The sequence below is a fragment of the Canis lupus genome, chromosome 11 (genome assembly GCF_048164855.1).
Source record: "Canis lupus baileyi chromosome 11, mCanLup2.hap1, whole genome shotgun sequence".
NCBI lineage: Eukaryota > Metazoa > Chordata > Mammalia > Carnivora > Canidae > Canis > Canis lupus.
Genome location: NC_132848.1, coordinates 938916 through 1011004, shown reverse-complemented (window position 1 = coordinate 1011004; position 72089 = coordinate 938916).

Sequence of the window (72089 nt, the reverse complement as noted above, 5' to 3'; positions counted from 1 at the left end):
CCAGAGGAATTACTAGGAAATCACTGGATTGAGCTTGGTGGCACTAGTCTTGTGTGCCGGGAGATTCCAATTACCTCTCCCAACACTTCCGTCAAGCAGCGAGCCTAGGCCTTTTAGAAGCGAAGGGTACCAGCAGGCTGGATGTGGAGGTACAGGCCATAAGCTCAACTCTCAGAAGTGTGTATGCATGGGAGGCAGATGTCTGCTACCCACTCTATATGCGAGTTGGAACCTAGCTACACTCTGATTGAAGAAGGTCTTTGGAAATCGCTGTATTCAACTCAGATACACGTGAGTTCAGGCACAACGATTCGACATGCTTTTCTCAAAACCTCTCCCAGCCACTAACATGAGGATGTTAGCAGCTCCGTCTACAGTCAGGCAGGATGCGGGAGAGTTCTGCCCTGAACTCAGCTCTCACAGGGAAGCATGCCTAGAGGCAGCTCTCAACTAGCTGCATTCTAATGGCAGTGAGAAGGTAGCAGTATTCTGAGTTAGGAGGTTCCAAGATTACCACTCTACTTCACCTGGAGATACCGTCCAGGTCTGCATTGTTAACTTGCGTCTCAGAAGCCTCTGGCAAACGTCTCTGATGAAGACGTGCGAAACTCACTCTGCAGGCAATGTGGAACTGTGAGGGACTGAGGGTGAGCTCAACTCTCAGAAGTAAGATGCTTTTGGACAAGGCGTTCAACTACCTTCTCACGTATGGAACTTAGTATGTAGCACCAGTCTACCACAGGAATTACTAGGAAATCGCTGGATTGAGCTTGGAGGCACTAGTCTTGTGTGCCAGGAGATGCCAATTACCTCTCCCAACACTTCCGTCAAGCAGCGAGCCTAGGCCTTTTAGAAGCAAAGTGTACCAGCAGGCTGGATGTGGAGGTACAGGACATAAGCTCAACTCTCAGAAGTTTGTATACATGGGAGGCAGATGTCTGCTACCCACTCGGATATGGGAGTTGGAAACTAGCTACACACTGACTGAAGAAGGCCGTTGCAAATCGCTGTATTCAACTCAGATACACGGGAGTTCAGGAACAAAGTCTCCACATGTTTTTCTCACAACCTCTCCCAGCCACTAATAGGAGGATGTTAGCACCTCCGTCTACAGTCAGGCAGGATGCGGGAGGGTAGAGCCCTGTCCTCAGCTCTCACAGGGAAGCATGCCTTGAAGCCAGCTGTCAACTAGCTACATTCCTATGGCAGTGAGAAGGTAGCAGTATTCTGAGTCAGGAGGTTCCAAGATTACCACTCTACTGCACCTGGAGATACCCTCCAGGTCTGCATTGTTAACTTGCATCGCAGAAGCCTCTGGCAAATGTCTCTGTTGAAGACGTGCGAAACTCACTCCGCAGGCAGTGTGCAACTGTGAGGGACTGAGGGTGAGCTCAACTCTCAGAAGTAAGATGCTTTTGGACAAGGCGTTCAACTACCTCTCACGTATGGAACTTAGTATGTAGCACCAGTCTACCACAGGAATTACTAGGAAATCGCTGGATTGAGCTTGGAGGCGCTAGTCTTGTGTGCTGGGAGAATCCATTACCTCTCCCAACACTTCCGTCAAGCAGTGAGCCTAGGCCTTTTAGAAGCAAACTGTACCAGCAGGCTGGATGTGGAGGTACAGGCCATAAGCTCAACTCTCCGAAGTGTGTATACATGGGAGGCAGATGTCTGCTACCCACTCGGATATGGGAGTTGGAAACCAGCTACACTCTGATTGAAGAAGGCAGTTGCAAATCGCTGTATTCAACTCAGATACACGGGAGTTCAGGCACAAAGTCTCCACATGTTTTTCTCACAACCTCTCCCAGCCACTAATAGGAGGATGTTAGCACCTCTGACTACAGTCAGGCAGGATGAGGGAGGGTTGTGCCCTGTCCTCAGCTCTCACAGGGAAGCATGCCTTGAAGCCAGCAGTCAACTAGCTGCATTCCTATGGCAGTGAGAAGGTAGCAGTATTCTGAGTCAGGAGGTTCCAAGAATACCACTCTACTACACCTGGAGATACCCTCCAGGTCTGCATTGCTAACTTGCGTCGCAGAAGCCTCTGGCAAACGTCTCTGTTGAAGACGTGCGAAACTCACTCTGCAGGCAGTGTGGAACTGTGAGGGACTGAGGGTGAGCTCAACTCTCAGAAGTAAGATGCTTTTGGACAAGGCGTTCAGCTACCTTATCACATATGGAACTCAGTATGTAGCACCAGTCTAAAACAGGAAATACTAGAAAATCGCTGGATTGAGCTTTAAAGCACTAGTCTTGTGTGCCGGGAGATTCCAATTACCTCTCCCAACACTTGCGTCAAGCAGCGAGCCTACGCCTTTTAGAAGCGAAGGGTACCAGCAGGCTGAATGTGGAGGTACAGGCCATAAGCTCAACTCTCAGAAGTGTGTATGCATGGGAGGCAGATGTCTGCTACCCACTCGGACATGGGAGTTGGAACCTAGCTACATTCTCATTGAACAAGGCAATAGGAAAACGCTGTATTCAACTCAGATACACGTGAGTTCAGGCCCAATGCTGACACATGCTATTCCCCCAACCTCTACCAGCACCTAACATAAGGATGTTAGCAGCTACGTCGACAGTCATGCACGATGCGGGAGGGTTCAGCCCTGACCTCAGCTCTCATAGGGAACCATGCCTAGAAGCCGGCTCTCAACTAGCTGCGTTTTTATGGCAGTGAGAAGGTAGCAGTGTTCTGAGTCAGGATGTTCCAAGATTACCACTCTACTGCACCTGGAGATACCGTCCAGGTCTGCATTGTTCAGTTGCGTCTCACAAGCCGTTGGCAAACGTCTCTGGTGGAGACGTGCGAAACTCACTCTACAGGCAGTGTGAAACTGTGAGGGACTGAGGGTGAGCTCAACTCTCAGAAGTAAGATGCTTCTGGACAAGGCGTTCAGCTACCTTCTCACATATGGAACTTAGTATGTAGCCCCAGTCTACCACAGAAATTACTAGGAAATCGCTGGATTAAGCTTGGAGGCACTAGTCTTTGTGCCTGCAGACTCCAATTACTTCTCCCAACACTTCCGTCACGCAGCAGATCTAGGCCTTTTAGAAGCGAAGGTTATCTGCAGGCCGGATGTAGATGTACAGGACGTAAGCTCAACTCTCAGAAGTAAGATGCTTTGGACAAGGCGTTCAGCTACCTTCTCACATATGGAAATTAGTACGTAGCACCAGTCTACCACAGGAATTACTAGGAAATCGCTGGATTTAGATTGGAGGCACTAGTCTTGTGTGCGTTTCGACTCCAATTACCTCTCCCAACACTTCCGTCACGCAGCAGATCTAGGCCATTTCGAAGCGAAGGGTACCTGCAGGCAGGATGTGGAGGTATAGGCCTTAAGCTGAACTCTCAGAAGTGTGTATGCATGGGAGGCAGATGTCTCCTACCCACTCGGACATGAGAGTTGGAACCTAGCTACACTCTGATTGAAGAAGGCCATTGGAAAACGCTGTATTCAACTCAGATACACGTGAGTTCAGGCCCAATGCTGACACATGCTATTCCCCCAACCTCTCCCAGCACCTAACATAAGGATGTTAGAGCTATGTCTACACTCAGGCAGGATGCGGGAGGGTTCTGCCCTGACCTCAGCTCTCACAGGGAAGCATGCCTGAAGCCAGCTGTCACCTAGCTGCGTTCTCATGGCAGTGAGAAGGTAGAAGTATTCTGAGTCAGGAGGTTCCAAGATTACCACTCTACTGCACCTGGAGACACCCTCCAGGTCTGCATTGTTAAGTTGCGTCTCACAAGCCTTTGGCAAAGGTCTCTGGTGAAGACGTGCGAAACTCACTCTACAGGCAGTGTGGAACTGTGAGGGACTGAGGATGAGCTCAACTCTCAGAAGTAAGATGCTTTTGTACAAGGCGTTCAGCTACCTTCTCACATATGTAACTTAGTATGTACCACCAGTCTACCAAAGGAATTACTAGGAAATCGCTGGATTAACCTTGGAGGCACTAGTCTTGTGTGACTGGAGATTCCAATATCCTCTCCCAACACTTTCGTCACGCAGCAGGTCTAGGCGTTTTCGAAGCGAAGGGTACCTGCAGGCAGGATGTGGAGGTCCATGCCGTAAGCTCAACTCTCAGAAGTAAGCATGGGAGGCAAATGTCTGCTACCGACTAGTACGTGGGAGTTGGAACCTAGCTACACTCTGATTGAAGAAGGCCGTTGGAAAACGCTGTATTCAACTCAGATACACGTGAGTTCCGACTCAATGGTTACACATGCTATTCCCCCAACCTCTCCCAGCACCTAACATAAGGATGTTAGCAGCTACCTCTACAGTCAGGCAGGATGCGGGAGGGTTCTGCCCTGACCTCAGCTCTCACAGGGAAGCAGGCCTAAAAGCCTAGTTTTTTGTGCCTGGAGACTCCAATTAACACTCCAAACACTTCCGTCATGCAGCAGGCTTAGGCCTTTTCGAAGCGAGGGGTATCTGCAGGCGGGATGTGGAGGTACAGGCCGTAAGATCGACGCTCAGAAGTAAGCATGGGAGGCAGTTGTCTGCAAGCCACTAGTACATGGGAGTTGGAACCTAGCTACACTCTGATTGAAGAAGGCCGTTGGAAAACGCTGTATTCAACCACATACACGTGAGTTCAGGCCCAATGCTTACACATGCTTTTCCGCCAACCTCTCCCAGCACCTAACATAAGGATGTTAGCAGCTACGTCTACACTCAGGCAGGATGCGGGAGGGTTCTGCCCTGACCTCAGCTCTCACAGGGAAGCATGCCTAGAAGCCAGCTCTCACCTAGCTGCCTTCTTATGGCAGTGAGAAGGTAGCAGTATTCTGAGTAAGGAGGTTCCTAAATTACCACTCTACTGCACCTGGAGATACCCTCCTAGTCTGCATTGATAAGTTGCGTCTCACAAGCCTTTGGCAAACGTCTCTGGTGAAGACGTGCGAAACTCACTCTGCAGGCAGTGTGGAACTGTGAGGGACTGAGGGTAAGCTCAACTCTCAGAAGTAAGATGCTATTGGACAAGGCATTCAGCTACCTTTTCACATATGGAAATTACTACGTAGCACCAGTCTACCACAGGAATTACTAGGAAATCGCTGGATTGAGCTTGGAGTCACAAGTCTTCTGTGCGTTTAGACTCCAATTACCTCTCCCAACACTTCTGTCACGCAGCAGGCTTAGGCCTTTTCGAAGCGAAGTGTACCTGCAGGCAGGATGTGGAGGTACAGGCCAGAAGCTCAACTCTCAGAAGTGTGTATGCATGGGAGGCAGATGTCTGCTACCTACTCGGACATGGGAGTTGGAACATAGCTACACACTGATTGAAGAAGGCCATTGGAAATCGCTGTATTCAACTCAGATACACGTGAGTTCAGGCCCAATGCTGACACATGCTATTCCCCCAACCTCTCCCAGCCCCTAACATAAGGATGTTAGCATCTATGTCTACACTCAGGCAGGGTGCGGGAGGGTTCTGCCCTGACTTCAGCTCTCAGAGGGAAGCATGCCTAGAAGCCAGCTCTCAACTAGCTGCGTTCTTATGGCAGTGAGAAGGTTGCAGTATTCTGAGTCAGGAGGTTCCAAGATTATCACTCTACTGCACCTGGAGATACCGTCCAGGTCTGCATTGTTAAGTTGCGTCTCACAAGCCTTTGGCAAACGTCTCTGGTGAAGACGTGCGAAACTCACTCTGCAGGCAGTGTGGAAGTGTGAGGGACTGAGGGTGAGCTGAACTCTCAGAAGTAAGATGCTTTTGGACAAGGCATTCAGCTACCTTCTCACATATGGAACTTAGTATGTAGCACCAGTCTACCACAGGAATTACTAGGAAATCGCTGGATTGAGCTTGGAGGCACTAGTCTTGTGTGCCAGGACTCCAATTAATCTCCCAAAACTTCCGTCACGCAGCAGGGCTAGGCCTTTTAGAAGCGAAGGGTAGCTGCAGGCACGATGTGGAGGTACAGGCCGTAAGCTCAACTCTCAGAAGTAAACATGGGAGGCCGATGTCTGCAACCCACTAGTACATGGGAGACGGAACTTAGCTACAATCTGATTGAAGAAGGACGTTGGAAAACGTGTATTCAACTCATATACACGTGAGTTCAGGCCCAATGCTGACACATGCTATTTCCCCAACTTCTCCCAGCACCTAACATAAGGATGTTAGCAGTTATGTCTACACTCAGGCAGGTTGCGGGAGGGTTCTGCCCTGACCTCAGCTCTCACAGGGAAGCATGCCTAGAAGCCAGCTCTCCCCTAGCTGCCTTCTTATGGCAGTGATAAGTTAGCAGTATTCTGAGTGAGGAGGATCCAAGATTACCACTCTACTGCACCTGTAGATACCGTTCTGGTCTGCATTGTTAAGTTGCGTCTCACAAGTCTTAGGCAAACGTCTCTGGTGAAGACGTGCAAAAGTCACTCTGCAGGCAGTGTGGAACTGTGAGGGAGTGTGGGTGAGCTCAACTCTCAGAAGTAAGCTGCTTTTGGACACGTTGTTCAGCTACGTTCTCACATATGGAACTTAGTATGTAGCACCAGTCTACCACAGGAATTACTAGGAAATCGCTGGATTTAGATTGGTGACACTAGTCTTGTGTGCGTTTAGACTCCAATTACCTCTCCCAACACTTCCGTCACGCAGCAGGCTTATGCCTTTTCGAAGCGAAGGGTACCTGCAAGCAGGATGTGGAGGTACAGGCCGTAAGCTCAACTCTCAGAAGTAAGCATGGGAGGCAGATATCTGCAACTCACAAGTACATGGGAGTTGGAACCTAGCTACACTCTGATTGAAGAAGGCCGTTGGAAAACGCTGTATTCAACTCAGATACACGTGAGTTCAGGCCCAATGCTGACACATGCTCTTCCCCCAACCTCTCCCAGCAGCTAAAATAAGGATGTTAGCAGTTATGTCTACACTCAGGCAGGATGCGGGAGGGTTCTGCCCTGACCTCAGCTCTCACAGGGAAGCATGCCTAGAATCCAGCTCTCACCTAGCTGCCTTCTTATGGCAGTGAGAAGGTAGCAGTATTCTGAGTAAGGAGGTTCCTAAATTACCACTCTACTGCACCTGGAGATACCCTCCTTGTCTGCATTGATAAGTTGCGTCTCACAAGCCTTTGGCAAACGTCTCTGGTGAAGACGTGCGAAACTCACTCTGCAGGCAGTGTGGAACTGTGAGGGACTGAGGGTAAGCTCAACTCTCAGAAGTAAGATGCTATTGGACAAGGCATTCAGCTACCTTTTCACATATGGAAATTACTACGTAGCACCAGTCTACCACAGGAATTACTAGGAAATCGCTGGATTGAGCTTGGAGTCACAAGTCTTCTGTGCGTTTAGACTCCAATTACCTCTCCCAACACTTCTGTCACGCAGCAGGCTTAGGCCTTTTCGAAGCGAAGTGTACCTGCAGGCAGGATGTGGAGGTACAGGCCAGAAGCTCAACTCTCAGAAGTGTGTATGCATGGGAGGCAGATGTCTGCTACCCACTCGGACATGGGAGTTGGAACATAGCTACACACTGATTGAAGAAGGCCATTGGAAATCGCTGTATTCAACTCAGATACACGTGAGTTCAGGCCCAATGCTGACACATGCTATTCCCCCAACCTCTCCCAGCCCCTAACATAAGGATGTTAGCATCTATGTCTACACTCAGGCAGGGTGCGGGAGGGTTCTGCCCTGACTTCAGCTCTCAGAGGGAAGCATGCCTAGAAGCCAGCTCTCAACTAGCTGCGTTCTTATGGCAGTGAGAAGGTTGCAGTATTCTGAGTCAGGAGGTTCCAAGATTATCACTCTACTGCACCTGGAGATACCGTCCAGGTCTGCATTGTTAAGTTGCGTCTCACAAGCCTTTGGCAAACGTCTCTGGTGAAGACGTGCGAAACTCACTCTGCAGGCAGTGTGGAAGTGTGAGGGACTGAGGGTGAGCTGAACTCTCAGAAGTAAGATGCTTTTGGACAAGGCATTCAGCTACCTTCTCACATATGGAACTTAGTATGTAGCACCAGTCTACCACAGGAATTACTAGGAAATCGCTGGATTGAGCTTGGAGGCACTAGTCTTGTGTGCCAGGACTCCAATTACCTCTCCCAACACTTCCGTCACGCAGCAGGGCTAGGCCTTTTAGAAGCGAAGGGTAGCTGCAGGCACGATGTGGAGGTACAGGCCGTAAGCTCAACTCTGAGAAGTAAACATGGGAGGCCGATGTCTGCAACCCACTAGTACATGGGAGACGGAACTTAGCTACAATCTGATTGAAGAAGGACGTTGGAAAACGTGTATTCAACTCATATACACGTGAGTTCAGGCCCAATGCTGACACATGCTATTTCCCCAACTTCTCCCAGCACCTAACATAAGGATTAGCAGTTATGTCTACACTCAGGCAGGTTGCGGGAGGGTTCTGCCCTGACCTCAGCTCTCACAGGGAAGCATGCCTAGAAGCCAGCTCTCCCCTAGCTGCCTTCTTATGGCAGTGATAAGTTAGCAGTATTCTGAGTGAGGAGGATCCAAGATTACCACTCTACTGCACCTGTAGATACCGTTCTGGTCTGCATTGTTAAGTTGCGTCTCACAAGTCTTAGGCAAACGTCTCTGGTGAAGACGTGCAAAAGTCACTCTGCAGGCAGTGTGGAACTGTGAGGGAGTGTGGGTGAGCTCAACTCTCAGAAGTAAGCTGCTTTTGGACACGTTGTTCAGCTACCTTCTCACATATCAACTTAGTATGTAGCACCAGTCTACGACAGGAATTACTAGGAAATCGCTGGATTGAGCTTGGAGGCACTAGTCTTGTGTGCCTGGACTCCAATTACCTCTCCCAACACTTCCGTCACGCAGCAGGGCTAGGCCTTTTAGAAGCGAAGGGTAGCTGCAGGCACGATGTGGAGGTACAGGCCGTAAGCTCAAGCCTCAGAAGTATGCATGGGAGGCAGATGTCTGCAACCCACTAGTACATGGGAGTTGGAAAATAGCTACACTCTGATTGAAGAAAGCCATTGGAAAACGGTGTATTCAACTCAGATACACGTGAGTTCAGGCCCAATGCTGACACATGCTATTCCCCCAACCTCTCCCAGCACCTAACATAAGGATGTTAGCATCTATGTCTACACTCAGGCACTATGTGGGAGGGTTCTGCCCTGACCTCAACTCTCACAGGGAAGCATGCGTAGAAGCCAGCTCTCAACTAGCTGCGTTCTTATTGCAGTGAAGGTAGCAGTATTCTGGGTCAGGATGTTCCAAAATTACCACTCTACTGCACCTGGAGATACCGTCCTTGTCTGCATTGTTAACTTGCATCTCACAAGCGTTTGGCAAACGTCTCTGGTGAAGACGTGCGAAACTCACTCTGCAGGCAGTGTGGAACTGTGAGGGACTGAGGGTGTTCTCAACTCTCAGAAGTAAGATGCTTTTGGACAAGGCATTCAGCTACCTTCTCACATATGGAACTTAGTATGTAGCACCAGTCTACCACAGGAATTACTAGGAAATAGCTGGATTGAGCTTGGAGGCACTAGTCTTGTGTGCCTCGAGACTCCAATTACCTCTCCCAACACTTCTGTCACGCAGAAGGTCTAGGCCTTCAGACGCGAAGGGTATCTTCAAGCACGATGTGGAGGTACAGGACGTAAGCTCAACTCTCAGAAGTTAGCATGGGAGGCAGATGTCTGCAACCCACTAGTACATGGGAGTTGGAACCTAGCTGCACTCTGATTGAAGAAGGCCGTTGGAAAACGGTGTATTCAACTCAGATACACGTTAGTTCAGGCCCAATGCTGACACATGCTCTTCCCCCAACCTCTCCCAGCACCTAATATAAGGATGTTGGCAGCTATGTCTACACTGACACAGGATGCGGGAGGGTTCTTCCCTGACCTCAGCTCTCACAGGGAAGCATGCCTAGAAGCCAGCTCTCACCTAGCTGCATTCTTATGGCAGTGAGAAGGTAGCAGTATTCTGAGTCAGGAGGTTCCAAGATTACCACTCTACTGCACCTGGAGATACCGTCCAGGTCTGCATTGTTAAGTTGCGTCTCACAAGCCTTTGGCAAACGTCTCTGGTGAAGACGTGCGAAACTCACTCTGCAGGCAGTGTGGAACTGTGAGGGACTGAGGGTGAGCTCAACTCTCAGAAGTAAGATGCTTTTAGACAAGGCGTTCAGCTACCTTCTCACTTATGGAACTTAGTACGTAGCACCAGTCTACCACAGGAATTACTAGGAAATCGCTGGAATTAGATTGGAGGCACTAGTCTTTTGTGCCTTGGAGACTCCAATTACCTCTCCCAACACTTCCGTCACTCAGCAGGCTTATGCCTTTTCGAAGCGCAGGGTACCTGCAGGCAGTAAGCATGGGAGGCAGATGTCTGCAACCCACAAGTACATGGGAGTTGGAACCTAGCTACACTCTGATTGAAGAAGGTCGTTGGAAAACGCTGTATTCAACTCAGATACACGTGAGTTCAGGCCCAATGCTGACACATGCTATTCCCCCAACCTCTCCCAGCACCTAACATAAGGATGTTAGCAGTTATGTCTACACTCAGGCAGGATGCGGGAGGGTTCTGCCCTGACCTCAGCTCTCACAGGGAAGCATGCCTAGAAGCCAGCTCTCACCTAGCTGCCTTCTTATGGCAGTGAGAAGGTAGCAGTATTCTGAGTAAGGAGGTTCCTAAATTACCACTCTACTGCACCTGGAGATACCCTCCTTGTCTGCATTGATAAGTTCCGTCTCACAAGCCTTTGGCAAACGTCTCTGGTGAAGACGTGCGAAACTCACTCTGCAGGCAGTGTGGAACTGTGAGGCCTGAGGTTAAGCTCAACTCTCAGAAGTAAGATGCTTTTGGACAAGGCGTCCAGCTACCTTCTCACATATGGAACTTAGTATGTAGCACCAGTCTACCACAGGAATTACTAGGAAATCGCTGGATTTAGATTGGTGGCACTAGTCTTGTGTGCGTTTAGACTCCAATTACCTCTCCCAACACTTCCGTCACGCAGCAGGCTTAGGCCTTTTCGTAGCGAAGGGTACCTGCAGGCAGGATGTGGAGGTACAGGCCAGAAGCTCAACTCTCAGAAGTGTGTATGCATGGGAGGCAGATGTCTGGTACCCACTCGGACATGGGAGTTGGAACATAGCTACACGCTGATTGAAGAAGGCCATTGGAAAACGCTGTATTCAACTCAGATACACGTGAGTTCAGGCCCAATGCTGACACATGCTATTCCCCCAACCTCTCCCAGCACCTAAAATAAGGATGTTAGCATCTATGTCTACACTCAGGCAGGGTGCGGGAGGGTTCTGCCCTGACTTCAGCTCTCAGAGGGAAGCATGCCTAGAAGCCAGCTCTCAACTAGCTGCGTTCTTATGGCAGTGAGAAGGTTGCAGTATTCTGAGTCAGGAGGTTCCAAGATTATCACTCTACTGCACCTGGAGATACCGTCCAGGTCTGCATTGTTAAGTTGCGTCTCACAAGACTTGGCAAACGTCTCTGGTGAAGACGTGCGAAACTCACTCTGCAGGCAGTGTGGAACTGTCAGGGACTGAGGGTGAGCTCAACTCTCAGAAGTAAGATGCTTTTAGACAAGGCGTTCAGCTACCTTCTCACTTATGGAACTTAGTACGTAGCACCAGTCTACCACAGGAATTACTAGGAAATCGCTGGAATTAGATTGGAGGCACTAGTCTTTTGTGCCTTGGAGACTCCAATTACCTCTCCCAACACTTCCGTCACTCAGCAGGCTTATGCCTTTTCGAAGCGCAGGGTACCTGCAGGCAGTAAGCATGGGAGGCAGATGTCTGCAACCCACAAGTACATGAGAGTTGGAACCTAGCTACACTCTGATTGAAGAAGGTCGTTGGAAAACGCTGTATTCAACTCAGATACACGTGAGTTCAGGCCCAATGCTGACACATGCTATTCCCCCAACCTCTCCCAGCACCTAACATAAGGATGTTAGCAGTTATGTCTACACTCAGGCAGGATGCGGGAGGGTTCTGCCCTGACCTCAGCTCTCACAGGGAAGCATGCCTAGAAGCCAGCTCTCACCTAGCTGCCTTCTTATGGCAGTGAGAAGGTAGCAGTATTCTGAGTAAGGAGGTTCCTAAATTACCACTCTACTGCACCTGGAGATACCCTCCTTGTCTGCATTGATAAGTTGCGTCTCACAAGCCTTTGGCAAACGTCTCTGGTGAAGACGTGCGAAACTCACTCTGCAGGCAGTGTGGAACTGTGAGGCCTGAGGTTAAGCTCAACTCTCAGAAGTAAGATGCTTTTGGACAAGGCGTCCAGCTACCTTCTCACATATGGAACTTAGTATGTAGCACCAGTCTACCACAGGAATTACTAGGAAATCGCTGGATTTAGATTGGTGGCACTAGTCTTGTGTGCGTTTAGACTCCAATTACCTCTCCCAACACTTCCGTCACGCAGCAGGCTTAGGCCTTTTCGAAGCGAAGGGTACCTGCAGGCAGGATGTGGAGGTACAGGCCAGAAGCTCAACTCTCAGAAGTGTGTATGCATGGGAGGCAGATGTCTGGTACCCACTCGGACATGGGAGTTGGAACATAGCTACACGCTGATTGAAGAAGGCCATTGGAAAACGCTGTATTCAACTCAGATACACGTGAGTTCAGGCCCAATGCTGACACATGCTATTCCCCCAACCTCTCCCAGCACCTAAAATAAGGATGTTAGCATCTATGTCTACACTCAGGCAGGGTGCGGGAGGGTTCTGCCCTGACTTCAGCTCTCAGAGGGAAGCATGCCTAGAAGCCAGCTCTCAACTAGCTGCGTTCTTATGGCAGTGAGAAGGTTGCAGTATTCTGAGTCAGGAGGTTCCAAGATTACCACTCTACTGCACCTGGAGATAACTTCCACGTCTGCATTGTTAACTTGCGCTCAGAAGCCTCTGGCAAATGTCTCTGGTGAAGACATGCGAAACTCAATCTGCAGGCAATGTGGAACTCTGAGGGACTGAGGGTGAGCTCAACTCTCAGAAGTAAGATGCTTTTGGACAAGGCGTTCACCTACCTTCTCACGTATGCAACTTAGTATGTAGCACCCGTCTACCACAGGAATTACTAGGAAATCGCTGGATTGAGCTTGGAGGCACTAGTGTTGTGTGCCGGGAGATTCCAATTACCTCTCCCAACACTTCCGTCAAGCAGCGAGCCTAGGCCTTTTAGAAGCGAAGGGTACCAGCAGGCTGGATGTGGAGGTACAGGCCATGAGCTCAACTCTCAGAAGTGTGTATTCATGGGAGGCAGATGTCTGCTACCCACTCGTACATGGGAGTTGGAAATTAGCTATACTCTGATTGAAGAAGGTCTTTGGAAATCGCTGTATTCAACTCAGATACACGTAAGGTCAGGAACAACGATTCCACATGAGATTGGAGCCAGAACATATAGACATCTAACTCTGGGAAACGAACTAGGGGTGGTAGAAGGGTAGGAGGGTGGGTGGTGGGGAGAATGGTGATGGACAGTGAGGGGGGCACTTGACGTGATGAGCACTGGGTCTTATTATGTATGTTGGTAAATTGAACACAAATAAAAAATTAATTTATTATAAAAAGATTCATGGAAACTAATGAGAATGAAGATACAACCGTTCAAAATCTTTGGAATGCAGCACAAGCAGTCCTAAGGGGGAAATACATCACAATAGAAGCCTCCATTCAAAAACTGTAAAGAACTCGAATACAAAGGTAACCTTACACATAAACTAGCTAGGGAAAAAAACAGCAGATAGATCCTACACCCAGCAGAGGAAGAGAGTTATTTAAGATTCGAGCAGAACTCAACGAAATCGAGACCAGAACTGTAGAACAGATCAACAAAACCAGGAGTTGGTTCTTTGAACGAATTAATAAGATACATAAACCATTAGCCAGCCTTATTAAAAAGAAGAGAGAGAAGATTCAAATTAATAATATCATGAATAAGAAAGGAGAGATCACTACCAACACCAAGGAAATACAAATGATTTTAAAAACATATTATGAACAGCCATATGCCAACAAATTAGGCAATCTAGAAGAAAGGATTGGACGCATTCCTGGAAAGCCAGAAACTACCAAAACAGGAAGAGGAAGAAATAGAAAACCTGAACAGGCCAATAAGCAGAGAGGAAATTTAAGCAGTCATTCAAAACCTCCCAAGACACAAAAGACCAGGGCCAAATGGCTTCCCAGGGGAATTCTATCAAACTTTTAAAGAAGAAACCATACCTATCCTACTAAAGCTGTTTGGAAAGATAGAAAGAGATGAAGTACTTCCAAATTCGTTCCATGAGGCCAGCATCACCTTAATTCCAAAACCAGAAAAAGACCCCACCAAAAAGGAGAATACAGACCAATATCCCTGATGAGCATGGATGCAAAAATTCTCAACAAGATACTAGCCAATAGGATCCAACAGTACATTAAGAAAATTATTCACATGAACGAGTAGGATTTATCCCAGGGACACAAGGCTGGTTCAACACTAGTCAAACAATCAATGTGATTCATCATATCACCAAGAGAAAAACCAAGAAGCATATGATCTTCTCATTAGATGCAGAGAATACATTTGACAAAATAGAGCATTCATCGCTGATTGAAACCCTTCAGAGCATAGGGATAGCGGGAACATTCCTCGACATCTTAAAAGCCATCTACGAAAAGCCCACAACAAATATCATTCTCAATGGGGAAGCACTGGGAGCCTTTCCCCTAAGATAAGGAACAAGACAGGGATGCCCACTCTCACCACTCCTATTCAAAATAGTACTGGAAGTCCTAGCCTCAGCATTCAGACAAAAAAAAGACATTAAAGGCATTCAAATTGGCTAAAAAGTAGTCAAACTCTCCCTCTTCACCGATGACATGATACTCTACCTAGAAAACCCAAAAGCCTCCACGCCAAGATTGCTAGAACACATACAGCAATTTGGTAGCATTGCAGGATACACAACCAATGCCCAGAAATCAATGGCATTTCTATACACAAACAATGAGGATGAAGAAAGAGAAATTAAGGAGTCAATCTCATTTAGAATTGCACCCAGAAGCATAAGATACCTAGGAATAAACCTAACCAAGGAGGTAAAGGATCTCAACCCTAAACACTATAGAACGCTTCTGAAAGAAATTGAGGAAGACACAAAGAGATCGAAATATATACCATGCTCATGGATTGGCAGAATTAATATTGTGAAAATGTCGTGTTACGCAGGGCAATGTACACGTTTAATGCAATCCCTATCAAAATACTATGGAGTTTTCAGAGAGTTAGAACAAATTATTTCAAGATTTGTGTGGAATTAGAGAAGACCCCGAATAGCCAGGGGAATTTTAAAAAAGAAAACCATATCTGGGGACATCACAATGGCAGATTTCAGGATGTATTAAAAGTTGTGGTCATCAAGACAGTGTGGAACTGGCACAAAAACAGACTCATAGATCAATGGAACAGAATAGAGAACACAGAAGTGGACCTAGAACTTTATGGTCAACTAATATTCGATAAAAGAGGAAAGACTATCCATTGGAAGAAAGACAATCTCTTCAATAGATGGTGGTAAGAAAATTGGACATCCAAATGCAGAAGAATGAAACTAGACCACTCTCTTTCACCATACACAAAGATAAACTCAAAATGGATGAAAGATCTAAATGTGAGACAAGAGTCCATCAAAACCCTAGAGGAGAACACAGGTAACACCCTTTTTGAACTCGGCCTCAGTAAATTCTTGCAAGATTCATCCACAAAGGCAAAAGAAACAAAAGCAAAAATGAGCTATTGTGACTTCATCAAGATAAGAAGCTTTTGCACAGCAAAAATATAGTCAACAAAACTAAAAGACAACCTACAGAATGGGAGAAGATATTTACAAATGACGTATCAGATAAAGGGCTAGTTTCCTAGATCTATAAAAACTTCTTAAAATCAACACCAAAGAAACAAACAATCCAATCATGAAATGGGCAAAAGACATGAATGGAAATCTCACAGACAAAGACATAGACATGGCCAACATGCACATGAGAAAATGCTGTGCATCACTTGCCTCAGGGAAATACAAATCAAAACCACAATGAGATACCACCTCACACCAGTGAGCATGGGGAAAATGAACAAGGTAGGAAACCACAAATGTTGGAGAGGATGCAGAGAAAAGGGAACCCTCTTACACTGTTGGTGGCAATGTGATCCGGTGCAGCCACTCTGGAAAACTGTGTGGAGGTTCCTCAAAGAGTTAAAAATAGACCTGCCCTATGACCCAGCAATTGCACTGTTGGGGATTTACCCCAAATATTCAGATGCTATGAAATGCCGGGACACCTGCACCCCGATGTTTTTAGCAAGAATGTCCACAATACCGAAACTGTGGATGGAGCCATGGTGTCCATCGAAAGATGGATGGATAAAGAAGATGTGGTTTTTGTATACAATGGAATATTATTCAGCCATTAGAAACGACAAATACCCACCATTTGCTTCAACGTGGATGGAACTGGAGGGTATTATGCTGAGTGAAGTAAGTCAATCGGAGAAGGACAAACGTATGTTCTCATTCAATTGGTTAATATAAATAACAGTCAATGGGAATATAAGGGAATGGAGAAGAAACGTGTGGGAAATATCAGAAACGGAGACAGAAGATAAAGACTCCTAACTCTGAAAAAGGAACAAGGGATGCTGGAAGGGGAGGAGGGCAGGGGGTGCAGGTGAATGGGTGAAGGGCACTGAGGGGGTCCCTTGTCAGGATGAGCACTGGGTGTTATTCTGATTGTTGGTAAATTGAACACCAATAAAAAATAAATTTATTTTAAAAATAGTTCAAACAACTAAATATTTATGCTGCCAACATGGAAGTACATAAATATAGAAACCAATTAACAACAAACGTACAGGAACTCACTGATAATAATACAATGACAGGGGATTTTAACACCCACTCACTTATGGCAATGGACCGATCGTCTAGCAGAAAATCAACAGGGGAACAATAGCCTTGACACACTGGACCACAGGGACTCAACAGATATAGTCTGAACATTTTAACCTAAAGCAGAATGCACATTACTTTCAAGTGCACATGGGACATTCTCCAGAAGAGATCATATCATGGCCCACAAATCAGCCCTCAACAGGTACAACAGGTACAAGAAGGTTGATATCACACCCTGTACATTTTCGGACCATGACTCTATGAAACTCGAAGTCGACAGTAAGAAAAAAAATTGGACAGACCAAAAATACGTGGAGATTATGAACATCCTACTAGAGAATGAATGGAGAAACCAGGAAATTAAAGATCAAATTGAAAACAAATGAAAAAGAAAACGTTTCTCCAAATCTCTGGGATGTTGCAAAGGCAATCCTAAGAGGGAAGTACATAGCAATACAGGCCTATCTCAAGAAACAAGAAGTCTCCAATACAAAACCTAACCCTACGCCCTATAGGCTGGAAAAGGAATAGCAAACAAAGCCTAAAGCCTACAGAAGAAGGGAAAAAAAAGATGAGAGAAGAAATAAAGAATGCAGAAAAAACAAAACAGTAAAATGGAATAAAGAAACTAAGAGCCGGTTCTTCAAAATAATTAATAAAATGGATCAAGCCTTAGCCAGCCTTATCAACGAGAAAAGAGAAAAGACCTAAATAAATAAAATCACAAATGAGAGAAGAGAGATCACAATCAACACCAGCAAAATTAGACAATTATAAGGGAATACTATGAAAGATGATATACTAACAAACTGGGAGTCCTGGAAGAAATGACAAATCCCTAGAAATGTGCAAATGAGCAAAACTGAAATAGGAAGAAATAGAAAATATGAACACACCCATAACTAGCAAATAAATTGAATCAACAAGGCACCTGGGTGCCTCAGTGTTTGAGCATCTGCTTTGGCTCATGTCATGATCCTGGGGAAATCACATCCCACATCAGGCTCCCCCCATGCTGCCTCATTTTCCCTCTGCCTATAACTCTGACTCTCTGTGTCTCTCATGAATACATAAATAAAGGTGCAGCCACTGTGGAAAACAGTCTGGAGGGTCCTCGAGAAGTTAAAAATAGGGGATCCCTGGGTGCGCAGCGGTTTGGCGCCTGCCTTTGGCCCAGGGCGTGATCCTGGAGACCCGGGATCGAATCCCACATCGGGCTCCCAGTGCATGTAGCCTGCTTCTCCCTCTGCCTGTGTCTCTGCCTCTCCCTCTGTGACTATCACAAAAATTTTTTTAAAAAAATAGTTAAAATAGAGCTACCCTACTATTCCAAAATTGCACAGCTAGGTATTTACCCCGAGGATACAAAAGTAGTTTAGTAGATTTGAAGAGGAACACGCAGCCCAGTGTTGGTAGAAGCATTATCAACAACAGCAAAACTGTGTATACAGCCCAGATGTCCATCGACAGATGAATGGGCCAAGACGATGTGGTAAATATACACACTGAGACATCACTCGGTCATCAGAAGCGATGAAATGAAGCCATTTACAATGACGTGGGAGAAGTGGAAGAGACTTATGCTAAATGAACTCAGTCAGAGAAAGATAGATACCAAATACCATACAATGGCATTCACATGTGAATTTTAAGAAACCAAACAAACTGAAAAGGGGCAGAGGGGGGGATGAGAGAAGCAAACAAAAAAACACACACTCATAGTCACAGAGAATAAACTAATAAATACCAGAGGAAGGTGGGGGGGATGGGGAATCAGGGGATGGGGATAGTGGAGGTCACCTCTGACCAGTAACAGGCGTTGTATTCAAGGATTGAATCACTATGTGGTAAACCTGAAACTATATCATACTGTGTTTACAAAGAGGAATTCAAGTAAAACTTTAAAATAATAATTAGTAGTATACAGGAAACATGTGCACACAAGAGATAAAATCAGAAAGGCAACTGAAAATCCAAACAGTCTTTAGAGCCACAAATCCCCTCCTTAGCTCAGCTCAGGAGAAGCCTGCCATGCCTATTCTCACCCCAGCAGAAGCCTGGATTTTGATTCTCTGGGGAGGCCACTTACTTGGTGGAGTCAGGCTATCTTTGAACCTAAAACCTAAATAGAGGGCATAAAACTAAACTGCCCAAGATGCTAGGAGTCCCAGTGCAGGCACATGCCAAGACACAAACTCTAACCATACACAGACATAACCCTAACCATACACTTAAGCCTAATGTTAAGGTAATCCTTAACAAGAACTATCACTAATCAAAAACCAAACACAAACCCCAAGACCGAAACACATTCACTGAACCTTCCTGCCAGCCCTCACCCTAACTCTTAAACCTATTTTAAACCCTTAACCCTGACCCTTACCTTAAATCTAACCCTAACCCTAACCTCTAACCCTAACCTTATTTAATGTACTCAATTCCTAATCCTAACCTTAACCTGTACACTAACCCTAACCCTATAATACCAATAGTATCTCATACCCCAAACTGCACACTAACCTGTACCCTAAAACTAATCCCTAACCCACTGCCTAACCCTCTCTTACCCTTTTCTAAAACCGTACCCTGACGCTGACCTGACCCTAACCCTAACCCCTAAAGAAACACTAAATCTAACCCTAGCCCTAACCCCTATCCTAAACCTAACCCTCACCCTAACCCTAAACCTAGCCCTAACTTTAACTTTAACCCCTAACCCTAAACACTAACCCTAACTCACACCCTAACCCGTAACCCTAACGCAAATCTAGCCCAACACTAACTCTAACCATAACCCAAACCCCAACTCCTAACCTCCTGCCATAATCCCTAAAGTCTAAACCCTAACCCTAACTCCTGTCCCTAACCCAAACCCCCATCGTAACTCCTAACCACTGACTCTTACCCTTATCCCTCATCCTAACCTCTAATCCATAACCATAAGCATAATAACTAACCCCTAACATGTAACCTAACCCTAACCACAAACTGCCTCCCCTCCCCTGACGGTACCATTCATTCTACCCATTCACTTACCCTATGGTTCTGAGGAGTCCCTTCTGACATGGACGAGGCCCACAACGGCGCCTCCAGTGTCCTCCAGGGGGTCCTGAGGACGCCGGGCTCCTGTGAGTGCGGACATGGCTCCACGAGTTCCAGAGTCATAGTCAGCGGGTCCTGAGTACGAGAGGTCTCCTGTCACTGTGGAGTATGCCTCACATCCTTTGGAAGCCTCACAGCAGGTTCTCAGGAGGCCGGGGTCTCCTGTCAGCCTGGACATGGTGCCATGTCCCCTGAAAACTCACCGCAAGTCCTGAGGAGGCTGTGGGTTCCTGTCAGCCTAGACGCAGCCCCATGTGTCCCGAAGCCAGAGTGCAGGTCCTGAGGAGGACGGGGGTCCTCTCAGTCTTGATGTGGCCCCAGAATTTCCTCAGCCTCACCATAAGACCTGAGGAGGCTGGGGGCTCCTGTCAGAATGGAAATAGCCCCAAATCATCCCAATTGTTCACAGTGTGTCCTGAGGAGGCCAGAGACTCCTGTCAGTGTGGATTCGGCATCCCCATTTTTCTTAGGCCTCACCACAGGCTCTGACAAGGCTGGGGTCTTCTGTCCTCATGGACACATCCCAATATTTCCCGAAGTCTACACCGGGGGTCCTGAGGACATCAGCGTCCGGTTGTGTGGACATGGCCCCATGTCCTCCCGAAGCGTCACTGCAGGTTCTGAGCTGGCCGGGGCTCCTGTCACTGTAGATGCAGCCCCCAGCTTCCAGAAGACTCAACTTATGTCCTGAGGGGCCCGTTAGCTCCTGCCAGAGTGGTCGCGGCGCCACATGTTTCAGAAGCCTCCCCGCGTGTCCTGAGGTGGCCCAGGGGCTCCTGTCAGCGTGGATGCGGGCCCACATCTTACTGAATCCTTCCCACAGGTCCTGAGGCAGGCCAGGAGCTCCTGTCAGGGTGGGTGCGGGCCAACTATTTCCTGAACCCTCCCGGGAGGTCCTGAAGTGGTCCAGGGGCTCCTGTCAGGATGGATGTGGACCCACATCTTCCTGAAGCTTCACCGTGTGTCGTGAGGAGACTGGGACTCCTGTCAGCGTGAACGCTGAGCAATATCCCCCTGAAGACTCCCCACATGCTCTGAGGAGGCTGTGGCTCATCAGCGTGGATGTGTCCCCCCATCTTCCTCAGGCCTCCCCAGCACAGGCTGGCTCCTGTTACTGGAGGCAGAGGAGGCCTACTGCACATGTGTCCCCCCTGTGCAGTGCCTGGGCTCGGGCGCCCCCTGCGGGATGCTCAGAGGCTACAGGAGGCTGTGCAGGAGGCACGTGCCCATCCCCAGGCCCACCTCTGCCTCCTTCCAGGCTCCAGCTGGGGCCTGTTAGCTTCGGAAACATCTCACTGAAAAGGAGCCCAACACCCGGTTTCCTCAAAAATACTTAAGGAGAAGGAATTGGAGCCCAAAGGACACGAAATGAAATGTGGACCAGACTTTTACCACATCCTGTAAAACTCACTCAACCCTCTTCCACTGTGGGTGGGACAGCAGGCTGGTGCAGCCGCCCTGGAAACAGTGTGGAGGCCCCTCAGGAAGTTACAAATAGAGCCGCCCTGCAACCAGCAAGTGTACGGCCTGGAGCTCACTCCGAAGATACAGATGCAGTGAGACTCGGGACACCAGGACCCCAATGTCCACAGCAGCCGTGTCCACAGTGGTCACACTGAGGGAGGAGCCTCGGTGCCCTCTGCCAGATGATGGATAAAGAGGGTCATAGAGAGAGGAATGGTACTCAGCTATCAAAGAGAAGGAAATCTTGCCATTTGCAATGACGTGGATAGAACTAGAGGGATCATCTTAAGTGAAATAGGTCAGTCGGAAAAGAGAATGTCCGTGTGGTGTCATTCATAGGTGGAATTAAAGAAGCAAAGCAGATGAACATCTTTGAAGGGAAGGAAAAACAAATAAGATGAAAACAGATACAGGGAATACAGACTCTTATATATAGGAAACAAACTGAGTGTCGCTGCAAGGGAGGGGACGGGGGAGGGGATAACAGGGGACCAGCATGAAGGAGGGCACGTGATGTCACGAGGACTGCTGTTAGCTCCAACTGGTGAATCCCTGAATTCTTCCTCTGAAAGTATAATACACTATACATTAATTAATTGGGTTTAAATTAAATTAAGTTAAAAAATCAGTTGTATCAGAGCACGTTTCCTTCTGGACTCTCTGTTCTGCTCCTTCAGCTTATGCTGGGACCACCCTCGTGGGTCTGGTTTAAGTAGGCGTCAGGCCTCGTCATGGACCATCCCCGGGCTAGAACTCATGGCCCCGAGATCAGGACCGGAGGTGAGGTCAAGAGTCGGATGCTTAACCAACAGAGCCAGGCGGAGTCCCGAAGACAAATCTGCGTTATCCTTTGTCTCTGTGACATCGTTTGTTTTATTATTTTTTTAATATTTTTTAAATTTTTTAATTTACTTATGATAGTCAGAGAGAAAGGCAGAGACACAGGCAGAGGAAGAAGCAAGCTCCATGCACCGGGAGCCCAACGTGGAATTCGATCCCGGGTCTCCAGGTTCGCGGCCTGGGCCAAAGGCAGGTGCCAAACCGCTGCGTCACCCAGGGATCCCTGTGACATCGTTTGAAATAGGAAAGTGCTGTGTCCCGCTCTGTCCTGCTTCTCCAATACTGATTTGCTCTCCGGGGTTATTTGTGGGGGCGGATGGATGTTTTGTTTTTTTTTTTTTTCCTATGTATAGGATCTGCCAACATGACTTGACAGGAATGACATTGAAATTGAGGGTGGCTTCAGGAACTGCGGATATTTTCACAAGATGAGGCTCCAAACCAGTGAGCCCAGGACAGCCTCCCAGAGCCTAGTGTGACTCAGTGTACATGTCTTGTGCTCCTTTGGTACAGTCTCATTATTTATTCTCTGTGATGCTCCTGAGAAGGGATTCACGTCCGTCATTTCCTTCCTGATTGCTCATTGTCTGGACACAGCAAGCCCCACAATAGAATAAAAACTGAGCCCAGGCCAACGGCAGAAAGCCCCTATTAGAAAAGATCTCACTGCCCTTGAAGGCCCCATATCAAAATGTAAACAGAACTTGAGGAATTGCTCCAGCCCTTCTGGAGGTCCCCGAGACCAGCCCTTAAAACTAAGCAAAAACCCACCTCAGGGTCCAATTCTCTGCTCCGCTGTGTCAGGTATACTTGGACAAAAGATTGAGTTTGTAAATAGTCCCTCGTGTGTTTGCATCGGAATCGCTTCTCGGTGGTTTCTCAGATTTGCAATCTTGGGCACAACAGTCTGAGATTAAAAAAACAAAACCAAAAGAAGCTCGGACGCGGGCAGAGAGAAAGCAGGGTTCTGAGCGAAGCGGCAGAGACCCGGAGGCTTGGGGAATCTTCTGTGGAGGACATGCAGACTGGGGGGCGGAATGCTCAGCCCCAGAGCCAGATGACCCAGCGTCTGTACCCACATCCCGCCTATCAGCGCCAAGTCTCAGGGAGCAGCACAGCACTGCTCACTGGAGGCCAGAAGTGCTGACGCCCACCCCGCCTCTGACCCCGCAGGTGTATCTCCCAGGCAGATGTGCACCTGACAATCAGCGCCATGGCCAATCCCCAACCCCGCACAGACCACTTGCTGCCACCAAGGTGTCGGACCACAGAGGCTGCAGAGATTCAGCTCTGCCTGGAAAGTATGGTCTAGCTTCCTTTGTACTTTGTGCTTTATTTTCATTTATTTTCTTTGATTCTATTTTATAAATTGCCTTATTTTAATTTTTATGTATGTACCTTATATATTTCTTATTTTTAGTTTCATGGTACTTTAATTTTGTTTCTTATTTTGGGATTTAGAATCTTTTAACAACCAGGCAAAAATAATCTGGTGGTTTTTTTGGGAGGGCAGTTGTTATTGTTTTTCTTGGTTTTTCATTTTCTTCCTTCTTTCTTTTCTGGAAAAAATAATGAGATGGAGAAATTTGTCTCCATAAAATAACATGAGGTAGTACTCACAGCCAGGAAGTCCATCAATACAAATATATGATGTCTAACTACAGTTTAAAACAATGATTATAAAGAGAGCATCTGGGCTAGAAAAAGAGCACAGAAGAAAACTAGAGAATCCCTTACTGTAGAAATAAAAGAACTGAAATCTAGTCAGGCCAACGTTAAAAATGCTATAACTGAGATGCAGTCCCAAGTGGAAGCCTTAAAAACAAGGAAGTTTATGGACCACAAACGCAGACTTGGAAACTCAGCCACTTATTAAAACAACAGAATTCATATCATGGGAGACTCAGAAGATGAAGAGAGTGAAAAGGTGGGCCTTGCTCAGCCATTAGAAACGACAAATAACCAGCATATGCTTCAAAGTGGATGGAACTGGAAGGTATTATGCTGAGTGAAGTAAGTTAATCAGAGAAGAACAAATATTATATGTTCTCATTCACTTGGGGGATATAGATAATAGTGAAAGGGAATATAAGGGAAGGGAGATGAAATGTGGGGGAAATATCAGAAAGGGAGACAGAACACAAAGACTCCTAAATCTGGGAAACGAACTAGGGGTGATGGAAGGGGAGGAGGGCGGTGGTGGGGGTGAATGTGTGACGGGCACTGAGGGGGGCACTTGACGGGATGAGCACTGGGTGTTATTCTGTATGTTGGCAAATTGAACACCAATAAAAATAAATTTATTATTAAGAAAAAAAAGAAAGAGAGAAAGAAAGAAAGAAAGAAAGAAAGAAAGAAAGAAAGAAAGAAAGAAAGAAAGAAAAAAAAAAAGAAAGAAAGAAAGAGTGGCACCTGGGTGGCTCAGTCTGTTAAGCTTCTGCCTTAGGGTCGGATCATGATCCAGGTCCAAGGAAGGCTCCCTGTTCAGCAGGGAACCTGCTTCTCCCTCACCCTCTGCCTCTCTAGCACATGTTTTTCACTCCTCTCTCTCTCAAATAAATAAATAGCATCTTTGAAAAAGAAACAAACAAACCCAGAGGGAAAAGAAATCTCCCATGTAGAAGATTTTCAAACAACTTGTGCAGACATTCCACCGTCAAGTTCATGAGCATGCTTCCCACTCTTATGTGTGGAATACACATAGTAACTTCCTTCTACAAAATATAATATGAAAAACTTAAAATAATAATGATAATATAATAATAATATTAGTAGTAATAATAATAAAAAAGAATCACTTTAATACAGAGAAATCTGACAAACACTACCTCAGCAAGATGATCAGATCGATACCAAGACTGATAAATCATGTTGATAGTATCTAACCTTTATATGATATAATAAAAATGGCAGTATATCTCTGTATAAAATCCACAAAAACAGTTGAATCATGAGATAAATAACAGACATGTCCTGACTGAGGGAAATTTTACAAAATACTCTACTTCTCAAAGTGTTCCAGTGCAACAACAACAAGGAAAGGCTGAAAGACTGTCACAATCCAGAGGAGCCTAAGAAAACATGAGGACTAATGGAGTGTAATATGAGGAATGGAGATTTAGCAAAAACTAAGGAAATCTGAATAAAGTATGGTCTTTGGTTATTGGAAAAATTTTAATATTGATTCATTAGCTAATATTTGTACCTTACTGATATAAGATATCAATAATTGGAGAAATTGAGTGCAAGTGCATGAGAATTCTCTGTACTATCTTCTCAATTTCCTTATAAAACTTTGTTTTCTTTCAAAGAAATAAGATTTAATTTGAAAATTGACTTAAATGAATCAGGCTCCCGTGTGAAGACATTTTAAGAATCGTTGAATTAACTTTTGCTTTATTCTTAAAGAGTTCCTTCGATGGGAACAAAGTAAGAATTTTATATCAGAAGGAAAGAAAAACACTTATGAACATGTATAATGCCTCCTCAACCTGAAGCAGGAAAGGATAATAAATAGCAAAAATCAGATAAAAATACTTCTATTATAATAGACACCATATTGCAAGTGCATTTAAAATTAGCAATGTATAACATTTATTTCCTTGACATTTGTCTTCCAAAGAGTTCACAGTGTTTCAGTGTCAGTTGAAACAGGGGAAGAATCTCAGGGAAGAATCCTTCACATAATAATAGGACCACTGATACAAATGTCTCTCAATTATTTCCAAATCCATACAGATGCATTTCCTGATGAGTGACTGAACTGTGAAGAAAGAGATGAGAAACCCTCATCCCTCTGAATTACTTGTGTCAGAATATTTTAACCAAGTACTACAGAGAATAAATTATACTTATTAACAGGAAATATGTCTCAGATTGGAATCTGAGCAATCAGATGGGCAGAGAAAAAATGCTTAACTTGCTCCTCAACTTTTAAAGACAAAGGAGAACTTTTCTATGTACAAAGTCAGTTGTCAAGATAGCCTTAGGGAAAAAAGAGTCTGCAACATGGAATCCTGCTGCACTGCCGGGACGCCCGTGCCCCAGGTCTTCCTGATCCCAAATACCTGGTCCTGTCCCCCAACACATGCTGCCACGCTGAGGTCATTTGCAATTTCTCTCTTAGGAGCTCCAGGGAGAGCGGCATGAGCTAGATAGGACGGGACAGGATGTGTGGAGTCCGAGAACATTACGGCCATTCTACTTTAAGTTCAGTATTAGCACAGGTTCAGCAATCCCAGGCCCCTGTTAAGAAGAGCTGAAATTTGCATTACTTCAGTTACTGGAATAAAACAAAAGTTTACAGCTAATGTCTTCGAAAACCCCACAGTAGAATAAAAACTGAGCCTAAGCCAAAGGCTGGAAGCCCCAAATAGAATGAGAAGAGAGCACAATGCCCTTGAAGGACCCATATCAAAATGTAAACAGAACTTGAGGAATTGCTCCAGCCCTTCTGGAGGTCCCCAAGACAAGCCCTTAAAACTAAGCTAAAACCCTCCTCGGGGTCCAAGTCCCTGCTCCACTGTGTGGGGTATACCTGGACCCACGCTCGAGTTTTGAAATCAACCCTCGTGTGTTTGCATCGGTGTCAGCACCTTAGTGGTTTCTCGGATTCGCGATCTTTGGAAAAACACCCCCATAACCCCTCCCCACCTGGACTGACCTCCTGTCCCCTCCCACTCAGGCTGACCCTCAGTCACCTCCCCACTGACAACAGCTGGGCACAGGCCCTCACACAGTTCCACGGGCACAGTGGGCACTCCAGCCATCCACAGCCTCCCAGGGGAAGGAAGGAGGGTTTGGCAGGACACACTCCCATGGTGACCCCAGGGCTCCCTGCCCAGGAGAGCACCTGGTGACAGGTCAGGGTCTGTGTCCCTGACGACAGCTCCTCCTCCCCGGTTTTCCCACAGGAAATTAAGGAGGAGGCCCTGGTCTGCTCCAGGGATATCACGCAGGTCGACCTGGACGTCAACAGGACGCTCAGCAGTCACATCAAATTTTGGGACTACTACGGGGTAGGGTGAGGTTGAGGGGCCAGGGGGGATCAGGACCCGGGGAGGACCAGGGGATTCTGGGTAGGGAAAAAATTCTGAGGCAGGGGGCAAAACAGCAGCCAACAACACACCGCTCCATGGTAGGGTGTTGGGGATGACCTCTATGCCCACACCCCTGGGGCCTCGGGGATGAGGAGGCAACTAGGATGGGGCCTCCAGGGCTTGCCCTGGGAGCTGAACCCCAAAGGGGAGAGGGACTGCCCCCATGAGAGGCAGGGGATGGGGTAGGGGACGTGAGGGGCATGAACCGGACCTGGGGGCCAGGCGGCATGGCCGTGGAGCAGGGATTTGGACCCTGAGTCTAAGAAGCGCAGCAGCTTTAAAGGGGCCAGTGGCCCATGGGATACACAGAAAGTTGCACAGTCGTGTCGGTCCACACGCAGGTAGCCGATTGAATTACACCTTACCCTATAGGATCCACTTGACCTGGCCTATTACTTTGGTCAGAATCGGCGTGCAGTTTTGGCGGGCACAAAGCAGGGTTACATTGTTATGAGCCGCTTTCCGATTAGGGTGTGCCCAACCGCTTGACTGGGTTGGGGAGCGCCTTAAGACATAAGCAGGTTATGTGGGGGTCATAGGGGAGGTGGCAGGTGTAGCACAAAATGGAATCAGTCCTGCTCTGCTTGTCCAGGGGTAGGGGATTTTTGTTAAATTTCCTGGGTCCCACACTTGCAGCTCATGCACCCGGCCACCCTCACCAGGTGGACTCAGTGTGCACACCTTCTGGTGCTGGATCTCTCACACCAGCGTGTAGAGGGTACCCTCCTCGCCCTAGTGAGTAGGGGCTGAGTGAGCATGGGGCTCGGCATGAAGGCCAGGCAGCATAGGGGACCGAGGAACCCCAGCCCCATCACCACCCCTACTCCCACACACAGGCTGCCCCATGGCTCCCCGTAATGGGCACCCGGCGCCTCTGGAGATCCCCCCAGGGCAGCCCTGTGGTCTGGCTCCCTGCTGGAGAGGCATCGGGGAGAAGAGAAGCAGCTGGCACTCAGCGGGAACCACTACTGGACATGGGAATGTGGCCGAGCCAGACCTTCCAGCTCAGCTGACCTTCCAGCAGAAAGTCACTGCATGAGCCAGCCCCAGGTCGTCCAGGAGAGTCCAGCAAGCTGCCCAGCGCCAGCACCAGAAATGATGTTGTGCCAACCATTTCGGTGTTTGGGTGACCCAGCCACAGGATCCGATAGCTGCACGTGATAGCTGCATATGATAGAGACACACACACCCTGAAACTAACAAAAGTCGGAATCTCTCAGTGTTGTCAAACAGCAGTCGAATGGTTACATATACGACGCTGTGCTCCCCAATAGGATACATAGAAGACGCTATAAATCACGACTGCAGAGGTGCTGGAGGCACGGAGATGTGCCTGCTGGGTTCCAACAAGGAGAGCAAAGGGGAAGGAAGCATACTTCAATGGGGGGGCCCCTCTTAGGAAAGGACACCAGGTCCCTGTGAAGGCTACGGATTGTGAAATCTTTCCTCCTCTCTTTCAGCTTCTGGATTTCCTCCTCCTTTGTTCTTCCTAATTCTAGTTTACCCTCCACCCTCCATCCAAACCAATGAGCAAAGAGGCTTCTTTATGATATCCGGTCCTAAAAGGAGGCTGAGCTCTGGTTAACGGGTTCAGAAATGATCATTATCTAGGTGTATGCTGATCCCCCGAACTCGTGCCTTCATGACTCTTCTCTCCCTGCAGAACGAGGGGAACCACAGGTCTTACAATGAAAGACGCCCACTTCCACTCAGGCGGGACTGTCCCTTGTGGAGGACGTCATCTGGGCCATGTAGTGCAAGTGGGGTGATCAAGAATAGGTCTCAGGTGAGACATAAGCAAGCACTTACCTTTGATATCATGCTTTATTTGTTCATCCATTTATTATTTGTTAAATATTTTAATTTTATGTCCTGTCTATACCCAATACGGTGTTCAAACTCATAACCCTGAGTTCAAGATACCCCAACCAGGCCAGCCAGGCACCCCAGTCCCATGTTTTATAACACTTTGCTTCCTTGCCTATCTCTGCATCGAACTGGAACATTGAGTCCATGACGGGGAGCTTTAGTAACCTCTGAATCCTAGAACGTTCTCACTGTATCCCAATCCTAGATTGACATTTACCATTGAATAGCACTTTAAATAAATAGTCAGTAAAATAACTACTACAGAAAAGGAAATTATCAAATTTTCACATATGTGGTCCTTGCTCCCTGGGCTCCCAGGGAAGCTATGGTTTCTTTAACATTGATCAAGGTCCAAATGACTCCACCACACCTCAAAGCGTGGGCTCAGTTTCTGCCCTGACACATGCAACACCCCTGCTTCAATTAACATGTATCATTCAATCAAAGGGAGCCTAACTGGCTCGGTGTGGTTCGTAAGAACATGGGACTCTTGTTCTTGGGGTAGCATGTTCAAGCCCAATGTTGGCTGTAGAGATTACAGAAAAATAAAATCTTTAAAAAAATCAATCAGTTTATCTTGGGGAGACATATCCCCGGATCCCACAAGGGCAGGGAGCCAGCTGATGGTTCTACGCACAATATTATATGCAGCAGAGCACAAAATGTGAACTTTCAGAAGTCTCCTAGAGTGGGGGACAAACCAACCTTAAGGTGTTCAGGTGGAGAAGTCAGGGACAGTCCCTGGAGCGACAGGGTGGGCTCAGGACCCCACGGGTCCCAAGGATGGTGGCACCAACTGTTCCCAGGCACAGGAGCGGGAACGCGGCTGAGAGCAGCGGGACTCGGGCCAGCTGTCTGCCCTGTGTGGCCATAAGCTGCAAACCCCTGTGCAGTCACCGGGCTGCGTTCCTGGGACAGGCCAGCAAAGGCCAGGAGTGGGAGGACACCCTCCCAGGCAGGAAGAGCACAGGTCTCCACCAGAGCAGCCCCTAAAATTTGGAGTTTTAAACTGCAGTAACTTGTCTGTGTAGAGGCTGACAAAATTGAGGTGGTTCCACTTTAAGTTCACTGTTAGCACAAGTACTGCCATCCCAGGCCCCTGTGAATAAGAGCTAAAATTTACATTATTTCAGTAACAGGAAAAAAAGAAAAAAACAGCTTACAGCTTAAAGTCCCAGAAAGCCCCATATTAGAATGATAACAGAACTCAATGCCCTTGAAGGCCCCATATCAAAATGTAAACAGAACTTGAGGAATTGCTCCAGCCCTTCTGGAGGTCCCCGAGTCCAGCCCTTAAAACTAAGCTAAAACCCACTTCGGGGGCCAAAGCCATGCTCCGCTGTGTCGGGTGTACTTGGATGCAAGCTCGAGTTTGGAAATCAACCATCGTGTGTTTGCATCGGTGTCAGCTCCTCAGTGGTTTCTCGGATTTGCAATCTTGGGCACAACACCTCCATGTCCCCTCCCCACCTGGGCTGACCCCACATCCCCTACACCCCAGGCTGACCCTCAGTCACCTCCTCGCCCACAACAGCTTGGACAGGACCTCACACAGTTCCCATGGGCTCGGTGGGCACTCCCGCCATCCTCGGCCTCCCAGGGAAAGGCAGGAGGTTTCAGCAGACCCACTCCCATGATGGCCCCAGGGCTCCCTGCCCAGCATGGCAGCTCGTGACAGGTTGGGGTCTGTGTCCCTGACGTGGGCTCCTGCTACCCGGTTTTCCAACAGGAAATGAAGGAGGAGGCCCTGGTCTCCTCCAGGGACATCACGCAGGTAGACCTGGACGTCAACAGGACGTTCGGCAGCCACACTATGTTTTGGGCCTGCTAGCAGGTCCGGTGAGACTGCTGGGCCAGGGGGCTTAGGGGCCCCAGGGGAGGCCTGGGGGCTTCTGTGTAGGGAAAACATGGCTTCTGAAGCCGGGGGGAGCAACAGCAACCAACAACACACCGCTCCATGGTAGGGTGATGGGGATGACCCACATGCCCCCAACCCTGGGGCCTCAGGGATGAGGAGGCCAATTGGATGGGGCCTCCAGTGGTTGCCATGGGAGCTGAACCCCAAAGGGGAGAGGTACAGCGCCCTGAGAAGCAGGGGATGGGGTGGGGGACATGGGGGTAGGAACCAGACCTGGGGGCCAGGTGGCATGGCTGCGGCTAGAGCAGGACACACATCAATCCCATGAGGGTAGGACGAGTCAGAGTGACACCCACTCTCGGTGCTTTATATATTTCTAATTCTATGCATTTAATTTGAGACAATTTGCAATTTGAAAACATACATAGTATGATGACCCCCAGATAATGACCCCGGTCCAGCCAGGGCCCTGCACTGACCACACGGTGCCACAGGGGCAGGTGTCACAGCAAACCCCAGACTGGGGTCGCCTTTAACTGTAGATGTCTCCTTGTGCATCTTAGAGGAAGGGGATGCCCTGTGTCCACAGGCCCACCTTGCCATCCTGCTCATTCCCCACCCCCACATCATTCCCCTACATCATAATCCCCAATGGCATTCCACAAAACACCATCCCCCTCACAGCCACACAGCCCCACACAATCCTAACCCACACTACACCACAACACCATCCCCCCTACACCATCCCCCACGCTCCATCACCATCTTACCCCTGGTCCCACACCATCTACCCCACACCATCAGCCCCCAGCAAACCCGGTGCAGGTGCCCCCTGTGGGACATGCTCAGCCTCCCTGGGGTTCTCTGGATACGCTGTTCCCATAAGAAGACCAGGTGTTCAATAGAGCACACAGGGGTTGCAGGGAGGAGGGAGGCACGGAGTCTCCAACAGAGTGGGTGCAAGTGAGTGGTGCAAAGGACCCACTGTGCCCTGCCTCTGCCCACTCTCCCTCCTGGAGGGCAACACACCCTGCACAGGAAAACAGCCCCTAACCCAGTGGGACCTGGGCTGCCCTGGCACCAGGATCTGTGGGAGCTGGGTTGATTTGGGCCCCCCCCATGCCCAACAAAAAGACTAATGGGTTCCAGCTCCCCATGGCCCTGGGCAGCCCTGCATTCTGGCCCCACACTGAGCGAGCCCTCTCACAGCTGGATGTGGCCTCCTGGGCCCTGGTGTGACCCACAGATCCAGGTCATGGAACTAGGGCAGCCCTGGGGATCCTGGTACACCCCAGGGTGGGGAGAGCAGGGATAGGCCAGTGGGCCCCACCGGCACCCACACCAGGAGGCAAGCTCCTCCAGATACTGGGGCCCCGGGGGCCTGAGGCCGGGTTCCAGCTGCCCTGCAGGAACCCAGCACAAATGTCCATGAGCTGCAGGTCCAGTTCAGCTCTGCTGTCCTCAGAACCATCTCTCGGGCTGAAACCTCAGGACACACGCCCCCACCCGGAGTCCACACATGCACCGAGGTGGGGGACTCCAGCACTCGACCCCCAACCAATGTGATTCTTTTCCTCCCGTAAAGGACAGAAAGGTCTCCCTCCCCAGGTGAAGGCGCGCACCCACGGCTCTGAGCCTGTTTACTGTAGAAACTCAATAAAGTGTTGTGGTGCGAAAATGCACAGTCAGCCCTTTTCTGTGTCTCCCAGAACTCTGTGCACGGGGTGTGGAGAGACCCACAGAGAGGAGGAGGGGGCATCACCCAGGCCCCAAACAGCCCCTGCAAGGGCACCGCAAGGCACACACTGCTGACGTCCCCATGTGCCTTCCAGGGGCGGACAGACGCCAGGATCAGGACCCCACAGACAATACTGGGACTCATCCTGTGCCCCGTGGGCCAGAATGGGCTAGGACAGACTGACAGCCAGGGAACCTCAGGTCACCAGGGTCCATGCAAAGCGACCTGTGAGGTCTGTGCTCCCTCTGTCCAGGAGGCCGGGGCTGTCCCGGTTCCGGGGCACCTACTACCCTCCCCGCATCCCCATGCCAGTATGCCTGGGGCACAGAGAGCCTGTGGGGCGCTCAGCGTGGCCCTGGAAGGGATGTCAGGACAGCAGGCCCTTGTGTTGTGCCCAAGACTACGAATCTGAGAAACCACTTAGGAGCCAACACCAATGCAAACTCCCGAGGGTTTCTCTACAAGCTGGAGCTTGGGTCCAAGTGCACCTGACACAGCGGAGCAGGGACTTGGACCCCGAGACTAAGAGGCATAGCAGCTTTATAGGGTCAGTGGACTGTGAGATATGCAGAAATTTGCACAGTCATGTCGGTCCACACGCAGGTGGCTGATTGAATTACACCTTACCCTATAGTATCCACTTGAGCTGGCCTATTACTTTGGTCAGAATCGGTGCACAGTTTTGGGGGACACAAAGCAGGGTTACATTTTTATGAGCCGATTTCCGATTAGGGTGTGCCCAGCAGCTTGACTTGGGTGGGACAGCGCCTTAAGATATAAGCTGGTCATTTGGGGGTCATAGCGGAGGTGGCAGGTATAGCACAAAATGGAATCAGTCCTGCTCTGCTTGTACAGGGGTAGGGGATTTTTGTTAAATAACCTGTGTCCCAACTTGCAGCTCACCCACCTGGGCAACGCTCACCAGGTGGACTCAGCGTGCACACCTTGTGGTGCTGGATCTATCACACCAGCTTGTGGAAGACACCCTCCTCGCCCTAGTGAGTAGGGGCTGGGTGAGCATGGGGCTCGGCCTGAAAGCCAGGCAGCACAGGGAACTGAGGAACCCCAGCCCTTCCCCACCCCAATCTCCACACACAGGCAGCCTCAGGGCTCCCTGCCATGGGCACCCGGCTCCTCAGGAGCTCCTGCCAGGGCAGCCCCGAGGTCTGACTCCCTGCTGGAGAGGCATCGGGGAGAAGAGAAGCAGCCGGCGCTCAGCAAGACCCACTGCCGGACATGGGAATGTGGCCAAGCCAGACCTTCCACCTCAGCTGACCCTCCAGCTGAAATTCACTACAGGAGTGAGCCCCGGGTTGGCAAGGAGAGCCCAGCTAGCCACCCAGCATCAACACCAGAGATGATGTTGTACCAACCATTTTGGCGTTTGGGTTACCCAGCCAGAGGATCCGATAGCTGCACGTGATAGCTTCATGTGATAGACACACACACACACCCCACAACCAACAAAAGTCAGAATCCCCCCAATGTTGTCAAACAGCAGCTGAATGGTTACATACACGACGCTCTGGTCCCCAATAGGATACCTGGAAGACGCTATAAACCATGACTGCAGAGGTGCTGGACGTACAGAGATGGGCCTGCTGTGTTCCAAAAAGGAGCGCAGAGGGGCAGGAAGCATCCTACGGGGGGGGGCCTCCTAGGAAAGGACACCAGGTCCCTGTGAAGGCTACAGATGGTGAAATCTGTCCTCCTCTCTTTCAGCTTCTGCTTTTCCTCCTAAATGCCATTTTCCTCAATCATAATAGCAAAAATTTATTTTATGTTTTAAACTTTCTTTTTATTGAGGTCCAATTTGTATGAATTCTTTCTTCAGCAAGGGTGTCACTCAGGATAGAGAGAAAGATTTTCCCAGACAGGCAAAGTATAAAGGAGTTCATGACCACTAAACCAGTCCAGTAAGGAATTTTAAGAGGGACTATTCTAGTGGGGGGAAAAAGAGACCAAAAGCAACAAAGACTAGAAAGGACCAGAGAACGTCACCAGAAATACCAACTCTACTGGTAACACAAAGGCACAAAGTTCATATCTTTGAATAAGCACTCTGAATGCTGATAGACTAAATGCTCCAATCAAAAGATATAGGGTATCAGAGTGGCTTAAAAAACAGGATCCAGGATGCCTGGGTGGCTCAGGGGTTGAGCCTCTGCCTTTGACTCAGGGTGTGATCCTAGAGTCTGGGATCGAGTCCCATATTGGGCTCCTGGTGGGGAGCCTGCTTCTTTCTTGGCCTAATTTTCTGTCTCTCTCTCTCTCTCTCTCTCATGCTCTCAAAAATAAAATTGATATTAAAAAAACAAGGTCCATTAGTATGCTGCCTAGTAGATGCTCACCTTAGACCTATAGACAACAGCAGATTGAAAGTCAGGGGATGGAATATCATCTATCATGAAAATGGTTATGAAAAGAAAGCTGGAGGACCAATACTTATATTAGACACACAAGATTTGAAACCAAACCCTGGGGGTCACCTGGTGGCTCAGTACTTGCACATCTGCCTTCAGCTCAAGGTGTGTTTTTGGGATCCCAGGATCGAGTCCCACATCGGCATCCCATTGGGGAGCCTCTCTCCCTCTGCCTATGTTTCTGTCTCTGCTCCTCTGTGTATCTCTCATGAATAAATAAATAAAATATTTAATCTCAAAAAAGAAAGAACAAATACTGTAAGAAGTGATGAAGAAGGGCATTATTTCATAGTTAAAAAGACTCTCTATCAGGATCAAACAACTAAATATTTATGCTGCCAACCTGGGAGTACCTAAATATGGAACCCAATTACCAATAAACATACAGGAACTCACTGATAATAATACAATGACAGGGGATTTTAACACCTACCCAGTAATGGCAATGGACTGATCATCTATGCAGAAAATATACAGGGGAAAAATAGCCTAGACACACTGGACCACAGGGACCCAACAGATATACTCTGAACATTTCTTCATAAAGCAGAATACACATTCCTTTCAAGTGCACATGGGACATTCTCCAGAACAGATCATATCATGGGCCACAAATCAGCCCTCAACAGGTACAACAGGTACAAGAAGGTTGATATCACACCCTGTACATTTTCGACCACGACTCTATGAAACTTGAAGTCGACAGTAAGAAAAAACTTGGACAGACCAAAAATACGTAGAGATTATGAACATCCTACGAGAGAATGAATGGAGAAACCAGGAAATTCAAGAGGAAATTTAAAACAAATGAAAATGAAAACATGTTTCTCCAAACCTCTGGGATGTAGCAAAGGCAGTCCAAAGAGGGAAGTACATAGCAATACAGGCGTATCTCAGGACACAAGAAGTCTCTAATACACAACCTAACCTTACACCTAAAGGAGCTGGAAAAGGAATAGGAAGCAAAGCCTAAAGCCTACAGAAGGGAAAAAATAAACATGAGAGCAGAAATAAACAATACAGAAACAGTAGAATGGAATAACGAAACTAAGAGTTGTTTCTTCAAAATAATTAATAAAATGGATCAAGCCCTAGCCAGCCAAATGAACAAGAAACGAGAAAAGACCTAAATAAATAAAATCACAAAAGAGAGATGAGAGATCACGATCAACACCAGAAAAATAAGACAATCATAAGGGAATACTATGAAAGATTATATGTTAACAAACTGGGAGACCTGGAAGAAATGGACAAATCCCTAGAAATGTGCAAACGAGCAAAACTGAAATAAGAAGAAATAGAAAATGTGAACAGACCCATAACTAGCAAAGGAATTGAATCAGAAAGGCAACTGTGTGCCTCAGTGGTCGAGAATGTGCTTTGGCTCAGGTCATGATTCTGGGGTCCTAGGGAATCAAGTCCCACATCAGGCTCCCCGCATGGAGCCTCATTTTCCCTGTGCCTATACCTATGCATCTCTGTGACTCTCATGAATACATAAATAAAATCTTTAAAAAAGAAAAAAAGATAAAAAAGATGAGAAAGGACCCAAATAAAATCACAAATGAGAAAAGAGAAATAACAACCAACACTAGAGAAATACAAACAATTATAAGAGAATATGATGAAAAATTACATGCCAGCAACCTAGATCCTGGAAGAAATAGATCAATTCCTAGAAATATATAACATAGCAAAAATGAAGAAATAAGAAATTTGAACAGTTAACCAGCAAAGAAATTGAATCAGCAATCAGGGTTCTCCCAACAGGAGACGCTTATATCAATAGAACAGAATGGAAAGCCAAAACAAGATACAAACATGTATCTATGACCCATAATGGACAACAAGGCAGGAAGGAATATCCAATGGCACAAAGACAGTCTCTTCAAGAAACCCTAACCCTGAACCCAGGATAAGAACAAATGGTGTTGGGAAAACCAGGCAGCCAAATGCAGTAGAATGAAACTGGACCACTTTCTTACACCATGTATATAAAAAATGAATTCAAAATGGATGAAAGACCTAAATGTGAGATCTGAAACCATACAAAGAAGAAAAGATAGGCAGCAACGTCTTTGACATTGGCCATTGGATCTTCTTTCTAGATATGCCTCTGAGGTGAGGGAAACAAAGCAAAAATCCTATTGGGACTTCATCAAATTGAAACATTCTGCAAAGTGAAGGAAACAACCAAAGCTAAAAGGCAACATACAGGAGGAGGGGCAAGATGGTGAAAGAGTAGGGTCCCCAAGTCACCTGTCCTCACCAAATTACCTAGATAACCTTCACATCATCCTGAAAATCTAGGAATTTGGCCTGAGATTTAAACAGAGAACAGATCGAATGCTACAGTGAGAAAAGTTCGCGCTTCTATCAAGGTAGGAAAACGGGGGGGGGAAAAGAAATAAAGAAACAAAAGGCATCGAAGGGGGAGGGGGCCCACGAGGAGCCGGGCTAAGGCCAGGGCGAGTGCCCCCCGGTCAGGAGAGCTCTGTCCCAGAGAAGCAGGATCTGAACCAATCTTCCTGGGCGGAATGGCCCTTGCAGGGATTCAGAGCAGGACCCCAGGAGGGCGGGGATACGCACGGGCTCCCTGGGACACTAACATACACCTGCACTCCTAGGAGAGTGCACCAAGCTCCCTAAGGGCTGCAGGGCACATGCACTGACTTGGGAGCAGCTCAGAGGGTCTCGGGCAGGGTTCTGTGTGGAAGGGGTTGCATGCCCTGGGAGCAGATTGGCAGCGGTGCCTCTGGCAGAGGAAGGGGCTCCGTGCAGTGGGGGCTGCGTGGCTCCGGGAGCAACTCGGATGTGCTCAGGTGGCGGCTCCCTGAGGGGGCTGCGTGACCAGGAGCAGCTCAGAGGGGCTGGGCGGCAGCTCTGGGGAGAGGCGGCTGCACGGCCAGGAGCGCGAATCCAACAGCGCAGGCCCCAGAGCACAGGGCGCCAGGACACATCCCAGGATTTGGCCTCCCCCGGGACAGGCAGAGGCCCAGAGGGCCCAGGACAACAAGGATGCTCCTGCCCAGAGCTGAGCAGATCAGCGGCCCCACCCCAGAGCCTCCAGGACCTGCAGATGGACTGCTCCCGAGTTACTGTGGGGGCTGAATACAGGTTTCCAAAAGTGGCCACTGTCACTGGGGTTGTTCCTCCTAGGGCCTTACAGGGTAAACTACCCCCACTGAGCCCTGCACCAGGCAGGGGACAGAGCAGCTCCCCCAAGTGCTAACACCTGGAATCGGCACAACAGGACCCTCCCCTAGAAGACCAGCTAGACGGACAAGTTCCAGGGGGAAGTCAAGGGACTTAAAGTATACAGAATCAGAAGATACTCCCCCATGTTTTTTTTTATTCCTGATTGCTTCCCCCACGCTTTTCCCCCGTTTTTTTCTTTTTCTTTCTCTTTTTATTCCCTTTTTTCTTCTTTCTTCCTTTATTCTTTTTTCTTTTTCTCTTTTCTTTCCTTCTTTCTCTCCTCTCTTTTTCTCCTTTTCCCAATACAATTTGTTTTTGGCCACTCTGCACTGAGCAAAATGACTAGAAGGAAAACCTCACCTCAAAAGAAAAAATCAGAAACAGTCCTCTCTCCCACAGAGTTACAAAATCTGATTTACAATTCAATGTCAGAAAGCCAATTCAGAAGCACTATTATACAGCTACTGGTGGCTCTAGAAAAAAGCACAAAGGACTCAAGAGACTTCATGACTGCAGAATTTAGATCCAATCAGGCCGAAATTAAAAATCAATTGAATGAGATTAAATCCAAACTAGAAGTCCTAACAATGAGGGTTAACGAGGTGGAAGAATGAGTGAGTGATGTAGAAGACAAGTTGATGGCAAAGAGAGAAACTGAGGTAAAAAGAGACAGACAATTAAAAGACCAGGAAGACAGATTAAGGGAAATAAACGACAACGTGAGGAAGAAAAACCTACATGTAATTGAGGTTCCTGAGGGCACCAAAATGGACAGAGAGACAGAATAAGTATTTGAACAAATCATGCCTGAAAACTTTCCTCATCTGGGAAGGGAAACAGGCATTCAGATCCAGGAAATAGAGAGATTCCTCCCTAAAATCAGTAAAAACCATCCAACACCTTGACATTTAATAGTGAAGCTTGCAAATTCCAAAGATAAAGAGAAGATCCTTAAAGCAGCAAGAGACAAGAAATCCCTGAACTTTATGGGGAAGAGCATTAGGGTAACAGCAGACCTCTCCACAGTGACCTGGCAGCCCAGAAAGGGCTGGCAGGATATATTCAGGGTCCTCAATGAGAAGAACATGCAACCAAGAATACTTTTTTTTAAAAATATTTTTTTTAATTTTTTTATTTATTTATGATAGTCACAGAGAGAGAGAGAGGCAGAGACACAGGCAGAGGGAGAAGCAGGCTCCATGCACCGGGAGCCTGATGTGGGAATCGATCCCGGGTCTCCAGGATCGCGCCCTGGGCCAAAGGCAGGCGCCAAACCGCTGCGCCACCCAGGGATCCCAGCAACCAAGAATACTTTATCCAGCAAGGCTCTCATTCAAAATGGAAGGAGAGATAAAGAGCTTCCAAGACAGGCAGGAACTGAAAGAATATGTGACCTCCAAACCAGCTCTGCAAGAAATTTTAAGGGGGACTCTTAAAATTCCCCTTTAAGAAGAAGTTCAGTGGAACAATCCACAAAAACAAGGACTAAATAGATATCATGATGACACTAAACTCATATCTGTCCATAGAAACTCTGAACATGAACGGGCTTAATGACCGCATCAAAAGGCGCAGGGTTTCAGACTGGATAAAAAAGCAGTACTCATCTATTTGCTGTCTACAAGAGACTCATTTTAGACAGAAGGACATGTACAATCTGAAAATTAAATGTTGGAGAACCATTTACCATTCAAATGGTGCTCAAAAGAAAGCAGGGGTAGCCATCCTTATATCAGATAAACTAAAATTTACCCCGAAGACTGTAGTGAGAGATGAAGAGGGACACTAAATCGTACTTAAGGGACCTATCCAACAAGAGGACTTAACTATCCTCAATATATATGCCCCGAATATGGGAGCTGCCAAATATTTAAATGAATTAATAACCAAAGTAAATAAATACTTAGATAATAATACACTTATACTTGGTGACTTCAATCTAGCTCTTTCTACCCTAGATAGGTCTCTAAGCACAACATCTACAAAGAAACGAGAGCTTTAAATGATACACTGGACCAGATGGATTTCACAGAAATCTACAGAACTTTACATCCAAACTCAACTGAATGCACATTCTTCTCAAGTGCACATGGAACTTTCTCCAGAATAAACCACATACTGGGTCACAATTAGGGTCTGAACCGATACCAAAAGATTGGGATCGTCCCCTGCATATTCTCAGACCATAATGCCTTGAAATTAGAACTCAATCACAACAAGAAGTTTGGAAGGACCTCAAACACGTGGAAGTGAAGGATCATCCTGCTAAAAGATGAAAGGGTCAACCAGGAAATTAAGGAAGTATTAAAAAGATTCATGGAAACTAATGAGAATGAACATACAACCGTTCAAAATCTTTGGGATGCAGCAAAAACAGTCCTAAGGGGGAAAAACATCACAATACAAGCATCTATTCAAAAAGGGAAACTACACAAATACAAAAGCTAACCTTACACATAAAGACGCTAGAGAATGGGATCCCTGGGTGGCGCAGCGGTTTGGCGCCTGCCTTTGGCCCAGGGAACGATCCTGGAGACCCGGGATCGAATCCCACATCAGGCTCCCAGTGCATGGAGCCTGCTTCTCCCTCTGCCTGTGTCTCTGCCTCTCTCTCTCTCACTGTGTGCCTATCATAAAAAAAAAGACGCTAGAGAAAAAAAAAAGCAGATAGATCCTACACCAAACAGAAGAATAGAGTTAATTAAAATTCGAGCAGAACTCAAGGAAATCCAGACCAGAAGAACTCTGGAACAGATCAATGGAACGAGGAGTTGGTTCTTTGAACGAATTAATAAGATAGATAAACCATTAGCCAACCTTATTAAAAAGAAGAGAGAAAATATTCAAATTAATAAAATCATGAATGAGAAAGGAGAGGTCACTACCAACACCAAGGAAATACAAAATATTTTAGAAACATATTATGAACAGACATACACCAATAAATTGGGCAATCTAGAAGAAATGGACGCATTCCTGGAAATCCAGAAACTACGAAAACTGGAACAGGAAGAAATACAAAACCTTAACAGGCCAATAACCAGAGAGGAAATTGAAGCAGTCATCCAAAACCTCCCAAGACACAAAAGTCCAGGGCCAGATGGCTTCCCAGGAGAATTCTATCAAATGTTTAAAGAAGAAACCACACCTATCCTACTAAAGCTGTTTGGAAAGATAGAAAGAGATAGTGTACTTCCAAATTCGTTCTATGAGGCCGGCATCACCTTAACTCCAAAACCAGACACGACCCCACCAAAAAGGAGAATTACAGACCAATAGCCCTGAAGAACATGGATGCAAAAATTCTCAACAAGATACTAGCCAATAGGATCCAAAAGGACATTAAGAAATTTATTCAGCATGACCAAGTAGGATTTATCCTCAGAACACAAGGCTGGTTCAACACTCGTCAAAAAATCAATGTGATTCAACATATCAGCAAGAGACAAACCAAGAACCATATGATCCTCTCATTAGATGCAGAGAAAGCATTTGACAAAATAGGGCATCCATTCCTGATCAAAACACTTCAGAGCATAGGGAGAGACGGAATATTTCTCGTAATCTTAAAAGCAATCTGGGAAAAGCCCACTGCAAATATCATTCTCAGTGGGGCAGCACTGGGAGCCTTTCCCCTAATATCAGGAACAAGACAGGGATGTCCACTCTCACCACTGCTATTCAACATAGTCTGGAAGTCTTAGCCTTTGCAGTCAGACAGCAAAAAGACATTAAAGGCATTCAAATTGGCAAAGAAGTAGTCAAACACTCCCTCTTCTCAGATGACATGATACTCTACCTAGAAAACCCAAAAGCCTCCACCCGAAGATTGGTACAACTCATACAGCAATTTCGTAGCGTTGCAAGATAAAAACTCAATGCCCAGAAATCAATGGCATTTCTATACACTGACAATGAGACTGAGGAAAGAGAAATTAAGGAGTCGATTTCATTTACAATTGCACCCAAATCATAAGATACCTAGGAATAAACCTAACCAAGAAGGTAAAAGATCTATACCCTAAAAACAATAGAACGCTTCTGAAAGAAATTGAGGAAGACACAAAGAGATGGAAAAATATTCCATGCTTATGGATTGGCAGAATCAACATTGTGAAAATGTCATTGTACCCAGGCAATGTACATGTTTAATGCAAAACCTATCTAAATACCATGGACTTTATTCAGAGAGTTAGAACAAATTATTTTAAGATTGGTGTGGAATCAGAAAAGACCCCGAATAGCCAGGGGAATTTTAAAAAAGAAAACCATATCTGGGGGCATCACAATGCCAGATTTCAGGGTGTACTACAAAGCTGTGGTCATGAAGACAGTGTGGTACTGGCACAAAAACAGACACATAGATCAATGGAACAAAATAGAGAACCCAGAAGTGGACCCTGAACTTTATGGTCAACTAATATTCGATAAATGAGGAAAGACTATCCATTGGAAGAAAGACAGTCTCTTCAATAGATGGTGCTGGGAAAATTGGACATCCACAGTCAGAAGAATGAAACTAGACCACTCTCTTTCACCATACACAAAGATAAACTCAAAATGGATGAAAGATCTAAATGTGAGACAAGAGTCCATCAAAATCCTAGAGGAGTACACAGGCAACACCCATTTTGAGCTCAGCCACAGTAACTTCTTGCAAGATTCATCCATGAAGGCAAAAGAAACAAGAGCAAAAATGAACTATTGGGACTTCATCAAGATAAGAAGCTTTTGCACAGCAAAGGATACAGTCAACAAAACTGAAAGACAACCTACAGAATGGGAGAAGATATTTGAAAAAGATGTATCAGATAAAGGGCTAGTTTCCAAGATCTATAAAGAACTTCTTAAACTCAACACCAAAGAAACAAACAATCCAATCATGAAATGGGCAAAAGACATGAAGAGAAATCTCACAGAGGAAGACATTGACATGGGCAACATGAACATGAAAAAATGCTCTGCATCACTTGCCATCAGGTAAATACAAATCAAAACCACAATGAGATACCACCTCACACCAGTGAGAATGGGGAAAATTAACAAGGCAGGAAACCACAAATGTTGGAGAGGATGCGGAGAAAAGGGAACCCTCTTATACTGTTGGTGGGAATGTGATCCGGTGCAGCCACTCTGGAAAACTGTGTGGAGGTTCCTCAAATAGTTAAAAATAGAACTGCCCTATGACCCAGCAATTGCACTGTTGGGGATTTACCTCAAAGATTCAGATGCAATGAAACTTTGGGACACCTGCACCCCGATGTTTATAGCACCAATGTCCACAATAACCAAAATGTGGAAGGAGGCTTGGAGTCCATTGAAAGATGAATGGATAAGGCATATGTGGTTTATGTATACAATGGAATATTACTCAGCCTATAGGAACGACAAATACCCACCATTTTTTTCAACGTGTATGGAACTGGAGGGTATTATGCTGAGTGAAGTAAGTCAATCAGAGAAGGACAAACAGTGTATGTTCTCATTAATTGGGGAATATAAATAATAGTGAAAGGAATATAAGGGAATGGAGAAGAATTGTGTGGGAAATATCAGAAATGGAGACAGAACATAAAGTCTCCTAACTTGGGAAACGAACTAGGGGTGGTAGAAGGGGAGGAGGAAGGGGGATGGGGGTGAATGGGTGATGGGCACTGAGGGGGGCACTTGACGGGATGAGCATTGGGTGTTATTATGTATGTTGGTAAATTGACCACAAGTAAAAAATTAATTTATTAAGAAAAATATTCATGGAAACTAATACGAATGAAGATACTACCGTAAAAAATCTTAGGAATGCAGCAAAAGCATTCTAAGGGGGAAATACATCACAGTACAAGCATCCATTCAAAAACCTGAATGAACTCAAATAGAAAAGCTAACCTTACTCATAAAGGAGCTAGAAAAAAGCAGCAGATAGATCCTACACCCAACAGAAGAGAATTAATTAAAATTCGAGCAGAACTCAAGGAAATCGATACCAGAAGAAATGTGGAACAGATAAACAAAACCAGGAGTTTGTTCTTTGAAAGAATTAACAAGATACATAAACCATTAGGCAGCCTATTAAGAAAAAGAGAGAATAAAGACTCAAATTAATAAAATCATGAATGAGAAAGGAGAGATCACTACCAACACCAAGGAATTAAAAACGATTTTAAAACATATTATGAACAGCCATATGCCAGTAAATTAGGCAATCTAGAAGAATTGGACGCATTCCTGGAAAGCCAGAAACTATCAAAACTGGAACACGAAGAAATAGAAAACCTGAACAGGCCAATAACCAGGGAGGTAATTGAAGTAGTCATCAAAAACATCCCAAGAAACAAAAGTCCAAAGCCAGAAGGCTTCCCAGGGGAATTCTATCAAACGTTTAAGGAAGAAACTATACCTATCCTACTAAAGCTGTTTGGAAAGATAGTAAGAGATGGAGTATTTCCAAATTCGTTCTATGAGGCCAGCATCACCTTAACTCCAAAACCAGACAAAGACCCCACCAAAAAGGAAAATTATAGACCAATAGCCCTGATGAACATGGATGCAAAAATTCTCAACAAGATACTAGCCAATAGGATCCAACAATACATTAAGAAAATTATTCAGCATGACCAAGGAGGATTTATCCTTGGGACACAAGGCTGGTTCAACACTTGTAAAACAATCAATGTGATTCATCATATCAGCAAGAGAAAAACCAAGAACCATATGATCCTCTCATTAGATGCAGAGAAAGCATTTGACAAATAAAGCATCCATTCCTGATCAAAATACTTCAGAGCGTAGGGATAAAGGGAACATTCCTCGTCATCTTAAAAGCCATCAATGAAAAGCCCACAGCAAATATCATTCTCAATGGGGAAGCACTGAGAGCCTTTCACCTAAGATAAGGAACAAGACAGGGATGTCCACTCTCACCAGTGCTGTTCAACATAGTACTGGAAGTCCTCGCCTCAGCAATCAGACAACAAAAAGACATTAGAGGCATTCAAATTGGCAAAGAAGTAGTCAAACTCTCCCTCTTCTCAGATGACATGATACTCTACCTAGAAAAACCAAAAGCCTCCACCCCAAGATTGCTAAAACTCATACAGCAATTTGGTACCGTTGCAGGATACAAAATCAATGCCCATAAATCAATGGCATTTCTATACACTAACAATGAGACTGAAGAAAGAGAAATTAAGGAGTCAATCCCATTTACAATTGCACCCAAAAGCATAAGATACCTAGGAATAAACCTAACCAAAGAGGTGAAGCATCTATACCCTAAACATTATAGAACACTTCTGAAAGATATTAAGGAAGACACAAAGAGATGGAAAAATATTCCATGCTCATGGATTGGTAGAATTAATATTATGAAAATGTCAATGTTACCAAGGACAATGTACACGTTTAATGCAATCCCTATCAAAATACCATGGACTTTATTCAGAGAGTTAGAACAAATTATTTTTTTAGATTTGTGTAAAATCAGGATAGATCCCGAATAGCCAGGGGAATTTTTAAAAAAGAAAATGATATCTAGGGGCATCACAATGCCAGATTTCAGGTTGTACTACAAAGCTGTGGTCATCAAGACAGTGTGGTACTGGCACAAAAACAGACACATAATAATTTTTTTTAATTTTTATTTATTTATGATAGTCACAGAAACAGAGAGAGAGAGAGAGGCAGAGACACAGACAGAGGGAGAAGCAGGCTACATGCACCGGGAGCCCGATGTGGGATTCGATACCGGGTCTCCAGGATCACGCCCTGGGCCAAAGCCAGGCGCCAAACCACTGCGTCACCCAGGGATCCCTAAAAACAGACACATAGATCAATGGAACAGAATAGAGACCCAGAACTTTATGGTCAACTAATATTTGATAAAGGGGGAAAGATTATCCACTGGAAGAAAGACAGTCTCTTCAATAGATGGTGCTGGGAAAATTGGACATCCACATGCAGAAGAATAAAACTAGACCACTCTCTTTCACCATACACAAAGATAAACTCAAAATGGATGAAAGATCTAAATGTGAGACAGGAGTCCATCAAAATCCTAGAGAAGAACACAGGCAACACGCTTTTTGAACTTGGCCACAGTAAATTCTTGTAAGATTCATCCACGAAGGCAAAAGAAACAAAAGCAAAAATGAACTATTGTGACTTCATCAGGATAATAAGCTTTTTCAGAGCAAAGGATACAGTCAACAAAACTGAAAGACAACCTACAGAATGGGAGAAGATATTTGCAAAAGACGAATCAGATAAAGGGCTGGTTTCCGAGATCTATAAAGAACTTCTTAAACTGAATACCAAAGAAACAAACAATCCAATCATGAAATGGGCAAAAGACATGAACAGAAATCTCACAGACGAAGACACAGACATGGCCAACATGCACATGAGAAAATGCTCTGCATCACGTGCCTCAGGGATATACAAATCAAAACTACAATGAGATACCACCTCATATCGGTGAGGATGGGGAAAATTAACAAGGCAGGAAACAACAAATGTTGGAGAGGATGTGGAGAAAATGGAACCCTCTTACACTGTTGGTGGGAATGTGAACTGGTGCAGCCACTCTGGAAAACTGTGTGGAGGTTCCTCAAAGAGTTAAAAATAGACCTGCCCTACGACCCAGCAATTGCACTGTTGGGGATTTACCCCAAATATCCAGATGAAATGAAAGGTCGGGACACCTGCACCCTGATGTTTTTAGCAGGAATGTCCACAATAAGGAAACTGTGGATGGAGCCATGGTGTCCATTGAGAGATGAATGGATAAAGAAGATGTGGTTTATGTATACAATGTAATATTACTCAGCCATTAGAAACGACAAATACCCACCATTTGCTTCAACGTGGATGGAACTGGAGGGTATTATGCTGAGTGAAGTAAGTCAATCAGAGAAGGACAAACATATGTGCTCATTCAATTGGTTAATATAAATAATAGTGAAAGGGAATATAAGGGAATAGAGAAGAAATGTGTGGGAAATATCAGAAAGGAAGACAGAATATAAAGACTCCTAACTCTGAGAAAGGAACATGGGAGCTGGAAGGGGAGGAGGGCAGGGGGTGCGGGTGAATGAGTGACAGGCACTGAGGGGGGCACTTGCCGGGATGAGCACTGGGTGTTATTGTTTGTTGGTAAATTGAATACCAATAAAATAAATTTATTTTAAAAAAAGTTCAAATAACTAAATATTTATGCTGCCAACATGGGAGTACCTAAATATAGAAACCAATTAACAACAAACGTACAGGAACTCACTATAATAATACAATGACAGGGGATTTTAACACCCACACACTTATGGCAATGGACCAATCGTCTATGCAGAAGATCAACAGGGGAACAATAGCCTTAACACACTGGACCACAGGGACTCAACAGATATAGTCTGAACATTTCAACCTAAAGCAGAATACACATTCCTTTCAAGTACACATGGGACATTCTGCAGAACAGATCATATCATGGGCCACAAATCAGCTCTCAACAGGTACAACAGGCACAAGAAGGTTGATATCACACCCTGTACATTTTGGGACAATGACGCTACGAAACTCGAAGTCGAGAGTAAGAAAGAAAATTGGACAGACGAAAATTACATGGAGATTATGAACATCCTACTAGAGAATGAATGGAGCAACCAGGAAATTCAAGAGGAAATTTAAAACAAATGAAAATGAAAACATGTTTCTCCAAACGTCTGGGATGTAGAAAGGCAATCCTAAGAGGGAAGTACATAGCAGTACAGGCCTACGTCAAGAAACAAGAAGTCTCCAATAAACAACCGAACCCTACCCCTAAAGGAGCTGGAAAAGGAATAGCAATCAAAGCCTAAAGCCTAAGAAGAAGGGAAAAAATAAAGATGAGAGCAGAAATAAAGAATGCAGAAAAAACAAAACAGTAGAATGGAATAACCAAACTAAGAGCTGGTTCTTCATAATAATTAATAAAATGGATCAAGCCCTAGCTAGGCTTATCAACGAGAAAAGACAAAACCTAAATAAATAAAATCACAAATGAGAGAAGAGAGATCACAATCAACACCAGAAAAAGTAGACAATTATAAGGGAATACTATGCAAGATTATACGCTAACAAACTTGGAGACCTGGAATAAATGGACAAATCCATAGAAATATGCAAATGAGCAAAACTGAAATAGGAAGAAATAGAAAATATGAACAGACCCATAACGAGCAAAGAAATTGAATCAGCAAGGCACCTGGGTGCCTCAGTGGTTGAGCATCTTCTTTGGCTCAGGTCATGATCCCGGGGTCATGGGGGATAACGTCCCACATCAGGCTCCCCGCATGGAGCCTCATTTTCCCTCTGCCTATACCTCTGCCTCTATGTGTCTCTCATTAATACATAAAAAAAGGTGCAGCCACTGTGTAAAACAGTCTGGAGGGTCCTCAAGAAGTTAAAAATAGGGGATCCCTGGGTGGCACAACGGTTTGGCGCCTGGCTTTAGCCCAGGGCGTGATCCTGGAGATCCGGGATCGAATCCCACATCGGGCTCCCAGTGCATGTAGCCTGCTTCTCCCTCTGCCTGTGTCTCTGCCTCTCTCTCTGTGACTATCACAAAAAAAAAATTAAAAGTTAAAAATAGAGCTACCCTACGATTCCAAAATTGCACAGTTAGGTATTTACCCCGAGGATACAAAAGTAGTTTAGTAGATTGGAAGAGGAACACGCAGCCCAGTGTTGGTAGCAGCATTATCAACAACAGCAGAACTGTGTATACAGCCCAGATATCCATAGACAGATGAATGGGCAGAGACAATGTGGTAAATATACACACTGCGACATCACTTGGTCATCAGAAGGGATGAAATGAAGCCATTTACAATGACGTGGGTGAAGTGGAAAGGACTTATGCTCAAGGAACTCAGTCAGTCAGAGAAAGATACCAAATACCATACAATTGCATTCACATGTGAATTTTTAAGAAACCAAACAAACTGGCAAAGGGGCGAAGGAGGGGATGAGAGATGCAAACCAAGAAACACACTCTTAACCACAGAGAATAAACTAATAAATACCAGGGGAAAGTGGGGGGGGATGGGGAATCAGGGGATGGGGATAGTGGAAGTCAACTCTGACCAGTACCAGGCGTTGTATTCAAGGGTTGAATCACTATGGGGTAAATCTGAAACTATATCATACTGTGTTTACAAAGAGGAATTCAAGTAAAACTTTAAAATAATAGTTGTTAGTATACAGGAAACATGTGCGCAGAAGAGATAAAATCAGAAATGTAACTGATAATCCAAACAGAGAGTCTTTAGAGCCACAAACCCCCTCCTTAGCTCAGCTCAGGAGAAGCCTGCCATGCCTATTCTGACCCCAGCAGAAGCCTGGATACTGATTCTCTGAGGAGGCCACTGACTTGGTGGAGTCAGGCTATCTTTGAACCCAAAACCTAAATAGAGTGCATAAAACTAAACTGCCCAAGATGCTAGGAGTCCCAGTGCAGGCACATGACAAGACACAAATTCTAACCATACACAAACATACCTAACCCTACACTTAAGCCTAATGTTAACCTAACCCTAAAACAAGAACTATCACTAATCAAAAACCAAACACAAACCCCAAGACCAAAACACATTCACTGAACATTCCTGCCAACCCTCACCCTAACTCTTAAACCTATTCTAAACCCTTAACCCTGACCCTTACCTTAAATCTAACCCTAATGCTAACCTCTAACAATAACCTTAACTTAATGTACTCAAATCCTATTCCTAACCCTAACCTCTACCCTAACCCTAACCCTCTAATACTAATCCTATCTCATACCCCAAAGTGTACCCTAACCCGTACCCTAAAACTAATCCCTAACCCACTGCCTATCCCTCTCTTACCCTTTCCCAAAACTGTACCCTGACCCTGACCTGACCCTAACCCTAACCCCTAAACAAACACTAAACCAAACCCTCGCCCTAACCCTAAACCTAGCCCTAACTTTAACTCTAACCCCTAACGTTAACTCTAACCCACATCCTAACCCCTAACCCTAACTGCAAACCTAGCCCAACCCTAACTCTAACTCTAATCCAAACCCCAACTCCTAACCTCCTGCCCTAAATCCTAAAGTCTAAACCCTAACCCTAACTCTAACTCCTGTCCCTAATCCAAACCCCCATCCTAACTCCTAACCACTGACCCTTACACTTATCCCATACCATAACCTCTAATCCATAACCATAAGCATATTCACTAACCCCTAACATCTAACCTAAGCCTAACCACCAACTGCCTCCCCTCCCCTGACCCTACCATTCATTCTACCTATTCACTTACTCTATGATTCTGAGGAGTCCCTTCTGACATGGATGTGGCCCCCATTGGCGCCTCCAGAGTCCTCCAGGGATTCCTGAGGAAGCCGGGATCCTGTGAGTGCGGACGTGGCCCCACGTGTTCCAGAGTCATAGTCAGCGGGTCCTGAGTATGCCGGGTCTCCTGTCACCATGGAGTATGCCTCACATCCTCTGGAAGCCTCACAGCAGGTTCTCAGGAGGCCAGGGGCTCCTGTCAGCCTGGACATGGCCCCACGTCTCCTGAAAACTCACTGCAGGTCCTGAGGAGGCTGTGGGTTCCTGTCAGCCGAGACGCAGTCCCATGTGTCCTGAAGCCAAAGTGCAGGTCCTGAGGAGGACGGGGGTCCTCTCAGTCTTGATGTGGCCCCACATTTTTCTCAGCCTCACCATAAGATCTGAGGAGGCTGGGGGCTCCTGTCAGCATGGACGTGGCTGCAAATCATCCCAACCCTTCACAGTGCATCCTGAGGAGGCCGGAGAATCCTGTCAGTGTGGATTCGGCATCCCCATCTTTCTTAGGCCTCACCACAGGCTCTGACAAGGCTGGGGTCTTCTGTCCGCATAGATGCATCTCCATATTTACCAAAGTCTACACTAGGGGTCCTGAGGAAATCAGCGTCCTGTTGTGTCTATGTGGCCCCAAGTCCTCCTGAAGCGTCACCGAGGGTTCTGAGGAGGCCGGGGCTCCTGTAACCATGAATGCGGCCCCCAGCTTCCAGAAGCCTCAACTTATGTCCTGAGGGGCCCGGGAGCTCCTGCCAGAGTGGACGCGGCGCCACATCTTCCTGAAGCCTCCTTGCAGGACCTGAGACGGCTCAGGGGCTCCTGTCAGTGTGGATGAGGGCCCATATCTTCCTGAAGCCTCCCTGCAGGTCCTGAGGCTGCTCAGGGACTCCTGTCAGCGTGGATGCGGGCCCACAATTTCCTGAAGCCTCGACGCAGGTCCTGAGGTGGCTCAGGGCTCCTGTCAGCGTGGATGAGAGCCCACATTTCCTGAAGCCTCCCCGCAGGTCCTGAGGCGGCCCAGGGGCTCATGTCAGGGTGGATGCGGGCCCACATTTTCCAAAAGACTCACCACGTGTCCTGAGGAGACCGGGGCTCCTGTCAGCAGGAACGCGGCCCAATTTCCCCCTGAAGACTCCCCGCGGGTCCTGAGGAGGCTGCAGCTCATCAGCCTAGACACGTCCCCACGTCATCCTCAGGCCTCCCCAGCACAGGCTGGCTCCTGTTAGTGCAGGCAGAGGAGGCCTATTGCACATCTGCGCCCCTTGGGAGGGTCCTGGTCTCGGGCGCCCCCTGTGGGACGCTCAGGCGCTGCAGGAGGCTGTGCAGGAGGCAGCGGGTGCTCCATGGGCCCCACCTGCCTCCTTTCAGGCTCCAGCTGGGGCTGTTAGCTTCAGAAACATCTCACTGAGAAGGAGCCCAACACCCGGGTTCCCCAGAAATACTTAAGGACAGGAATTGGAGTCCAGAGGACGCGAAATGAAATGTGGACCAGACTTTTACCACTTCCTGCAAATCTCACTCACCCCTCTTCCACTGTGGGCGGGACCGCAGGTTGGTGCAACCGCTCTGGAAACAGTGTGGAGGCCCCTCAGGAAGTTACAAATAGAGCCGCCCTGCGACCAGCAGGTGAACGGCCTGGAGCTCACTCCGAAGATACAGATGCAGTGAGACTCGGGACACCTGCACCCCAATGTCCACAGCAGCCGGGTCCACAGTAGCCAGACTGTGAGAGGAGCCTCAGTGCCCTCGGGCAGATGATGGAAAAAGAGGATGGGAGATAGATGATGGTCATAGAGAGAGGAATGGTACTCAGCTATCAAAGAGAAGGAAATCTTGCCATTTGCAATGATGTGGATAGAACTAAAGGGATCATGTTAAGTGAAGTAAGTCAGTCGGGAAAGAGAATGACCGTGTGGTGTCATTCATAGATGGAATTATAGAAGCAAAGCAGATGAACTACTGTGAAGGGAAAGAAAAAAAATAAGATGAAAACAGATGCAGGAAATACAGTCTATTAACGATAGGAAAGGAACTGAGGGTCCCTGGAGGGGGGGGGGGATAACAGGGGACCGGCATGAAGGAGGGCACGTGATGTCACGGGCACTGCTGTTATCTCCAACTGGTGAATCCCTGAATTCTTCCTCTGAAAGTATAATACACTATATGTTAATTAATTGGGTTTAAATTAAATTAAGTTAAAAAAAATCAGTTGTATCATAGCACATTTCCTTCTGGAATCCTTGTTTGCTCATTCAGCTTATGCCGGGACCACCCCCCCGTGGGTCTGGTTTGTCTAAGTAGGCTCCACGCCTCGTCCATGTTCCAGCCCAGCGCTAGAACTCAAGACCCCTGAGATCAGGACCAGAGGTGAGGTCAGGAGTCGGATGCTTAACCGATGGAGCCAGCCGGGGGCCCGAGAACCACACTGCTTTATCCTGTGTCTCTGTGTTATCATTTGAAATAGGAAAGTGCTGGGTCCCACTCTGTCATGCTTCTCCAATACTGATTTGCTGTTCGGGGCATTTGTTGAGGGGGATGGAGGTTATGGGTTTTTTTTTCCTATTTCAAGTTCTGCCACCATGATTTTGATAGGAATGACATTGAAACTGAGGGTGGCTTCAGGAACTGTGGACATTTTCACAAGATGAGAGTCCTACCCTACAAGACCAGGACGGCCTCCCAGAGCATGGTTTGGATCAGGGCACAAGTCTTGTGCTCCTTTGGTTCAGTCTCATTATTTATTCTCCTTGATGCTCCTGAGAAGGGAGTCACGTCCTTCATTCCTTCCTGAGTGCTCATTGTCGGGACACAGCAAGGCTACTCTGCTCTGTAGGGTCAGTTTGTGTCCCGTGACTTTACTGAACTCACTCCTTAGTTCTAACAGGTTTTGGTGGAGGCTCTCGGGTTTCCTGTTTCTAGTACATGTCTTCAGCATATAGGGACAGTGTGACATCCCCCTTAACAGGTGTGGAACCTTTGCTGTTTACAGCTTAATGTCCTAGAAAGCCAGACAATTGAATCAAAACTGAGCCCAGGCCAAGGGCAGGAAGCCATTATTAGAATGAGAACAGAGCTAAATGCCCTTGAAGGCCCCATATCAAAATGTAAACAGACCTTGAGGAATTGCTCCAGCCCTTCTGGAGGTCCCCGAGTCCAGCCCTTAAAACTAAGCTAAAACCCTCCTCGGGGACCAAGTCCCTGCTCCGCTGTGTTGGGTATACTTCGACACAAGATCCAGCTTGTAAATAATCCCACGTGTGTTTGCATCGGAATCGGCTTCTCGGTGGTTTCTCAGATTCGCAATCTTGGGCACAACAGTCTGAGATAAAAAAACAAAACCAAAAGGAGCTCGGATGCGGGCAGAGTGAAAGCAGGGTTCTGAGAGAAGTGGCGGAGACCCGGGGGCTTGGGGAATCTTCTGTGGAGGACATGCAGACTGGGGGGTGGAATGCTCAGCCCCAGAGCCAGAGGACACAGCCTCCCCACCCGCATCCCGCCCATTAGCAACAAGTCTCAGGGAGCAGCACAGCACTGCCGGCTGGAGGACAGAAGGGCTGACACCCAACCCGCCTCTGACCCAGCAGTCAGATGTGCACCTGACATCAGCGCCATGGCCAATCCTCAGACCCCGCACAGACCACTCCCTGCCACCAAGGTGTCGGATCACAGAGTCTGCAGAGATTCAGCTCTGCTTGGAAAGTAGGGTCTAGCTTCCTTTGTACTTTGTGCTTTATTTTCATTTAGTTTCTTTGATTCTATTTTATAAATTGCCTTATTTTAATTTTTATGTATGTACCTTATATATTTCTTATTTTTAGTTTCATGGTACTTTAATTGTGTTTCTGATTTTGGGATTTAGAATCTTTTAACAACCAGGCCAAAATAATCTGGTGGGTTTTCTTTGGGGAGGGCAGTTGTTATTGTTTTTCTTGGTTTTTCTTTTTCTTCCTTCTTCCTTCTTTCTATTTCTGGAAAAAATAATGAGATGGAGAAATTCACCTCCATAGAAAAACATGAGGTAGTACTCAAAATGCTATAACTGAGATGCAGTCCCAAGAAGAAGCCTTAAAAACAAGGAAGGTTATGGACCACAAAGGAAGACTTCGGAACTCAGCCACTTATTAAAACAATAACATTCATATCATGGGAGACTCAGAAGATGAAGAGAGAGAAAAGGTGGGCCTTGCTCAGCCATTAGAAATAACAAATACCTACCATTTCCTTCAATGTGGATGGAACTGGAGGGTATTATCCTGAGTGAAGTAAGTCAATCAGAGAAGGACAAATATTGTATGTTCTCATTCACTTGGGGAATATAGATAATAGTAAAAGGGAATATAAGGGAAGGGAGAAGAAATGTGTGGGAAATATCAGAAAGGGAGACAGAACATAAAGACTCCTAACTCTGGGAAATGAACTAGGGGTGATGTAAGGTGAGGAGGGCGGGGGTGGGGGTGAATGTGTGACGGGCACTGAGGGCGGCACTTGACGCGATGAGCACTGGGTGTTATTCTGTATATTGGCAAATTGAACACCAATAAAAAAGTAAATTTATTATTAAGAAAAAGAAAGAAAGAAAGAAAGAAAGAAAGAAAGAAAGAAAGAAAGAAAGAAAGAAAGAAAGAAAGAAAGAAAGAAAGAAAGAAAGAAAGAAAGAAAGAATGGCACCTGGGTGTCCTAGTCTGTTAAGCTTCTGCCTTAGGGTCAGATCATGATCCAGGTCCCAAGGAAGGCTCCCTGTTCAGCAGGGAACCTGCTTCTCCCTCTCCCTCTGCCCCTCTAGCACATGTTTTTCACTCCTCTCTCTCTCAAATAAATAAATAGAATCTTTGAAAAAGAAACAAACAAACAAACCCAGAGGGATGAGAAATCTCCCATGTAGAAGATTTTCAAACAATTTGTGCAGACATTCCACACTCAAGTTCATGAGCATAGCTTCCCACTCTTATGTGTGGAATACACATAGTAACTTCCTTCTACAAAATATATTATGAAAAACTTAATAATGATAATATAATAATAATAATATTAATAACAATAAAGAATCACTTTACTACAGAGAAACCTGACTAACACTACCTCAGCAAGATGATCAGATCGATACCAAGAATGATAAATCATGTTGATAGTATCTATCCTTCATATGATATAATAAAAATGGCAGTATATCCCTGTATATAATCCACAAAAACAGTTCAATCATGAGATAAACAACAGACATGTCTCAACTGAGGGAAATTTTACAAAATACTCTACTTCTCAAAGTGTTCCAGTTCACCAAAAGGAAAGGCTGAAAGACTGTCACAATCCAGAGGAGACTAAAAGCACATGAGGACAAATGGAGTGTGATAGAAGGGATGGTGACTTACCAAAACCTAAGGAAATCTGAATAAAGTATGGTCTTTGGTTATTGCGAATATTTTAATATTGATTCACTAGCTAATATTTGTACCGTACTGATATAAGATATCAATAATTGGAGAAATTGAGTGCAAGTGCATGAGAATTCTCTGTACTATCTTCTCAATTTCCCTATAAAACTTTGTTTTCTTTCTAAGAAATAAGATTTAATTTGAAAATTGACTTAAATGAATCAGGCTCCAGTGTGAAGACATTTTAAGAATCGTTGAATTAACTTTTGCCTTATTCGTAAGGAGTTCCTTCCATGGGAACAAAGTAAGAATTTTATATCAGAAGGAAAGAAAAACACTTATGAACACGTATAATGCCTCTTCAACCTGAAAAGCAGGAAAGGATAATAAATAGCAAAAATCAGATAAAAATACTTCTATTATAATAGACACCATATTGCAAGTGCATTTAAAATTAGCAATGTATAACATTTATTTCCTTGACATTTGTCTTCCAAAGAGTTCACAGTGTTTCAGTGTCAGTTGAAACAGGGGAAGAATCTCAGGGAAGAATCCGTCACTTAATAATAGGACCATTGGTACTAATGTCTCAATTATTTCCAAATCCATAAAGATTCATTTCCTGATGAATGACTGAGCTGTGAAGAAATAGATGAGAAAGCCTCATCCCTCTGAATTACTTGTGTCAGAATATTTTAACCATAGTACTAGGGATAGTAAATTATCCTTATTAACAGGAAATACGTCTCAGATTAGAATCTGAGCAATCAGATGGGCAGAGAAAAAATGCTTTAACTCGCTCCTGCACTTTTAAAGACAAAGGAGAACTTTTCTGTGTACAAAGTCAGTTGTCAAGATAGCCTTAGGGAATAAGAGTCTGCAGCATGGAATCCTGCTGCACTGCCGGGATGCCCGCGCCCCAGGTCTTCCTGATCCGAAATCCCTGGGCCTGTCGCTGAACACAGGCTGCAAGGCTGAGGTCATTTGCAATTTCTCTCCTAGGAGCTCCAGGGAGGGGGGCTTGAGCTAGATAGGACAGGACGGGATGCCTGGAGGCCGAGAACATTACGGCCATTCTACTTTAAGTTCAGTATTAGCACAGGCCCAGCAATCCCAGGCTCCTGTGAAGAAGAGCTGAAATTTACATTACTTCAGTTACTGGAATAAAACAAAAGTTGACAGCTTAATGTCTTAGAAAGCCCCACAATAGAATAAAAACTGAGCCTAAGCCAAGGGCTGGAAGCTCCAATTAGAATGAGAAGAGAGCTCAATGCCCTTGAAGGACCCATATCAAAATGTAAACAGAACTTGAGGAATTGCTCCAGCCCTTCTTGAGGTCCCCAAGACCAGCCCTTAAAACTAAGCTAAAACCCTCCTCGGGGTCCATATCCTTGGTCCACTGTGTGGGGTATACCTGGACCCTTGCTTGAGTTTGTAAAACAACCCACGTGTGTTTGCATAAGTGTCGGCTCCTTAGTGGTTTCTCGGATTCGCAATCTTGGACACAACACCCGCATGAACCCTCCCCACCTGGACTGACCTCCTGTCCCCTCCCACCCAGGCTGACCCTCAGTCACCTCCCCACCCACCACAGCTGGGCACAGGCCCTCACACAGTTCCAAGGGCACGGTGGACACTCCCCCCGTCCCTGGCCTCCCAGGGGATGGAAGGAGGTTTCGGCAGGACACACTCCCATGGTGGCCCCAGGGCTCCCTGCCCAGGAGAGCACCTGATGACAGGTCGGGGTCTGTGTCCCTGATGCCAGCTCCTCCTCCTAGGTTTTCTCACAGGAAATGAAAGAGGAGGACCTGGTCTCCTCCAGGGACATCATGCAGGTGGACCTGGACGTCAACAGGACGTTCAGCAGTCACATCATATTTTGGGACTACTACGGGGTAGGGTGAGGTTGAGGGGCCAGGGGGGATCAGGACCCAGTGGAGGACCAGGGGATTCTGGGTAGGGAAAACGAGGCTTCTGAGTCAGGGGGCAGAACAGAAGCCAACAACACACCGCTCCATTGTAGGGTGTTGGGGATGACCTCTGTGCCCCCACCCCCGGGGCCTCGGACATGAGGAGGCCACTAGGATGGGGTCTCCAGGGCTTGCCATGGGAGATGAACCCCAAAGGGGAGAGGGACAGTCCTCTGAGTAGCAGGGGATGGGGTGGGGGACGTTGGGGGCAGGAACTGGACCTGGGTGCCAGGCGGCATGGCCACGGCTGGAGCAGGACACACATCGATCCCATGAGGGTCGGACGGGTCAGAGTGACACCCACTCTCGGTGATTTATATATTTCTAAGTTCTATGCATTTAATTTGAGACATTTTGCAATTTGAAAACACACATAGTATGATGAACCCCAGATAATGCTCCTGGTCCAGCCAGGGTCCTGCACTGACCACACCCCGCCCCAGGGACAGGTGTCACAGCAAACCCCAGACTGGAGTTGCCTTTAAGTGTAGACGTCTCCTTGTGCATCTTAGAGGAAGGGGATGCCCTGTGTCCGCAGGCCCCCCACGACATCTCCCTCATTCCCCACTGCCACTCCATCCACCTACATCATCTACCTCAATGGGATCCCACCTACACCATCCCCCTCAAACCCACACAGCCCCACATAATCCCCACCCACTCTATACCACAACACCATCCCCCCCTACACCATCCCCCACACTCCACCAATATCATACCCCTGCCCCCACACCATGCACCCACACACCATCAGCCCCCAGCAAGGACCCGGTGCAGGTGCACCCTGTGGGACATGCTCAGCCTCCCCGGGGATCTCTCAATACCCTGCTCCCATCAGAAGCCTGGGGGTCCCATAGAGTACCTAGGGGTTGCAGGGAGGAGTGAAGACAAGGAGCCCCCGACAGGGTGTGTGCAGGTGAATGGTGCATAGGATGCACTGTCCCTCCTGGAGGGCGGCACACCCTTCACAGGACACCAGCCCATAACCCAGGGAGATCTGGGCTGGCCTGGCCCCAGGGTCTGTGAAGGTGGGGGTGATTTGCAACCCCGCCCCAGGCCCAACAAAAAGACTAATGGGATCCAGACCCCCATGGCCCTGTCCAGCCCTGGATTCTGGCCCTACACTGAGCGAGCCTTCTCACAGCTGGATGTGGCCTCCTGAGCCCTGGGGGTACCCCACAGATCCAGGTCGCTGACTTAGGGCAGCCCTGGGAATCCCAGGACACCCAAGGTTGGGGAGAGCAGAGGTAGGCCAGTGGACCCTACCGCACCCACACCAGGAGGCAGGCTCCTCCAGGTGCTGGGGCCACAGGGGCCCCACGACTGGGCTCCAACTGCCCTGCGGGGACCCAGCGCAGGAACCCATGAGCTGCAAGTCAAGGTCAGCTCTGCTGTCCTCACAACCATCTCTCATTCTGAAACCTCAGGACACCCGCCCCCACCCGGAGTCCACACATGCTCCCCGGTGGGGGACTCCAGCACTTGCCCCCCCACCCATGTGATTCTTGCCCTCCCCTAAAGGACAGAATGGTCTCCCTTTCCAGGGGAAGGCATGCACCCTTGGCTCTGAGCCCGTTTGCTGTAGAATGTCAATAAAGTATTGTGGTGTGAAAATGCACAGCCAGCCCGTTTCTGTGTCTCCCAGAACTCTGTGTACGGGGCGTGGAGAGACCCACTGAGAGGAGGAGGGGGCACCACCCAGGTCCCAACAGCCCCTGCATGGGCACTGCTAGGCACAGCTGACGTCCCCATGTGCCTTCCAGGGGCGGCCAGATGCCAGCGTCAGGACCCCACACACTATACTGGGACTCAGCCTGTGCCCCATGGGCCAGGAGGGCCTGGGACAGAGTGACAGCCAGGGAGCCTCAGGTCACCAGGGTCTGTGAAAAGCGACCTGGGAGGTCTGTGCTCCCTCTGTCCAGGGGGCCAAGGCTGGCCCAATTCCGGGGCAGGTACTCCCCTCCCTGCATCCCCATGCCAGTGTGCCTGGGGCACTGAAGGCCTGTGGGGTGCTCAGAGTGGCCGTGGAAGGGATATCAGGACAGCAGGCCCTTGTGTTGTGCCCAAGACTGCGAATCTGAGAAACCACCGATGAGCTGACACCGATGCAAACTCCCGAGGGTTTCTCTACAAGCTGTAGCTTGGGTCGAAGTGCACCCGACACAGGGGAGCAGGGACTTGGACCCTGAGACTAAGAGGCATAGCAGCTTTATAGGGGCAGTGGACCGTGGGATATGCAGAAATTTGCACAGTCATGTTCATCCACACGCAAGTGGCTGATTGAATTACACCTTACCCTATAGTATCCACTTGAGCTGGCCTATTACTTTGGTCAGAATTGGCTCACAGTTTTGGGGGGCACAAAGCAGGGTTACATTGTTATGAGCCGATTTCCAATTAGGGTGTGCCCAGCGGTTTGACTCGGGTGGGGCAGCGCCTTAAGCCATAAGCAGATCATGTGGGGGTCATAGGGGAGGTGGCGGGTGTAGCACAAAATGGAATCAGTCCTGCACTGCTTGTCCAGGGGTAGGGGATTTTTATTAAATTTCCTGTGTCCCAACTTGCAGCTCACCCACCTGGGCAATGCTCACCAGGTGGACTCAGCATGCACACCTTGTGGTGCTGGATCTCTCACACGAGCGTGTGGAGGGCACCCTTCTTGCCCTAGTGAGTAGGGGCTGGGTGAGCATGGGGTTCGGCCTGAAAGCCAGGCAGCACAGGGGACCAAAGAACCCCAGCCCCATCCCCACCCTGACCTCCACACACAGGCAGCCCCAGGGCTCCCCGCCACTGGTACCCGACTCCTCAGGAGCTCTCCCCAGGGTTGTCCTGAGGTCTGACTCCCTGCTGGAGAGGCATCGGCGAGAATGGAAGCAGCCGGCGCTCGGCGAGACCCACTGTCAGACATGGTAATTTGGCCGAGCCAACCTTCCACCTCAGCTGAACATCCAGCTGAAATTCACAGCAGGAGCGAGCCCCGGATCAGCCAGGAAAGCCCAGCTAGCCACCCAGCGCCAGCACAAGAAATGATGTTCTACCAACCATTTTGGTGTTTGGGCTACCCAGCCAGAGGATCCGATAGCTACATGTAATAGATTCATATGATAGACACACACACACACCCAACGAACAAAAGTCAGAATCACCCCAATGCTAACAGCATCTGGATGGTTACATACATGACGCCGTGGTCCCCAATAGGATACATGGAAGACGCTATAAACCACGACTGCAGACGTGCTGGAGGCACGGAGATGTGCCTGCTGGGTTCCAAAAAGGAGCACAGAGGGGCAGGAAGCATCCTACAGAGGGGGGGGGGCCTTAGGAAAGGACACCAGGTCCCTGTGAAGGCTAAGGATGATGAAATCTGTCCTCCTTCCTTTCAGCTTCTGGTTTTCCTCCTAAATGCCATTTTCGTCAGTCATACGAGCAATAATTTATTTTATGTTTTTAAATTTCTTTTTATTGGAGTCCAATTTGTATGAATTCTTTCTTCAGGAAGTGTGTCATTCAGGAGGGAAGGAGAGAAAGATTTTCCCTGACAGACAAAGTATAAAGGAGTTCATGACCACTAAACCAGTCCAGTAAGGAATTTTAAGAGGGACTCTTCTAGTGGGGGGAAAAAAAGATACCAAAAGCAACAAAGACTAGAAAGGACCAGAGAACGTCACCAGAAACACCAACTCTACCACTAACAACAAGGCACAAGTTCATATCTTTGAATAAGCACTCTGAATACTGATACTAAATGCCCCAATCAAAAGATATAGGGTATCAGAGTGGCTTAAAAAACAGTATCCAGGATGCCTGGGTGGCTCAGGGGTTGAGCCTCTGCCTTTGACTCAGGGTGTGATCCTGGAGTCTGGGATCGAGTCCCATATTGTGCTCCTGGTGGGGAGCATGCTTCTCTCTCTGCCTAATTTTCTGCCTCTCTCTCTCTCTCTCTACTCTCTCATGTTCTCAAAAATAAAATTGTTATTAAAAAAAACAAGATCCATCAGTATGCTGCCTACTAGATGCTCACATTAGACCTATAGACACCAGCAGTTTGAAAGTCAGGGGATGGAAAATCATCTATCACGCTAATGGTTATGAAAAGAAAGCTGGAGGACCAATACTTATATTAGACAAACTAGATTTGAAACCAAACACTGGGGGACACCTGGTGACTCAGTAGTTGAGCATCTGCCTTCAGCTCAGGGGGTGATCCTGGGATCCCAGGATCGAGTCCCACATCAGCCTCCCTTTGGGGAGCCTGTCTCTCCCTCTGCCTATGTTTCTGCCTCTGCTCCTCTGTGTATCTCTCATGAATACATAAATAAAATATTTAAATCTCAAAAAGAAAGAAAAAATACTGTAAGAAGAGATGAAGGAGGGCATTATTTCATAATTAAAAAGACTCTCAATCAGGATCAAACAACTAAATATTTATGCTGCCAACATGTCAGTACCTAAATATGGAACCCAATTACCAATAAACGTACAGAAACTCACTGATAATGATACAATGACAGGGGATTTTAACACCTACCCAGTAATGGCAATGGACTGATTGTCTATGCAGAAAATATACAGGGGAACAATAGCCTAGACACACTGGACCACAGGGACTCAACAGATATAGTCTGAACATTTCTTCTTAAAGCAGAATACACATTCCTTTCAAGTGCACATGGGACATTCTCCAGAACAGATCATATCATGGGCCACAAATCAGCCCTCAACAGGTATAACAGGTACAAGAAGGTTGATATCACACCCTGTACCTTTTCAGACCACGACGCTATGAAACTCGAAGTCAACAGTAAGAAAAAATTTGGACAGACCAAAAATACGTGGAGATTATGAACATCCTACTAGAGAATGAATGGAGCAACCAGGAAATTAAAGAGGAAATTTAAAACAAATGGAAATGAAAACATGTTTCTCCAAACCTCTGGGATGTAGAAAAGGCAGTCCAAAGAGGAAAGTACATAGCAATACAGACCTACGTCAAGAAACAAGAAGTCTCCAATACACAACCTAACCCTACACCTAAAGGAGCTGGAAAAGGAATAGCAAACAAAGCCTACAGCCTACAGAAGAAGGGAAAAAATAAAGATGAGAGCAGAAATAAACAATACAGAAATAAAAAAACATTAGAATGGAATAATGAAACTAAGAGCTATTTCTTCAAAATAATTAATAAAATGGATCAAAACCTATCCAGCCTTAGGAATGAGAAAAGTGAAAACACCTAAATAAATAAAATCACAAAAGAGAGAAGAGTGATCACAATCAACACCAGAAAAATAAGACAATTATAAGGGAATACTATGAAAGATTATATGCTAACAAACTGGGAGACTGGGAAGAAATGGACAAATCCCTAGAAATGTGCACGAGCAAAACTGAAATAGGAAGAAATAGAAAATGTGAACAGACCCATAACTAGCAAAGGAATTGAATCAGCAAGGCAGTGGGTGCCTCAGTGGTTGAGCATGTGCTTTGGCTCAGGTCATGATCCCAGGATTCTGGTGGATCAAGTCCCACATCAGGCTCCCCGCATGGAGCCTCATTTTCCCTCTGCCTATACCTCTGTCTCTCTGTGTCCCTCATGAATACATAAATAAAATCTTTAAAAAAAGAAAAACATAAAAAGATGAGAAGACCCAAATAAAATCACGAATGAGAAAAGAGAAATAACAACCAACACTACAGAAATACAAACGATAATAAGAGAATATGATGAAAAAGTATATGCCAGCAACCTAGAACCTGGAAGAAATAGATCAATTCCTAGAAATATATAACATAGCAAAAATGAAAAATGAAGAAATAAGAAACTTGAACAGACCGATAACCAGCAGAGAAATTGAATCAGCAATCAGGGATCTCCCAAAAGGAGATGCTTAGATCAATAGAACAGAATGGAAAGCCAAAACAAGATACAAACCTGTAACTCTATAATCCATTAATGGACAACAAGGCAGGAAGGAATATCCAATGGCACAAAGACAGTCTCTTCAAGAAACCCTAAACCTGACCCCAGGATAAGAACAAATGGTGTTGGGAAAAACAGGCAGCCACATGCAGAAGAATGAAACTGGACCACTTTCTTACACCATATATATAAAAAATAAATTCAAAATGGATGAAAGACCTAAATGTGAGACCTGAAACCATACAAAGAAGAAAAGATAGGCAGCAAAGTCTTTGACATTGGCCATTGGATCTTCTTTCAGGATATGCCTCTGAGGTGAGGGAAACAGAAGCAAAAATACTATTGGGATTTCATCAAATTGAAAAGCTTCTGCAAAGTGAAGGAAACAACCAAAGCTAAAAAGCAACATACAGGAGGAGGGGCAAGATGGCGAAAGAGTAGGGTCCCCAAGTCACCTGTCCTGACCAAATTACCTAGATAAACTTCAAATCATCCTGAAAATCTAGGAATTCAGCCTGAGATTTAAACAGAGACCAGATAGAATGCTACAGTGAGAAAAGTTGACGCTTCTATCAAGGTAGGAAGACGGGGAAAAGGAAATAATGAAACAAAAGGCATCCAAGCGGGAGGGGCCCCACGAGGAGCCGGGCTAAGGCCAGGGCGAGTGCCCCCCGGTCAGGAGAGCTCTGTCCCAGAGAAGCAGGAGCTGCACCATTCTTCCAGGGGGGAATGGCGCCTGCAGGGATTCAGAACAAGACCCCAGGAGGGCGGGGACACCCTTGGGCTCCATGGGACACAAACAGGCACCTGCACTCCCAGGAGAGTGCACCGAGCTCCCTACAGGCTGCAGGGCACATGTATTGAAGCAGGAGCAGCTCTGAGGGGCTTGGGTAGCGGCTCTGTGCGGAGGGGGCTGCGGGTCCCTGGGAGCAGCTAGGTGGTGGCGCCTAGGGCAGAGGAAGAGGCTCTGTGTGGAGGGGGCTGTGGGCTCCAGGAGCAGCTCAGAGGGGCGTCGGCGGCTCCGTGGAGAGGTGCCTACCCGACTGGGAGCGAGAATCCAACAGCGCAGGTCCCGGAGCACAGGGGGCCAGGACACAGCCCAGGATTCGGCCTCCCCCGGGACAGGCAGAGGCCCAGCGAGCCCAGGACAGCAAGGATGCTCCTGCCCAGAGCTGAGCAGATCAGCACCCCTGCACTAGAGCCTCCAGGCCCTGCAGATGGACTGCTCCAGAGTTACTGTGGGGGCTGAATACAGGTGTTCAGACCTGGCCGCTGCCATTGAGGTTGTTCCTCCTTGGGCGTCACGGGGTATATAACCCTAACTGAGCGCTTCACCAGGCAGGGGGAGATGAGCTCCCCCAAGGGCTAACACGTGAAAACAGGCCCCTCCCACCCAGAAGACCAGCTAGAAGGACAAGTTCCAGGGGAAGTCAAGGGACTTAAAGTATACAGAATCAGAAGATACTCCCCCATTTTTTTAAAATTCTGATTGCTTCCCCCACCCTTCCCCCCCTTTCTTTCTTTTTCTTTCTCCTTTTATTCTTTTTTTTGCTTTTTTCTTCCTTTTTCCTTTTTTATTTTTCTATTCTCTTTCCTTCTTTCTCTCCTCTCTTTTTCTCCTTTTCCCAATACAACTTGTTTTTGGCCACTCTGCACTGAGCAAAATGACTAGAAGGAAAACCTCACCTCAAAAGAAAGAAACAGTCCTCTCTCCCACAGAGTTACAAATCTGGATTACAATTCAATGTCAAAAAACCAATTCAGAAGCACTATTATACAGCTACTGGTGGCTCTAGAAAAAAGCATAAAGGACTCAAGAGACTTCATGACTCCAGAATTTAGATACAATCAGGCAGAAAGTAAAAATCAATTGAATGAGATGCAATCCAAACTAGAAGTCCTAACGACGAGGGTTAACGAGGTGGAAAAACAAGTGAGTGACATAGAAGACAAGTTGATGGCAAAGAGGGAAACTCAGCAAAAAGAGACAATTAAAAGACCAGGAAGACAGATTAAGGGAAATAAACGACAGTCTGAGGAAGAAAAACCTATGTGTAATTGGGGGTCCAGAGGGCGCCAAAAGGGACAGAGGGCCAGAATATGTATTTGAACAAATCATAGCTGAAAACTTTCCTTATCTGGGAAGGGAAACAGGCATTCAGATCCCCCCCTAAAATCAATAAAAACCGTCCAACACCTCGACATTTAATAGTGAAGCCTGCAAATTCCAAAGATAAAGAGAAGATCCTTAAAGCAGCAAGAGACAAGGAATCCTGACCTTTATGGGGAGGAGCAGACCTCTCCACAGCGACCTGGCAGCCCAGAAAGGGCTGGCAGGATATATTCAGGGTCCTCCATGAGAAGAACATGCAACCAAGAATACTTTATCCAGCAAGGCTCTCATTCAAAATGGAAGGAGAGATAAAGAGCTTCCAAGACAGGCAGGAACTGAAAGAATATGTGACCTCCAAACCAGCTCTGCAAGAAATTTTAAGGGGGACTCTTAAAATTCCCCTTTAAGAAGAAGTTCAGTGGAACAATCCACAAAAACAAGGACTGAGTAGATATCATGATGACACTAAACTCATATCTGTGGATAGTAACTCTGAACGTGAATGGGCTTAATGACCCCTTCAAAGGCGCAGGGTTTCAGACTGAATAAAAAAGCAGGACCCATCTATTTGCTGTCTACAAGAGACTCATATTAGACAGAAGGACACCTATAATCTGAAAATAAAATGTTGGAAAACCATTTACCATTCAAATGGTCCTCAAAAGAAAGCAGGGGTAGCGATCCTTATATCAGATAAACTAAAATTTACCCCGAAGACTATAGAGAGAGATGAAGATGGACACTAAATCATACTTAAAGGATCTATCCAACAAAGGACATAACAATCCTCAATATATATTCCCCTAATATCGGAGCTGCCAAATATTTAAACCAATTAAAAATGAAAGTGAAGAAATACATAGATAATAATTATCTTATACTTGGTGACTTCAAACTAGGTCTTTCTACCCCCGATAGGTCTTCTAAGCACAACATCTCCAAGGAAATGAGAGCTTTAAATGATACACTGGAGCAGATAGATTTCACAGATATCTACAGAACTTTACATTCAAACTGAACTGAATAAACATTCTTCTCAAGTGCACATGGAACTTTCTCCAGAATAGACCACATACTGGATCACAAATCACGTCTGAACCGATACCAAAAGATTCAGATCATCCCTTGCATATTCTCAGACCATAATGCCTTGAAATTAGAACTAAATCACAACAAGAAGTTTGGAAGGACTTCAAACACGGGAAGGTTAAGGACCATCCTGCTAAAAGATGAAAGGGTCAACCAGGAAATTGAGGAAGAATTCAAAAGATTCATGGAAACTAATGAGAATGAAGATACAAACGTTCAAAATCTTTGGCATGCAGCAAAAGCAGTCCTAAGGGGGAAATACATCACAATACAAGCATCCATTCAAAAACTGGAAAGAACTCAAATACAAAAGCTAACCTTACTCATAAAGGAGCTAGAGAAAAAAACAACAGCTAGATCCTACACCCAACAGAATAAGAGATTTAATTAAAATTTGAGCAGACCTCAAGGAAATTGAGATCACAAGAAATGCGGAACAGATCAACAAAACCAGGAGTTGGTTCTTTGAAAGAATTAATAACATACATAAACCTTTAGCCAGTCTTATTAAAAAGAAGAGAGAGAAGACTCAAATTAATAAAATCATGAATGAGAAAGAAGAGATCACTACCAACACAAGGAAATACAAACGATTTTAAAAACATTATGAACAGCTATACAGAAATAAATTAGGCAATCTAGAAGAAATGGACGCATTCCTGGAAAGACACAAACAACCAAAACTGGAACAGGAAGAAATAGAAAACCTAAACAGGACAATAACCAGTCAGGAAATTGAAGCAGTCATCAAAAACCTCCCAAGTCACAAAAGTCCTGGGCCAGATGGCTTCCCAGGGGAATTCTATCAAACGTTTAAAGAAGAAACCATACCTATCCTACTAAAGCTGTTTGGAAAGAAAGAAAGAGATGGAGTACTTCCAAATTCGTTCTATGAAGCCAGCATCACATTAACTCCAAAACCAGACAAAGACCCCACCAAAAAGAGGATACAGACCAATATCCCTGATGAACAGGGATGCAAAAATTCTCAACAAGATACTAGCCAATAGGATCCAACAATACATTAAGAATATTAGTCACCATGACCAAGTAGGATTTATCCCCTGGACACAGGGATGGTTCAACACTCGTAAAACAATCAATGTGATTCATCATATCAGCAAGAGAAAAACCAAGAAACATATGATCCTCTCATTAGATGCAGAGAAAGCATTTGACAAAATACAGCATCCATTCCTGATCAAAACACTTCAGAGCATAGGGATAGAGGGAACATTCCTCGACATCTTAAAAGCCATCTACGAAAAGCCCACAGCAAATATCATTCTCAATGGAGAAGCACTGGGAGCCTTTCCCCTAAGATCAGGAACAAGACAGGGATGTCCACTCTCACTACTGCTATTCAACATAGTAGAGGAAATCCTAGCCTCAGCAATCAGACAACAAAAAGACACTAAAGGCATTCAAATTGGAAAAGAAGAAGTCAAACTCTCCCACTTCGCTGATGACATGATACTCTACCTAGAAAACCCAAAACCCTCCCCCACAAGATTGCTAGAACTCATACAGCAATTTGGTAGCATGGCAGGATACAAAATCAATGCCCAGAAATCAATGGCATTTCTATACACTAACAATGAGACTGAAGAAAGAGAAATTAAGGAGTCAATTCATTTACATTTGCACCCAAATCATAAGATACCTAGGAATAAACCTAACCAAGGAGGTAAATGATCTATACCCTAAAAACTATAGAAAACTTCTGAAAGAAATTGAGGAACACACAAAGAGATAGAAAAATATTCCATGCTCATGGATTGGCAGAATTAATTTTGTGAAAATGTCAATGGTACCCAGGCAATGTACACGTTTAATGCAATCCCTATCAAAATACCATGGACTTTCTTCAGAGAGTTAGAACAAATTATTTTAAGATTGGTGTGGAATCAGAAAAGACCCCGAATAGCCAGGGGAATTTTAAAAAAGAAAACCATATCTGGGGGCATCACAATGCCAGATTTCAGCTTGTACTACAAAACTGTGGTCATGAAGACAGTGTGGTACTGGCACAAAAACACACACATAGATCAATGGAACAGAATAGAGAACCCAGAAGTGGACCTTGAAATTTACGGTCAACTAATACTCGATAAAGGAGGAAAGACTATCCATTGGAAGAAAGACAGTCTCTTCAATAGATGGTGCTGGGAAAATTGGATATCCACCTTCAAAAGAATGAAACTAGACACTCTCTTTCACCATGAACAAAGATAAACTCAAAATGGATGAAAGATCTAAATGTGAGACAAGAGTCCATCAAAATCCTAGAGGAGAACACAGGCAACACCCGTTTCAAACTTGGCCACAGCAACTTCTTGCAAGGTACATGCATGAAGGCAAAAGAAACAAAAGCAAAAATGAACTATTGTGACTTCATCAAGATAAGAAGCTTTTGCACAGCAAAGGATACAGTAAACAAAACTAAAAGACAACTACAGCGTGGGAGAAGATATATGCAAAAGACTTTTCAGATAAAGGGCTAGTTTCCAAGATCTATAAAGAACTTCTTAAAATCAACACCAAAGAGACAAACAATCCAATCATGAAATGGGCAAAAGACATGAAGAGAAATCTCACAGAGGAAGACATTGACATGGCCAACATGAACATGAAAAAATGCTCTGCATCACTTGCCCTTAGGGATATACAAATCCAAACCACAATGAGTTACCACCTCACACCAGTGAGAATGGGGAAAATTAACAAGGCAGGAAACCACAAATGTTGGAGAGGATGCAGAGAAAAGGGAACCCTCTTACACTGCTGGTGGGAATGTGAACTGGTGCAGTCACTCTGGAAAACTGTGTGGAGGTTCCTCAGAGTTAAAAATAGACCTGCCCAACGACTCAGCAATTGCACTATTGGGGTTTTCCCCCAAAGATTCAGATGCAATGAAACGCCGGGACACCTGCACCCCAATGTTTATAGCAGAATGTCCACAATAGCCAAACTGTGGAAGGAGCCTCAGTGTCCATTGAAAGATGAATGGATAAAGATGTGGTTTATGTATACAATGGAATATTACTCAGCCATTAGAAACGACAAATACCCATCATTTGCTTCAATGTGGATGGAACTGGAGGGTATTATGCTGAGTGAAGTAAGTCAATCGGAGAAGGACAAACAGTGTATGTTCTCATTCCTTAGGGGAATATAAATAACAGTGAAAGGGAATATAAGGGAATGGAGAAGAAACGTTTGGGAAATATCAGAAAGGGAGAGAGATCATAAAGACTCCTAACTCTGGGAAAAGAACTAGGGGAGCTGGAAGGGGAGGAGAATGGGGGATGGGGCTGAATGGGTGACGGCACTGAGGGGGACACTTGACGGGATGAGCACTGCGTGTTATTCTGTATGTTGGTCAATTGAACACCAATAAAAAATAAATTTGTTTAAAAAAAAAGATCAAATAACTACATATTTATGCTGCCAACATGGGAGTACCGAAATATAGAAACCAATTAACAACAAACGTACAGGAACACACTGATAATAAAACAATGACAGGGGATTTTAACACCCAATTATGACAATGGACCGATCGTCTATGAAGAAATGAACAGGGGAACAATAGCCTTGACACACTGGATCAAAGGGACTCAATAGATATAGTCTGAACATTTCTTCCTAAAGCAGAATACACATTCCTTTCAAGTGCACATGGTACATTCTCCAGAACAGATCATATCATGGGCCACAAATCAGCCCTCAAAAGGCACAACAGGTACAAGAAGGATGGTATCACACCATGTACATTTTCGGACCACAACGCTATGAAACTCAAAGACGACAGTAAGAAAAAATTTGTACAGACCAAAAATTCGGGGAGATTATGATCATCCTACTAGAGAAGGAATGGAGCAACCAGAAAATTAGGAAATTTAAAAAAATTAAAATGAAAACATGTTTCTCAAACCTCTAGGATGTAGCAAAGACTGTCCTTAGAGGGAAGTAGATAGCAATGCAGGCCTACCTCAAGAAACAAGTAGTCTCCAATACACAACCCAACACTACACCTAAAGGAGCTGGAAAAGGAATAGGAAACAAAGCCTAAAGCCTACAGAAGAAGGGAAAAATAAAGATGAGAGCAGAAATAAACAATACAGAAACAACAAAACAATAGAATGGAATAATGAAACTAAGTACTGGTGCTTCAAAATAACTAAGGAAATGGATCAAGCCCTAGCCAGCCTTATCAACAAGAAAACAGAAAAGAACTAAATAAATAAAATCACAAAAGAGAGAAGAGAGATCACAATCAACACCAGAAAATAAGACAATTATAAGAGAATACTATGAAAGATTATACGCTAACAAACTGGGAGACCAGGAAGAATTGGAGAGATCCCTAGAAATGTGCGAACGAGCAAAACTGAAAGAGGAAGAAATAGAAAATGTGAATAGACCCATAACTAGCAAAGGAATTGAATCAGCAAGGAATCTGGGTGCTTCAGTGGTTGAGCATCTGCTTTGGCTCACGTCATGATCCTGAGGTCCTGGGGAATCATGTCCCACATCAGGCTCCCTGCATGGAGCCTCATTTTCCCCTTGCCTATACCCCTGCCTCTCTGTGTCTCGCATGAATACATAAATAAAATCTTTAAAAAAGAAAAAAGATAAAAAGATGAGAAAGGACCCAAATAAAATCACAAATGAGAAAAGAGAAATAACAACCAACACTAGAGAAATAGAAACGTTTATAAGAGAACATTATGAAAAATTATATGCCAGCAACGTAGAACCT